Source organism: Azolla caroliniana, unplaced genomic scaffold, assembly GCF_043228905.1.
Source record: "Azolla caroliniana isolate FFs.n. ecotype wild unplaced genomic scaffold, voAzoCaro1.0.p SCAF_6, whole genome shotgun sequence".
Classification (NCBI taxonomy): domain Eukaryota; kingdom Viridiplantae; phylum Streptophyta; class Polypodiopsida; order Salviniales; family Salviniaceae; genus Azolla; species Azolla caroliniana.
In genome coordinates this window covers 10876740-10948828 of record NW_028230441.1, presented here as the reverse complement: position 1 = coordinate 10948828, position 72089 = coordinate 10876740, and the positions used below count along the sequence as shown (strand labels likewise).

At 44.8% G+C, this 72089-nt stretch overlaps 2 protein-coding genes across 2 annotated transcripts; one reads left to right on the top strand and one right to left on the bottom strand.

The window, feature by feature from the left end:
- The first annotated feature begins 31483 nt into the window (after window positions 1-31483).
- LOC147863061 (clathrin light chain 2-like) lies at window positions 31484-35940 on the top strand. Its single transcript, XM_087320699.1, has 4 exons — window positions 31484-32199; window positions 33439-33592; window positions 35219-35581; window positions 35697-35940. The coding sequence occupies exons 1-3, from the start codon at window positions 31586-31588 to the stop codon at window positions 35579-35581; spliced, it is 1131 nt and encodes a 376-aa protein (XP_087176825.1). The 5' UTR covers window positions 31484-31585; the 3' UTR covers window positions 35697-35940.
- Window positions 35941-39964: 4024 nt separating this feature from the next.
- Window positions 39965-49744, bottom strand: LOC147863060 (1-phosphatidylinositol-3-phosphate 5-kinase FAB1B-like). Its single transcript, XM_087320697.1, has 12 exons — window positions 49417-49744; window positions 47739-48581; window positions 46876-47652; window positions 46606-46759; window positions 44821-45165; window positions 43894-44733; window positions 43456-43784; window positions 43218-43344; window positions 42974-43132; window positions 41196-42893; window positions 40514-40780; window positions 39965-40439 (listed from the first exon to the last, which is right to left on the bottom strand). Exons 2-12 carry the CDS (start codon window positions 48401-48403, stop codon window positions 40131-40133), a joined length of 5670 nt encoding a protein of 1889 aa, XP_087176823.1. The 5' UTR covers window positions 48404-48581; window positions 49417-49744; the 3' UTR covers window positions 39965-40130.
- Between the last annotated feature and the right edge of the window lie 22345 nt (window positions 49745-72089).

The window sequence follows — 72089 nt, the reverse complement described above, 5'->3', positions numbered from 1 at the left end:
TTTTCGGCTATTTACAAATGTAGCCTCGATGGGCTCCATCCGGCTCTCCGCAGTCGGGTACTCCTCATCCGGTTCATACCGGGCCTACACCATCCGACTCTCCGCAGTCGGGTACTCCTCATCCGGTTCATACCGGGCCTACACCATCCGACTCTCCGAAGTCGGGTTCTCCCCATCCGGTTCATACCGTTTCGGCCTCGGCCGAGTTTGTTCGTCGGCACTGTTCTTCTCCCTTCCCATCCGGAGCCTCTGCAGCACCTTCTCGCAGTCGTTGATGTGGTTCATGACGAACCTCCGGCATCCGTCTGGCCCGACAGTCTCGTCCGCATCTTCCACCGGACACCCCTTTATCGGGATGTCATCCAAGAATGGCATTGTGATGTCCAGGATGCAGTTCCTCAGCACCTTGTTCATTGCATTCACCATATGCGCCACCGAATTCGTCCCGCCTTGTGGTAGGGTACACATCCGTACTAGGCTGAGAGGAGTTCGCATCGTTGTGATATCCCTGCTCTCCATGGCTAGCTGGAACTGGTCGTACCCCGAGTATAATTCACCGACAGAATAGATCGACCTTCCAGCGAAGGCCTCCGCGAACTCATCTATGGTCGGTCCGATTCTTGCATTGCGAATGGTCACCCTGTTGACCGGTTGCAGGTCCTGAATGAAGCGGACCGTGCCGTTCTTCTTCGGCACCGTAAACCACCGATTTGAATATGGGGCACTCGACGGTTTGAGGATGCCCATCTCCACCTTTTGCTTCAGAAGCTCCATCAACTTCGGGATGTGAGCTCTCGGCACCGGAATTGGTTTGAGATTCCACAGTACATTTGGTACTGTGAAGATTCCACAGTACATGCGGTGCCAAACTCCGGAGAGGCCTTCTAGCACTAGCGGCCAGAATTCGGAGTCCTTCGCCTTCTGGGTCTCATCACCCCCAACCCTAATTCCCGCCAACACTGAGTAGTTAACGACTTCTACATGCCGTGCCGCTGCCTCTTCCATCAATCTCTTCATTCCGCCACGCCCCGTATTTAGTTCTAGGGCTCTCCGGGTCTCGCTCGCGTGCACCCGCCCGTTCCAGAGGTACACCACGTTGGTCATGAGTGCGTCGGCAAAATCCGTGCAATCCTTCCGAATGTGACCGATTGCGTCGCACCACTGCCTAGCCGGCGGCCTCCCGTCGCAAGGTTGTTCGCCGCTATCTCTCCGGGCCTGTGCGATCTGCAGGTCGCGCACCATCTGTGTTAGCTCCTCCAGAGCCGCTCCTCTAGATGGGCCTTTGACCACGTCGTTCGATGCCGACCTTGACTCCATCCAAATTAGGGTCTCTTCCTTCCTTCTGGCTAGCACCGATACTGGCTCCTCGAGCCTCCTCGCTAGGACCGGTCCTGACTTCGACGAGCTTTCGTCGCTCCACTCGCGCCGTTTCTCGAAATGGCTGCAGACCCGTTTTACCACGGCCTAGTCTGCCGTGAGCCCTTCGTCCGTCTCCAATAGGGGACCCACCTTTTCCCTGTCGAGCGCGTCCACCGACTTGACAAATAGTAGTACTCGAATGATTTTGAGCACGGTCCGGTCCAGCGTCGACAGCCGCGCGAATCGTTTTTCGAACTCCTGGAGGAGCGCCGACATGTTCCTCCCTTTTTCGGGGTTTTCCACCCACACCATGAAGTCCCGCCTCGACAGCCGAAGCGAGTCATCAAACCCGTACTTCTCGAGGAGTTGTAGCTCGAACTCCTCCCATGTCTGGCATCCGTCCAGTACCTCGAGCACCTCCGTGTGGATGCTCGGCGTCACTACTCGAGAGAGAGCTCGGCCCTCGGTTCTACAGTAGCACTTCGTCCTCGCCAACGCGTGATCCCTTTTCTTCCTTCTCTCCCTCCTTAAATAGTTCGTAAAGGGGAGACCCTTCTCCGCTAGTCAAATCGCTTTATTCCCTGTCCCTTTTGACAGAGATACTCACAAATCCCCTAATAAATGTGTACTACCTAGTATTTACATCAGCCGACCTAATTATGAATTATGTACAAAATATCAATTCTCGTGTCCACCCATGTAAGAGCCGGTTCATGCGCCTTTTTCTCCGATTTCGCCTATGACCGGTTTTCTTCACGACAACGCATTCAGGTCTTATTTGGCCAGCAACACTGTCGGCCACGAGCAGGCCTAGCCGGTGATACGCTCGCGTATCTCTCTCTCCTTTGATCTCTTAAACCCCTCGGTTTAAGACATCCACGGTCCCGCCTTAGTTTCTCCTGCGTGAGTGGAACTTCACGACACAATTTGGTGAACCCGACGTGAAACAAGGCGGCAGAGGGATTGGAGATGAGGGGATTGGAGCTTGCCGAAGCCATGGCATGGCGGCAGCGGTGGATCGGATAGTAAGGTCTTGCGAGGGCATAGGCGCCCTCGACAAGGCCATTGAAGTGATTGTCAGCGCGATAGGCCGGTTCAATGGTAAGAACACCACGAGTTATTTGGAGGCCTACCGGGCCGAAATGGTGATGAGGGACATTCCAGAAGATAGTCGGTTGGCCGGTTTCCCTCGGGTGGTGACGCGAGGCATTCACACAGAGGTGCTCGATGTACAAGCTGGATGCCGGACCTGGGGAGAGTTTGAAGGTCAGATCCTCGAGAAATATGGGCTCGATGACTTGCTTCGGCTATCAAAGCGAGAGTTCTTGGGGTGGGTGGAGACCCCCGGAAAGGCGAGGAACACGTCTGTGCTCCTCCAAGAATTCGAAAAACGGTTTGATCGGTTGTTGGCGCTGGACCGGACCGTGAACACGTTCGGGAGAAAGTGGGTCTCCTATTGGAGACGTGTGAAGGGCTCACGATAGATTGGGTCGTGGTAAAACAAGTTTGTAGTCTGTTCAACAAACGGTGTGAATGGAGCGGCGAGTCCCGGCAAGGCCAGTCCCGGCAAGGGAGTTCGAGGAGCCGGCATTGGTAAGGAAAGATGTGACTCGAACTTGGTTGGAGTTGGGTGCAGGCCCGTCCGACGTGGTCAAGGGTCTCTCCAGGGGGTCAGCTCTAGAAGAGCTGACACAAATGGTGCGGGAACTCCAAATCGTGCAGGCCCGGAGAGACAACGGCGACCAGCCTCGTGACCGGAGGCCGCCGGCATGGCAACGGTGCATGTGGTGTGACGCGGTCGGTCACATCTGGAAGGAATGTGCGGATTTTGCAGAAGCACTCAGGAATAACACGGTGTACCTCTGGAATGGGCGGGTACATGCGAGCGAGACTCGGAAAGCCTTGGAGTTGAATACCGGGTGCGGCGGAATGAAGCGGTTAATGGAGGAAGCCGTGGCACGACACGCAGAGGCCATCCACTACTCTGCGTCAGCGGGTATTCGGGTCGGGGGCGCTGAGGGTCGGAAGGCGACAGACTCCGGATTCTGGCCGCTAGTGCTAAAAGGCCTCTCCGGGGTTCGGTTGAGGAAAGAGGAAGCGGACCGCACGGAGCAGCGGATTCGGGAGGTCACTAGATGGGACGATCCGGTTGAAGAAAAGATTGGCTTTGTTGAAGCCGCATGCCAGAACTACGAGGTTCTGGTAGAAGACAAGCGCGCGGGAAAGGGTGGAGGGGCCGGTCCCTCACAACGGTATGAGACCCGGTTCGGACCAAAGCCGAACGATGCCGCCAACACCGGCGTGCCGGATAGAAAGAAGCCGGCTGGTTTCCGGTTGAACACCGAGATCGAGCGAACGACGGACCTATGATAGGTCCTTGAGGAACGGATCCTCGAAAGCAAGGTGTAGCTGTCGTTACGGGAGGTACTCATGATTGCCAAGAAGGAGTTCCACGACTCCATTGTAGACTTGGTAAAGTGTAAGCGGCTCTCGACGGAGATGGAGCCAGAGAAGCCTGTGGAGGTGCGGATGACACGCCTAGAAGACACGGCCCTAGAGGACGAGTTGGCGGACAGACACTATTCGAAGTTGCATTGGGCCAGAGCCACTATGGAGACCCCTGTTCGGATCGGGCACGTTTCGGAGCCGGTGGTGGCATTGATAGACCATGGATCCGAAATCAACCTGATGTCCATGGATTTCTATAAAATGGGGAAATGGCCGATCAACACCAAGCACGGATGAAAGATACGCGCCGCAACGCGCGCTATGGAGGAGTTGCATGGTGTGTGACCGAATGTACGCGTAAAGACCGGCGACATCGAGATAGATCAAGACTTCTTTGTGCGGGAGACATCCTCGCACCCGGTGATACTCAGCGAACCGTACATTACAGTGGCACGCATGGAAACGAAGGTGCTAGTCATTGGTTCGGCATAGACGCGCGTGAAGAGCCAGGATGGGCAGCGCTCCGTTCAATTTCTGATGGTGAGGCCGAATCATGAGCATAACCGCGAGACCCTCGGAGGCGATAGCTGAGGGGATTTTTAGAGAGGACTATCAAGGTGCTGGGCCACGGTAGTCCGGACAACCCGGGAAAACCCCACACATGTACCATAGATAGGAAATTTTGGTTCTCCGATAATGGAGGTTGTACTATAGCCGGCATCAGCAGCCGGGAAAAGAAGCAGGCGGAGGAAAGATTCAGGGTGTGCGGCGTCCTCGGCCTTGACAAAGAGATTGGCGGCGCCATGGAGGCGGTCTTCTTCGATGACACCTTGGGGAAACTACGCAGTGTGGTCGAAGAAGGCCTTAGTGAAGACCGGACAATTCCGGTTAGCTCGGTGGAGATGTACGAAGTCATTGCTAACTTCAGAGAAAGGGTCAAGTCGAACCGAACGGCTCACGGGGATACAAGGTACAAGACTGTGGACCGGAAGGTGAGGCTAGTCGTGGCTCCCTTGCTGGAGGACAGCAAGGGGTGGTTTAAAGGGGTCGTGTTCGACCCAAGTTCGCGGAATCCGACTGGCATAGGACACCGGTTCACCGACATAACGCTACGGGAGCTCAAGGTTGGTGGGGGTGGCTTTCTACTGTCGGCAGAGGAGGACCGGTTTCGGAGGATGCTCGGAAGGCACGGGAAGGCCTTCGCATTCTCACTGGAGGAGATCGGGTGCGTAGACCCGACGATCGTAGAACCAATGGTGATATTCAAAGTGCCGCATGTGCTGTGGAATCTCAAACCGATTCCGGTACCCAGAGTTCACGTCCCGAAGTTGATGGAGTTGCTGAAACAGAAATTGGAGATAGGCATCCTCGAGCCATCGAGAGCGCCGTATTCGAATCGGTGGTTCACCGTGCCGAAAAAGAACAGCACGTTGCGCTTCATACAAGACCTATAGCCAGTCAACAAGGTGACCATTCGAAACGCAAGTATCGGACTGACAATCGACGAGTTCACGGAAGCCTTCGCCGGAAGGTCAATCTATTCAATCAGTGATCTATATTCAGGGTATGACTAGTTCCAACTAGCCGTAGAGACCCGGGATATCACGACAATGCAGACTCCTCTCGGCCTACTGCGGATGTGTACCCTACCGTAGGGAGGAACCAACTTGGTGGCACACATGGTGAATGCAATGAACAAGGTGTTGAGGGACTGCATCCCAGACATCACCATGCCATTCTTGGACGACATCCCGATCAAGGGATGTCCTGTGGGGAATAAGGATGAATCGGTCGGGCCGGGCGGATGCTGGAAATTCATCGCGAACCACATCAACGACTGCGAGAAGGTGCTACAGAGACTTGAGAGAGCGCGGCTCACCTTCTCCGGAGAGAAGTCAACTTTTGGGCAGTCGGAGATCCTGGTAGTTGGGCACTTGTGCGGGCCTTTCGGCCGGAAACCGTCTCCGGCAGAGGTGGAGGCCATCTCTACGATGAAGGACGATTGCGGATTGGTTACGGAGGTCCGAAGGATCTTGGGGGCATGTGCATTTTGGATTCCGCACTACGCAGACGTCGCGGAACCACTCTACGGGCTACTGAAGAAGGGGCGTAAATTCGAATGGGGCAAGGAGCATACGGAGTCGATCTGGAGACTGAAGGAGGCGCTTATTGTGGCACTGGCTCTCCGGAATGTGGTTTACGGCAAGGAGGCCCCAATCTACATAATCGTAGATATGAGCCCGACCGGGATAGGATGGGTGATCAATCAGGAGGACGATAGCGGCACACAGTTCCCGATCCGGTTCGGGGTGAAGGTTCTCAGTGAGCGACAGCGAGGATACGCCCAAGTTAAGCGCAAACTGTAGGGTATCGTTTCGGCGGTCAAGACTGATAAAGACTACTTGATCGGGACAGAAGTAATCATCGAGAAGAACTGCCTGCCGATCCTCGGTATGGTTTCCGGATGCGCAACTCCGGACCTGGCAATGCTTAGGTGGATCGCGTACATTAAGTCCTTGGATCCGGAGATACGACACATATCCGAAAAGGACAACAACATTGCCGATATTCTTTCTAGAGCGCAGTTCGACGACGAGAACGACATGGTTTCGAAGGACGAAGAAGTCGGCGTAGACTTCTTCGAGTCGTCTCACGTAGCGACAAGGGCGGGGAGCACTCCGGCGCTTAATGAGTTCAACAAGAGCAAGTATGACAGGGAGTGGCTCCATATTGGGAGGTTCCTGAGGACAAAGAGGAGGCTAACTGGATCCGGAAGAAAGCGTATTGATTCTTCCTACGGGACGGAAGTATATGGAAGCACCCAAAGAAGCGATGTGGCGTTCCACTCCACGTAGTGGCGAGAAAGGAAGATCAGGACGAGTTGTTAATAGCGTACCACGAAAGTCCTTGGGCTGAGCACCGCGAGACATGGGCCACATTCGAGAAACTGAAAGAGAAATATTGGTGGCTTGGGCTGTACTGGGATGTGCGCCAGTTCGTGACGATGTGTGAAAGCTGTCAGCTGCACTCCATGGTCCGACATCGAGATGAGCTACACCCGACCTACCTGCTAACCGTCCATTTCAAGTGGATGGTAGACTTACTGACGATGCCAATGGGGTTAGGGCAGATGCGGTACTTGGTGCTTGCGCGGGAGGATTTGACAGGAATACACGCTCCCGATGAACAACGCTCGGCCACAACCGAGCCTAGGATCAAACACAGAAAATGGGTAATGAACGCACGACACAATGAAGAGAAGAGTACACAGGATATTAACGTGGAAAAACCAAACTAGGGAAAAACCACGGCAGCCCACAGACTACAAACTATCACTATATCACAATGTACAATAGTAAAGCACTGAGGCAACGACCTCGAGCTTGCTATCTTCGCCACAGGCGGCGGTTACAACAGAGGAAACAACCTCTTCCTCTCTCTCTCTCTCTCTCTCTCTCTCTCTCTCTCTGTACACAATTATGCGCTCTAATCTTGCACCAACAAGAATGACAACCACCACAATAAGTTTGCCCTAAGTCATATTTATACTAATATGACTTTTCGGCTATTTACAAATATAGCCCCGATGGACTCTCAGAAAACATATTTACGAATATGTCCCTTCATCCGGTGAGTACTTCTCACCGGGCCTTCACCATCCGGCTCTTGCCCGGTACTCGTCATCTGGTTCTCACCGGGTCTTCCATTGCCGGGTACTCGTCATCCGGTTCTCACCGGGTCTTCCGTTGCCGGGTACTCGTCATCCGGTTTCTGTTCTTCTCACTTCCCATCCGGAGGGACCTGTTTCCTAACAGGATTTGACGAACCAGGTGGAGGGCCACGCACTGCAAAAAAGACGACTGCGGCGGTGTGCCGGTTTTTGATCAAAGAGGTAGTATGCCGATACGGGTGCGTAGGGAAGATCGTGGTGGACCAAGGAGAGTTGAACGCGCAAGAAGTTGAGGAGTTCTTCGACCGGCTAGGATTGAAGCTCTCTCTCACCTCGGCATACAATCCGGAGGCCAACGGGAAGGTAGAACGCGGGCACGGGCCGATCGTGAAGGCGCTGGTACGCGCGTGCGACGGACAGGTCAGGAATTGGCTGCGGCTCCTTCCTTACGCATTGTGGGCGGACTGGACTACGCACAGTTCGGTAACAAGGTTCATGCCAGCGGAGCTGATGTACACGGGCAGAAGCCTATCATGCCGATGGACTGGACGATTTCCTCATGGGCGGTGATAGATTGGAGAGACGAGATGAGCCGGGAGGAGCTGTCGGCGGCGCGGATTTGACAGCTCGAGCAAAGACCGAAGGACGTGGAGCATGCAAAGGCAAAGCTACATGCAGTGAGGGAGAGGAACAAAGGCCGGTTTGACCGGATGCACCAGATGCGGCCAAAAAAGATCGAGGAAGGCGATTGGGTGCTGGTGTACGCGCAAATTCACGAGGAGGTGGTTCGGGTCGTAACGAGCGCGAAGGACAACAGGACATATCATCTTACGGAGCTCGACGGGACGCAATTAACAGTGTCGGTAACCGGGAAGCGGATCAAGACGTTCAAGAAGTGGCAGGAGGGCGAGCCGAACCCGGGAAGCGTGACCGACGACGACGACCGGTTCGGAGCAGACGAGGATCCGGGAAGTGACAGATGATTACGGGCCGGTCTCCTCCAGTGATTGTTAGTGTCTTGCGCATACCGGTGGATGCGCGGTTTGGTGGGGGTGGATGTTGTGAAGAAAACCGGCTCTAAGAGGAATCAAGGAATTAAAGGCGTGAACCCACCCTTGCATGAGTGTGCGCGAATTGATACATTATACATAACTAGGAATAGGATGGTTTATGTAAATATACTCGGTATGACATATTTATTAGCTAAAAAATCAACGCATATCATTGTTCGAAGGGACAGAGAATAAAGTTGATGTGTTTTGATGTAACGGCCTCCTCGACGACCTATAAAAGGGAGGGGAGATAAAGAAGAAGGGATCACGTTTTTGGCGAGGACGAGGTGTTGTCGAACTAGGTATCGAGCTCCCTCCTCCTCCATCGTTGCTCTCCACTCTGTTTCTGCGTCGGTTGTTGTTGTTGCATGTAAGCCCACTTGCTTCCAGCAGGGCTCCATCGTGCGTTCTCTATGTTGCGTGTGTGTTCGTGGGTTCTCTGTGTTGGGTCTGTTGTCGGCTTGCCAATTGTAATCGTGTATACATTGTAACCTTGCTAGTTACTGAATTCAAACTTCTGTTTTCTCTCTCTTGTGATCTCGTGAGTACCCTCTACCTTGTTTGGTGAGCGCGTACCAGGTTCGTAGACTATACGCGTTCAAGTCTTATTTGGCCAGCAACATTGTCGGCCACGAGCAGGCCTAGCTGACGATACACTCGCGTATCTCTCTCTCCTTTGATCTCTTAAATCCCTCAGTTCAAGACCCCCACGGAACTAGAATACAATGTGACCGTAGACACGAGCCCGACCGAGATCGGATGGGTACTTAGCGAGCAACAGTGAGGATACGCCCAGGTTAAACATGAATTGTGGGGTATCGTTTCGACATTCAAGGCCAATAAAGACTACTTGATTGAGACGGAGGTGATAATCGAGATGGATTGCCTACCGATACTCCGTATGGTTTCCGAATGCGCGACACTGGACCTGGCGGTGCTTAGGTGGATCGTGTACGTGAAGTCCCTGAATACGGAGATACGGCATATCTCCAGGAAAGACAACACCATCACCGACATGCTTTGGAGAGCACAATTCGACGACGAGGACAACATGGTATCAGAGGACGAGGAAGTCGGCGTAGACTTCTTCAAGTTGGCGTACGTGACTACAAGGGCAGGGAGCACTCTAGCACTTAACGAGTTCGATGAAGGCGAGTACAACGGAGAGTGGATCTAGATCGGTAGGTTCTTGAAGACAATGACGCCAGACGCAGCGTGGACGAGAGACGAAGCTAACCGGATCTGAAAGTAGGCGTATCGGTACTTCCTGCGAGACGGGAACATATGGAAGCACCCGAAAAAGCAAGGTGGCGTTCCACTCCGCGTAGTGGCAGGAAAGGAAGAGCGGAAGGCATTGCTGACGTCATATCACGAGAGTCCTTGGGCCGGATATCGCGAGACGTGGGCCACATTCGAGAAGCTAAAGGAGAAGTATTGGTGGTCATGGCTATACCGGGATGTATATCAGTTCGTTACGACGTGTGAGAGTTGCCAAATGCACTCCATGATCCGACATCGAGACGAGCTACACCCGACCTACCCGTCGGCCGTCCATTTCAAATGGATGGTAGAGTTAGTGACGATGCCGATGGGGGTAGGGTAGATGCAGTACCTGGTGCTTGCGCGAGAGGACTTCACGAACCAAGTCGAGGGCCGCTATCGTGAAGATTTTCGGCAATAGTGTGAAAATCACATAAAACGTACAAAATCGAGTATGAATCACATAAAATAATAATAGTGAAGATAACATTTTAAATAAGTTTAATATCTAAGTACAAAATGATGGAGGTCTTCAAGAGCTTTCGAATGCACTTTATTACACGAGAAACGGACAACTAAATGTCAAGATATGAGGGTATAAAGTTTGTGAAAGCAAAAGAGAAAACTGTGAGATATCCCACATAGGCACGACAAATACGGCTCTCATCATATATAAGGTAGAGCAAAAGCTATTATCTTTGTGTCTATGTGTGGAGCATAGAGAGTTCAAGGTAAGTTGAACTAAGAGTGGAGGTGGCCTAGCTACTCGTAAAGGTTTTTGGCCAACCAAAACCGGACCGGCCAAGGAGCCGGTCATCTGGCCGCAGCCCGCAAAGCGATGGTGGCACACCGGCCACCGGTAACCGGCGACGGCATCCAATAAACTGGCGTCCGGCGACTAGATAAATAAATATATAAACATATATACATATACGAGGGCAAGTAAGGATTTGAACCTTGCACCTCCAAGTTAGGAGTCTATTGGCTTACCACTAAGCCATGACATTTAGTTAAAATTATATTTCTATCATTGTCGAATACTATTCCCGGAAAGCTTAAACCTAAGCGGTACTTTTACATGTAAATTCTCATACATGAGAGCTAAAATGAGTGACATGGTTATCATGCACCGCATGTAATACATGAGCGTTAAATGGCAAACATGCATTTTATGCATGTCTTGTACCCTCACATGCATCATATGCATGAGAGCATCTATAAAAGAAGGGATGAAAAAGAAGAAGGGTTAGGCTTTTTTTGGTTATGAAATTAAGAAGAAGAGAATTCGTTATCGAATTGATCGTGTAACTTGTTTCTTAAAATCTAAAATCAAGAGTTCTATCTCAAGCTCTCTCTCTCTCTTTCAATCTAGCTTAAGTACTTTCTCGCTAAAGCTTGCGCCAACTTCAAGTCCTTCCGGTCCAGAACCCCGACGGTTCCACCTCACGATCTGCACGTAGTGACGGATCTTCACGACATAATTAAGTGGTGAACCCGACGTGAGGAAGGATCAAGCCGAGATTAATACTTGGAGATGGCGTCCTCAAGCAACCAAGCGGGAGAGCTCGAAAGGATGATGCTAATCGTCGAGCAAATGATGAGATCTCGGGACAACGATGCGAGCGTGGAAAAGGCTGTTGATCGTGTCGTAGAGCTTGAGGGCCAATTCGATGGAAGGAACGTTACGAAGTTCCTTTATGCATATAAAAGGGAAATGAATCAGAGGGACGTGTTCGAAGCACGTCAAATCGCAAGCTTCAAGAGAGTTGTCGCCAACAACATTCAAAGACGCGTCATCGAACTTCAAGAAGGTAAGACAACATGGTCTGAGTTCGAGAAAATGATATTAGCGGAGTTCGTGACTGAAGACTCAACAAGGATGACTCGACATGCCCTGATGAAGTGGAGAGAGAAGAAGAATAAGAAGATGAGCGCCTCGAGGATGTACGATGAATTTGACCAGATGTTTGGCCATCTCCCCAACACAGATCAAGTGCTACTTGAAGAGGACAAGACTTTGTACTTCCCGAAGGCTGTGGACATCAAGGATAGACGGGAGTTGGGGACTCTTCTCAAAGATGATACCCAAGCGAACGGGCTTGTGACGGACTGGGTTGCGATAAAGTGAGCATGCAATAGGCTCAACAAGCGTCGTCAGTGGGTTGATGACACCGACTTGGTGGGATCGACTGTTACGGAGAAAGCAAGACCGCCGAAAGTAGTTGAGCCTCCGAAACAAAGTGACGTGGAAGAAAAGAATATTGGTGATGATGTCATCGAAGAACTGACGAAGAAGTTCGAGAAGGTCATGCTAGCCAACATGAATCGTCGAGGGCCCAAAGGAAAAGAACCCTTTAGATGTGTGTGGTGCGATAGCATGGACCACATGAGAAGGGATTGTGCGAGCCTTCCAGAGGCGATCCGACAAAATATCGTGTACATAGATGACAACATGATCTGCTCGAGGGAGACTAGAAGACCCCTACGGGTGAATTTCGGAAGAGGGGGAATGAAGAAATCTATGGAGGATGCTGATGTGACTCATGTGGATGCGATGCACTATGTTGCGTCGGGAAAGTGTACAAAGTATAACCGGATGGTTGGATCCGGTGGACGACAACACCATACTCGCGGAGGTGATGTGTGACAACCATGAGGTGTTTGTCGAAGAAAAGAGAAAAAGAATAGAAGAGCAAGGCCCATCAAAAAGACATGAAACAAGGAACGCGAAAAAGAAGGACGATACGAAGACGAGTCGACCTTTACAAACGGAGGAACGAGAATCAAGCTGAAAAGGGGAGCCGAGCATACGAGTTGAAGAAACGGTTCGGCCCGTGAAGGTTAGTGTTGAAGACCCTACTCGGAGGACAAGGACTATGCCTACCTATAAGCTAAGCTCGAACATAGAGCAGACGACGGACCTAAAGAAGATTCTCGAAGAACTTTGTCCTTGAGGGAATTGCTTGGCATTACGAAGGAGTTCCATGACACGATCGTGGTCCTTGTAAAGAGAAAAAGACAACAATCAGACGAGGAAGAAGAGAAGCCGCAAAAAGCAAAAACGAATGCCATAATGATGGCAAGAGACGAAGTCGATGAAGATATGATGGACAGCCACTATACTCGACCTCATTGGGCACGAACGACAACGGAGACGCCGGTGAAGATCGGGGAGAAGAAAGAGACCGTGGTAGCTTTGATCGACCATGGCTCGGAGATCAACCTCATGTCAACCAACTTCTACAAAAAAGGAAGATGGCCAATCAATACAAACCACGGATGGAAGATTCACGCGGAAACAAAGTCTACGGAGCTTGTCCCAATGTCAAAGTCACGATCGGCGATGTGGAGATGGATCAACACTTCTTCGTACAAGAATCGGTGTCACATCCTGTCATCCTAGGGCAACCTTATATCACATCATCTCGGATGGAGACCAAAGTGTTCGATAATGGAGCAGCCTTCGCATGAATAAAGAGTCTTGACAACCAAAGATCAGTCCAATTCCTAACGGTGTGAGACAATCATGAAAGGAATCGAGATAGTCTTGGAGGCGAATCCTCAGATTTTTAGAGCGGACTATTGAAGCATGGGGCACAAATAGTCCGAGCAATCACAAGACCCCACAAGTAAGAAGAGTGTTTGGATTGCGAGGAGAAGCAACATGTGTCACACCTAGTGGCGCACGTAAACTAGTACTACCCGACAAGAAGGACAAGCTTCGGATACAAGAATTCGAGAAGATGCTGAAAGAAGAAAACATAATAGAAGAAGGAGAGTTCGTGACTCATATTATGGAAGAAGCCTCATTTAACGACACCATCGGCAAAATCGAGGACGTCGTGGACTTGAGCTATCTTCACGACCAACGCGTGATTTCGGTTAACTCCGTCAACATGTACACTATCATCGATGAATACCGTCATGGCATCTCGATGAAGGAAGCTGACATCAACACGAAATATAAAACGGTGGATTAGAAGATCAAGCCAGTTGTGGTTCCGCTACCGGAAGATAGCTGGCAAAAGATGAAGGAAGTCGCTAATGATCCAACCTTAAGAGATCCGAAGACGATAGGTCATGTCTTCACCGAAGAGACAAAGGGGAAGCTATGAGTTGGAAAGGAGGATTTCCTTCTCCCTAAAGAGGAGCGAATGTTTCGTGATATGCTTGAGAGACATGGGAAGGCTTTCGCATTCTTCCCATGAGAAATCGGATGTGCCGACCCAAAGGTTATAGAGCCGATGGTGATCTTCACGGTGCCTCATGTGCCTTGGAATTTGAAACCGATGCCGGTTCCGAGAGCACACCTTCCGAAGCTGATCGAGCTCTTAAAGGAGAAGGTGAGTATGGGACTTCTAGAACCGTCGAATGCTCCTTATTCCAATAGGTGGTTCACGGTGCCGAAGAAGAATGGATCATTGCGATTCATCCAAGATCTTCAACCCGTCAACAATGTGACAATTTGAAATGCCAGAATCGGTCCAAACATGGACGAATTTGCCGAAGCATTTGCGGGGCCGGTCCATCTACTCCATTGGCGATCTCTACTTCGGATATGACCAATTCCAATTGACGATCGACAGTCGGGACATTACAACCATGAGGACTCCGATCGGGCTTGTGCGGATGTGTACCTTACCCCAAGGCGCAACGAACTCGGTGGCTCATATGGTAAATGCCATGAATAAAGTCTTGAAGGATTGCATCCCGGACATCACGATGCCATTCTTGGATGATATTCCGATAAAAGGATGTTCGGATGAGGAGAAAGATGAATTGAAAGATAAGGAAGGTTGTAGAAAGTTCGTTGCGGATCATATGAAAGATTGCGAGAAGGTGCTTCAAAGGCTCGAAGATGCGAATTTGACATTTTCGGGAGAAAAATCCGCATTCAGGCAACCGGAGATCTTGGTGGTAGGTCACTTATGTGGGGCATACGGCCGGAAGCCTTCGCCATACAAAGTGAACGCAATCCAAGACATGAAAGAAGAATGCGGAAATCAAACGGAGGTTAGAAGGTTCCTTGGAGCATGCGCATTTTATGATATCTGGATTCCGCACTATGCTCATGTCGTTGAACCCTTATATGGACTCCTAAAGAAAAGAATGAAGTTCGAATGGTGAGACGAGCACACAAATGCGATGCGAAGATTGAAGAAACTACTTCTTGAAGCTCCGGCACTAAGGAAGGCGACTATGCCGAAGGGAAACAGATTTACGTGACCGTCGATACAAGCCCAACCGGAATCGGGTGGGTCATCAATCAAGAAGGAGAAGATAATGCGCGATATGCCGTCCGGTTCGGAGCAAAGATTCTCAGCGAACGACAACAAATATATGCCCGAGTCAAGCGGGAACTTTGGGGTATTGTGTCGGCAGTGAAGACGGACAAAGATTACCTGATCGGGTCGGAAGTGATAATAGAGACAGATTGTCTCCTAATTCTCGAAATGGTCTCGGGATGTGCAACCCCAGATCTTGCTATGCTAAGGTGGATCGCCTACATCAAGTCTTTAAACCCAGAGATCCGTCACATTGCAGGGAAGAAGAACGCCATGGCTGACATGCTATCGAGGGCAAGATTCGAAAATGGAACCGACATGGTTTCGGAAGATGAAGATGTCGCCCTCGACTTCTTCAAGATGGCTCGATTATCGGCGGAAGACCAGGACACGCAAACCCTCTACGCCTTCAACGAGAATGAGTACGAATGAGAGTGGTTACTCATCAGTAGATGCCTAAGAACATTGACGACAGATGCTTCGTTGACAAAGGAGGAGGCCCTACGAATCCGGAAGAAGGGAGGATTCCTTTGGCGACATCCAAAAAGAAGGACAGGAATACCACGTCGAGTGGTGGTGAAGAAAGAAGAACAAGAGACGCTGATGACCGAATTCCACGAGAGTGCTTGGGCAGGTCATAGAGGAACATGGGCGACGTTCGAAAAGTTGAAGGAGAAGTACTAGTGGCCAAGCATGTACAAAGATGTACTCCATTTCGTGTCCACATGTGAAACTTGCCAAATATATTCAAATATACATCATCGTGATGAATTACAGCTGACATACCCACTCACCACACACTTCAAATGGATGGTGGATCTAGTCTCGATGCCAATGGGAGTGGGACAAATGAAGTACTTAGTGTTGGCAAGGGAAGACTTGACAAATCAAGTGGAAGGACGAGCCTTGACAAATAAGATGACTTTAGCCGTTTGCAAATTTCTACTTGAAGAGGTTGTTTGCCGATACAGATGTGTGGGGAAGATAGTGGCTGACCGAGGGGAGTTGGATGCGCACGAAGCGACGGAGCTCTTCGAACGACTAGGCGTGAAGCTCTCCCTCATGACTGCCTACAATCCAGAAGCAAATGGGAAGATCGAGCGAGGGCATGGACCTATCGTCAAAGCCATCGTACGGGTATGCAACGGTCGAGTCGGGAATTAGCCACGACCATTACCCTATGCCTTGTGGGCTGACAGAACGACAAACAGCTCGGTGACAGGGTATATGCCGACGGAGCTTATGTATGGACAAAAGCCGGTAATGCCCATCGAAAGGACGATCGCCTCATGGGTAGCGATACCGTGGGAGAATGAGATGAGCCGAGAAGAGTTATTAGCGGCGCGGATAAGGCAACTTGAAAGAAGACCTGAAGATCTAGAAAAAGCGTAAAAGATGATGGAGGCAGCCCGAGTAAAGAACAAAGTTCGGTTCGACAGCACGCATCGACTTCGTCCCAAGAATATTGAAGAAGGAGATTGGGTTTTGGTTTATGACAACAACCTTGACAATCAACAAAATACAACAAGAAAGTTCGCAAGAAGATAGTTCGGGCCGTATGTGGTGACAAGTGCCAACGATAATGCCACATACCACCTTGCGGAGCTAGACGGATCAAGGTTGGTCGTACCCATTGTGGGAAAAAGACTAAAGATTTTCAAGAAAAGACAAGACAAGGATCCTGACCTCGATCACCTCGACGATGAACATAATAGGACGGATTTAAATGAAGACATGGAGGAATCTGATTGATCACCGTAGCCGAAATCTCACTTTCTCTCTTCTTGGCACGTATCAAAGGACGTGCGGTTTGGTGGGGGTGGATGTCGTGAAGATTTTCGGCAATAGTGTGAAAATCACATAAAACGTACAAAATCGAGTATGAATCACATAAAATAATAATAGTGAAGATAACATTTTAAATAAGTTTAATATCTAAGTACAAAATGATGGAGGTCTTCAAGAGCTTTCGAATGCACTTTATTACACGAGAAACGGACAACTAAATGTCAAGATATGAGGGTATAAAGTTTGTGAAAAGAAAAGAGAAAACTGTGAGATATCCCACATAGGCACGACAAATACGGCTCTCATCATATATAAGGTAAAGCAAAAGCTATTATCTTTGTGTCTATGTGTGGAGCATAGAGAGTTCAAGGTAAATTGAATTAAGAGTGGAGGTGGCCTAGCTACTCATAAAGGTTTTCGGCCAACCAAAACCGGATCGGCGATGGAGTCGGTGATCTAGCGGCAGCCCGCAAAGCGATGGTGGCACACCGGTACCCAGTGATCCGGCGGAACCGGCATCCGGCGGCAACCGGTAACCGACGGCATCCGGCGGCGCATCGATATCCGGCGCTAGTCAGACGACGGCATCCAGCGAACCGGCGTCCGGCGACTAGATAAATAAATATATAAACATATATACATATACGAGGGCAAGTAAGGATTTGAACCTTGCACCTCCAAGTTAGGAGTCTATTGGCTTACCACTAAGCCATGAGATTTAGTTAAATTTATATTTCTATCATTATACTTTTACATGTAAATTCTCATACATGAGAGCTAAAATGAGTGACATGGTTATCATGCACCGCATGTAATACATGAGCGCCAAATGGCAAACATGCATTTTATGCATGTCTTGTACCCTCACATGCATCATATGCATGAGAGCATCTATAAAAGAAGGGATGAAAAAGAAGAAGGGTTAGGCTTTTTTTTGTTATGAAATTAAGAAGAAGAGAATTCGTTATCGAATTGATCGTGTAACTTGTTTCTTAAAATCTAAAATCAAGATTTCTATCTCAAGCTCTCTCTCTCTCTCTCTCTTTCAATCTAGCTTAAGTACTTTCTCGCTAAAGCTTGCGCCAACTTCAAGTCCTTCCGGTCCAGAACCCCGGCGGTTCCGCCTCACGATCCGCGCGTAGTGACGGATCTTCACGACACCGCGCACTGCAGAATAAGACGATTGTGGTTGTGTGCCGGTTTCTGATCGAGGAAGTGGTATGCCGGTACGGGTGTGTGGGAAAGATCATGGCTGACCAGGGAGAGCTGGATGCACAGGAAGCCGAAGAGTTATTCGCCCGGTTAGGGGTCAAGCTCTCCCTCAGAACGGCATACAATCTAGAGGCTAAGAGGAAGATAGAGTGCGGGCACAGGCCGATCGTGAAGGCGTTAGTACGGGCATGTGAAGGGCGAGTCGGGAATTGGTCGTGGCTCCTACCTTACGCATTGTGGGCGAACCGAACTACGCATAGTTCGGTAACTGGGTTCATGCCAACAAAGCTGATGTACGGGTAGAAGCCGATCATGCCAATGGAGCGAACGATCTCCTCCTCGGCCGCGGTGGATTGGAAGGACGAGATGAGCCGGGAGGAGCTATTGGCGGCACGGATTCAACAGCTGGAGCGGAGATCAGAGGACGTGGATCATGCAAGGACAAGGCTGCACGTGGTAAGAGCAAGGGCCGGTTTGACCGAACTCACTGGCTACGACCAAAAAGATCGAGGAAGGCGACTGGGTGCTGGTTTACGACAACAGCCTCGACAACCAGCACAAGGCAATGTGTAAGTTCGCGAGGAGGTGGTTCGGGCCCTACGCCGTAACGAGCGCAAACGACAACGGCACTTACCATCTCGCAGAGCTCGATGGAACGCAGATAGCGGTGCCGGTAGCTGGGAAGAGGATCAAGGCCTTTAAGAAACGTTGCATTACAAAAAATTATTCTTGGACCACACGATTTACTTAAAACTGATGGGACTATCCACAATCAAAGTATAACTATACTATTTGACTGTGGTAGCACTCATAATTTTCTTGACTCTAATATGGTGCAGATGTTGTTGTACGTTTTAGGGTTAGGGTTAATGGTAATGATGATTGTTGATGACGAAGATAGACGTGGTGTAATAATGAAGATGATGGAGAGTATGATGGTGAGAGAGATCATGAAGATGTTGACAAGCATTGAGAAGCATTGCGGGGTGGGGGGTGGTGCCTAGAATGGTTCCACCCCCTCCCAAGGGGGTTCAACGTTAAGGGGGAGGGAAGAGAGAGAGAAATGACAAGAGAGAGATTGAGAGAGAAAATGATTATTGTATTCATTCATTCCCCATAAGGGGTTAAATAGGTACAAAGGGGTAAATCCACAAGGGTCCAAGCCCCTTTGGCATTCACACATACATATCAACACATTACATCTTTCACCCTCACTTATCAATAACACGTACATCTCGTATGGTAACGCAATATGGCACGCCCGTGGGAGAGTGCCTTGCACGTCGATCCCACATGCCTTTATCATAATCTTTCTTCGAACGAAACTTCCATCGGTCCTCTCAACGATCGACTCCCTCGATTAGAGCGCTTGACTCGAACATCTTTGTCGGTCAGTGAATCTTCATCGACACGAACATTCTCGTTCTATCGTTCACGAACTTCGGTAACATCAACGATCGACTCCCTCGATCAGAGTGCTTGACTCGAACATCCCTGTCGGTCAGCGAATCTTCATCGACACAAACATTCCCATTCTGTCGGTTCACGAACTTCGGTAACATCATTTGGGTCGTCAAAAAAACATTGTATGTATGTGTGTTCTTCTATGTATATTGTGAGTTGCGTGTGGATCATGTCCATTTCTTTTAGGTTCATGAGTTTTTGAAATTCCGTAAGTACCCTTTGATTTTTAAAATTTTATTATATACCCTCGAGGTTTTAAAATTTCACTCAGTACCCTCAGGGTTTCATATGCCCCTTTTTTTTTATTTTTTCCCTCTCTTTTGTTTTATGATTATGATTATTATAATTATTTATTTTTCCTTGGATTCTACTTGCAACGGGAAGCATTTCTTCCTTCTTCATGTGTTCTTCTTCTTCCAATCTTCTGCCTTTTCATCGTCTATCTTCTTTCTTTTTCCTCTTTCTTCTTCTTTCTCTGTCTCTTGTGCTCGCTTCTCCGTCTCTCCATGACTTCTTCTTCCATTTCTCCTATCTTTCTTTCTCTTCTTCTCTATTTGTGTTGTTTTGTGCTTTCTTCCCCTTCATTCTTTTTTGCGTTTTCTTTGTATTAGTTGTCTGCACATCTCTGTCGCGTCGTCCATCTTTGTGTGGCCATTGTCCAACTTCGACATTATTCGGTCGTCTCTATCTTCATTTCTGTCGTTGTTCAGTCGTGTCTTTCTGGCAATCCGACTCGTCGTTTCGGCTGCTATTTTGCCATTCTGGCTGGTCTGGCTATCTCCAGGCCCTTTTGGCCATTTTGGCCACTCCGACCACTATCCAGCTCTGTCCGGTCGCCGCTCCGGCCATCACCATCGCTGCCCATTGCCTGTGTCGATCGTCCATCTTTGTCACCATTTTGGTTGCCATCCGGTTGACGATGTCCTGCACCGTCGCCATCTGGACGTCGTCGTTGTTGTCCCGTCTGCATCTGCATCTACATCTCTATCTCTGTCTCCGGCCGTCATTGTCTCTGTCTGTCACTGTCGTCTGTCAGTTCGTCCTCGTCCAGCACTGTCTGTCTGTGTCTCTGACTCCGTTTGGTCTGTCTATCTAATCTGGTCGTTATTGTCTTTCCGACCCTCCAACCACTGTTCGGTTGTCCAGCTCGTCGTTTCGGCGTCAACACCGTTTCGGCCATTCCTGTCGCTTTTCGGCATGGTGTGGTCGTTCCAGTTGCTGTCTAACTGCTTCTCGGGCCGTTCCGGTTGTCTGTCCGATCGCTGATTTTTGCCGCCGCTAGTTGTCCATGTCCGAGCCTATCTTTCCGGTCCTCTGTTCGTTTGTTTGGCCCGTCCGGTCCGGCCGCCTCCGTTTTGGCATTATTCGGCCACTTTGACCGTTATGTGTCTTTGCACATTCCGGAAATCGATCCAGCCGCTATCCGGCGGCTGCCGCTGTCTCTGTCCGACCGGGCCACTGTTGTTCGGCCACCACTCTAGCCGTTGGTATGTGGCCACTGCCGTCCGATCGTTGTCCCGGCTCCGTCACCATTTCGACTGTTCGGCCCATTCCAGTTGTCGTTTGGCGGTTCTCTGTCTAGCCCGTTTGGCCACTGTTCAGCTATTCCAACCTCTTCGGCCGCTCCTCGGCCACTATTTGGCCGCTCATCCGTCGTTTCGGCTCCATCTCCGACTGTTGTTGTCGTCCTTGTCTTTTTGGTTGTCTCTTGTACCACGCTTTTTTGCACACACACATTGTCGTTAACCGCACGCTTGAATATACGTCTATTGCGTATCCTTTTGCGACGTTGTCGTGTTGTTAAGCTCTCACGTATGAAGGCGGGACTGCAGGGGCCCTGAACCGAGGAGTGTGAGAGATGAGAGGGAGAGAGATTTGCAGAAACACAGAGAGACAGAAACAAAAGAATCAATTCCAATATCAGTATAGATCACTGAGCTTGCAATGTTACAACCGGCAAGCCGGTGATAGACTCAACACAGACGAACACACGCACTGAAATATGCAGTGGAGCCTCTACCGGAAGCGCACGGGCTTTCACGCAGTAGAGGCAACCAACCTAACCCAAAATCCCTGCAGAAACAACAACAAAGATGGTGGAGGAGAGAGCTCGGTTCCTAGTTTGACAGCACTTCATCCTCTCAAAATGCGCGATCCCTACTCAGGCCCTTTTCCTCTCCTTTTATAGCACAAGGAGAGGGAGCCATTTACAGATTGTTAAATCATTGTTATTCTTTGTCCTTTCGGACAGAGATCCTCTTCGATTCCCTACTTAATGAATTCATGCTACCTAGGATAATTACATCACTGACCTGTACTTAACTATGTATGTAAATATATCAAAACATGTGCCCGTGTGTAGGGGCCGGTTCACGCTCACTTATCACACTTATCAATAACACATACGTCTCGTACAGTAACAGATGTTACGAATAAAAACAACCAAAAGTGACCACAACTACAATGTCCTTACTACAGGAGGCCATGTCCAAAGGCATTCAATAATTGCACATGGTGTACCCCTAGTAATAAATAACTACACTAAAAAGTTGACTTTTCATGTAATGCGTTTACGAACGGTAGATGTAGTTCTTGGTTACATATGGTTTTATAATGGACATAGCCTTGATATCGATTGGTTTAATCATATTATTTCTTTTGACAGAAATAAGAACCAACAAGTTTTTATTCATGGAACTACAACAAACAATTTAATGTCTGTTAATCATCTTTATACTTACGATTGAAATGTCGATGCACAATTTTATGTGTGTATATTACAGCCCAATGATCCTATGTATCAATTTGTAGATAAGAGTTCATTGGATGTTTTTGAGAAAGATGCTCTACGTGACATCTTGTCGCATTTTAAGGACTTATTTCCGGATAAGTTACCTCAAGGATTGTCTCCTTCTCGGTCTATAGATCATAAGATAAACTTGGTTCCAGGCGCTAAACCTATGAGCATACCCCCTTATCGGTTGAGTCAAACCGAAGAGGATGAAATTGCTCGACAAATCAAGGAGTACTTGAGGATAGGACACATCCAGTACAACAAATTGCCATGGGGGGCTCCCATCATCTTGGCCAAAAAGAAGGATGGAACTTGGCGAATGTGTGTAACTTACAAGGGTTTGAATAAACTCACCATTCACAATTCCTACCCTTTGCCTCGTTCTGATGACTTGATAGATAGACTCCAAAGTGCAAGATATTTTACTAAGATAGAATTGCGCACTAGCTATCATCAGATCAGGCTTTCGGAAGAAGATGTTTCCAAAACAACTTTCCGAACTCGTTATGGTCATTATGAGTTTCGAGTTCTACCATTTGGGTTGACTGATGCTCTAGCCACATTCCAGCAATTGATGAATGATATATTCAGAGATCAGCTAGGCGGTGGTCATATTCCTTGATGGCATCATGGTGTATAGTAACACATTTGAGGATCATGTGTGTCATGTCCAAATAGTTTTGGATAAGTTTTGGGAATGCAGGCTATTTGCCAAACTATCTAAATGTGATTTCTTTCAAAAGGAAGTTACGTATCTTGGACACCACATATCTAGGTCAGATGTTTCTATCGATAAATCTAAGATAGAAACAATATTAAATTGGCCACGACCTTCAAATGTTAAGGAGCTAGGATCTTTCTTAGGATTTGTTGGATTCCTAAGAAGATCTCTTCAAAACTATTCATCCTACACTTCACCATTTACGGACCTATTGAAGGGTATTACACGAAAGTCCACTAAACCTATTGAGTAGAATGTGTCTCTTGAAGAAACCTTCAATAAGTTGAAGTCATTAATTGTGAATGCACCTACTTTAGCTATACCCGATCCTAATCAAACATTTGAAGTTGAGACAAATGCAAGTGATTATGCTATTGGGGCTATATTATTTCAAATTGGGAGACCAATTGCTTTTGAAAGCAAAAAATTAGATTTGGCCCAAAGAAATTATTCGGTTCAAGAAAAAGAATTATTTGCTATCATTTATGCCTTAAAGAAATGGCGACATTACTTGTATGGTAGTAAATTCATTGTTTTAACGGACCACAAATCCTTGCAATACTTCCTCTCTCAAAAGACTTTTGGTGGTCGAAAGGCAAGATGGGGAGAGTTGATGCAAGACTTCGATTTCAAAATTAGATATCGAAAAGGGGCTTTGAATTCCGTTGTAGATGCCTTGAGTTGTATTCCAGAAATTAATGCCCTAAGTTTCGTGGAACTTAATGACAACTTATTTGATTTGATCCGGGGTAAACAAAAATACCTTGATGATAGAACATTTTCCAAGTTCTGGAAGAGAGCTGAAACAAGTATTGACGTCGATTATGGAACCACATCCACCCCGAAGAACCTTTACTATGTTGCGAATGGGTTATTGTACCACAATAGTAAGGTGTGCGTACCACACATAAAGGACATCAAGAATAAAATTCCGTATGAATGCTATGATGCCCCTTATGTTGGACATCTAGGTGTGTAAAGAACATTAGCTTTGATTAAAGCTAGGTTTTTCTGGCCAAAAATGAAACCTGAGGTAGAGTCCTATGTTATACGTTGTCCACAATGTCAGGTCATTAAGGCCGAGTGACAGAAAAAAGTTGGCTTATTGCAACCTCTCAATATTCCAGCTGAAAAGTGGCAAAGTATATCCATGGATTTCATAGTTGGATTACCCTGTTCCACCGAGGGAAATAATGTCATTTGGGTGGTTGTTGATCAGCTAACCAAGATGACAAGATTCATTCCAACAAAATCCACAATTACTGCTAAGCAATTGGCTATTAAGCTTATTAAACATCTTTATAGCTTATATGGTCTACCGATCGAGATTGTAAGTGATCAAGACTCCAAGTTTACAAGTACATTTTGGTCAAAAGTTATGCAGAAACTGCAAACAACCTTGAGTCTCAATTCTTCTGATCATCCTCAGTCAGATGGGCAGACTGAGAGAGTGAATAAGATATTAGAGGATATGTTGAGAGCATATGTAGCGCAAAAACCCTCATTATGGGAGACTTACCTTCCAATGGTGGAATTTGCCTACAATAGCGTTACGCATACATCAACAAAATACAGTTCGTTCAGATTGATGTATGGTTCACATCCTCCTATTGATGTTTTGTTTGATTCGCATACTTTCGTTTAATATGCTCGAAGCACGTAAGTTAGCAGAAGAAAACCTTAGGATGGCACGGGACAAAAATGTCTTTTATGCAAATCACGATAGAAAACCAAGGGAATTCCACATAGGACAACATGTTTTTCTACCGGTTCCTAAGGACTCAGAAACATTGAGAATAGGACCATGTGCAAAATTAGCCCCACGGTATTGTGGACTGTTGAGAGATCAAGCTCAACTTAGTTTAGTTAGTTAGTCAAACATGTAACTTCGTAGTTACCTAGATAGAATCTAGTTAGAAATGTTGACTATAATGACTTAAATAGGACCTTGTACTTAAGTAAGATATTCTAGATCCTCCACTCCCAAGGTCATTTAATATAGGACTTACACAGTTGTACCTATATTCTCCTCACACATGTGCACCCTTGCAAATGAGATCTATATATACCTCATTGTAGGTATTTTTGTATTTGATGATAATAATGCTAATTTAATATACTTACTCCTCCCCCATCTTGTGTTGTTCATAAGTGTCTCTCTCTCTCTCTCTCTCTCTCTCTCTCTCACACACACACATACACACACATATCACTTAATCTTTTGCGCTTATTAACTAATCACATAATTAGGTACTAATTAACCCTTGTTTAATTACTTACATAATTCTTAACATGGTATCAAAGCGTGTGGTTTAGAAAATCCACTAAGCCCACCCGACTCCGTGATTGTGTGTTCGAGACGCCGACGACAAAATCCGGTAATCGGCTACTGTAGTGCCGCTACGTAGCACGTGTATGTGTACGTGATCGAAGGAAGAAAAGCAAAAGAAGAGAAGACACAATCAACATGAACACACAAATGGGTAGCTCGCTCCCTAGTGAAAAGCTAGACCGGAGCAATTATTCATCTTGGGAGTACAAGATGACCCAATAGCTCATCGGCCAAGGGTATTGGAGCTACATCAAAGGTGTTCAAGAAAATCAACCCGACTCAAAGAACGCCGACTACACAACATGGGAGCAAGCGGCTAGTCGAGTCATGTATTGCTTGGCAACATGTGTCCACGACCACATGCTAAGCCACATTCAAGACGCCAATACGCCCAAAGAGGCGTGGGCGAACTTAAAGAAAATGTTCCCTGCCAACACAACCGCCCAAAAGCTTCAACTCCGACAAGAGTTTAATAACATTCGACAAAAAGACATGTTCGTGTCGGACTACACCGCCACGATCAAGAGCATTTGTGACTCACTTGGCTCCATCAACAGAAATGTCGATGAAGACGAGATGGTTCAAGTATGCTTAGGCGGCCTCGCACAACGATTCGATCCATTTCAGATGGCAATCTTGGCGAGAGAAAACCCTCCATTCTTCGACCTCCAATCAATGTTATTGGTCTAAGAGAACCACGTCCGGACCAAAAGCAAGACGTCAGACGGACAAATGTTCTTCTCGAATTCGGATGGTGGCCGAGGAGGAGGTCACGGCGGTAGAAGAGGTCAATTCGACCCATCACACAAAGGGAACTCAAACCTTCACGGAAGCCATCAAGGAACCTTTGGAAGAAGGGGGAGCTTTCACACTGAGCATGGCCGGCAAACGAGGCCCGCAACTTGCAATTATTGCGGCAAAGTCACCCACTACGAGGGGGAGTGTCGGAAAAAGAGAAGTGAGTCGGCTTCAACAAGTCGACAACTCACAAACTACGCATCGAACTCCAACTACGACAATCGTAGAGGAATGTTCACGAATTACGCCCCAAATTCCGACTACGGCGACCGTGGCGGAATGTTCGTAATGAGGCATAGAGCGAACTCTATGACGGCCTCCAACTCTGCAAGCACCTCCAATTTGGAAGACGTGTGGTTCGTCGATTCCAGCGCCTCACATCACATGACATCCCACAAGGAGTGGTTCAATGACTGCGTACACCGGATCAACACGGCTACATAGAGACGGGAGACGACACCATGCATCCCATTCGGCACATCGGCAACATTCCATTTGGCAACGGTGGCAAGAACAATTGCATCAAGAAAGTCTTGCATGTGCCCACGATAACGAAGAATTTGGTCTCGGTAGGCCAAATCGTGGAGCAAGGAATAGAAGTCCGCTTCAACAACAAAGGTTGTTTCATCGAGAAAGATGGTTGACTCATAGCAAAGGGGCGGAGAGATGGTCGAATGTGCATCCTCGATTCGAACGAGGTGAAATCGGCAATGTACGCTAAAGGTCTGAAAACCGAGACAAGCATCGAGTTGTGGCACAAGAGAATCGGCCACATAAACCTCCAACGGTTTCAAGCAATGCAAACCAAGGGAGTCGTCATCAGACTTCCGACATTCGAGTCGAAACGAGTCAACTGAGTATGCGAAGCGTGTCAACTCGGCAAACAACATCGGCTCCCATTCCCAAAGGAGAGCTCCACAAGCAAAGGCCTCCTCAACATCATACACTTGGATGTATGGGGACCGGCTCAAACGCTGACGATCAGCAGATGCCGATACTACGTAACCTTGATCGACAACTACTTGCGCTACACGTGGATCTACCCGATGAAGAAGAAAAGCGAAGTGCTCTCCTACTTCCAAAAGCTCAAGGCCCAAGTCGAAAAAGAAATCAGTCGGCACATTCGATGCCTACGATCGGATGGAGGCAAGGAGTACTTCTCTGATGAATTCACCTCCTACCTCCAAAGTGAAGTCATTCGTAGAGAATTCTCATGCTGACACACACCCCAACAAAATGGAGTCGCCGAAAGGAAGAATCGGCAAATACTTGAGGTAGCGCGCGCCATGATGCATGAGAAGCACATGCCGAATTTCTATTGGGCCGAAGCAGCATCTACGACCGTCTATGTCATGAACCAGTGCACCACTAATCGAGTGCATGAGCTAACTCCATACGAGCTCCTTGTCAAAAGGAAGCCGATCATGTTGCACCTCAAGGTGTTCAGAAGCATTGCGAATGTACGCATCCTGAACGAACGACATAAGCCCGACGCGAAGTCGGAGGAATGTATCCTCATAGGATACTCGTCCTGTTACCCCGTACGAGTTGTATGGAGAGTCAAGTGTGATGAGCGAGGGTCGAATATTATCATGATGATGTTGTATATGTGTAGGGAACATAAATGTAATTGTGAGTTGATATGTATGTGAACACATGCACACGTGTGTGCATGTGGAGGGATACGATGAGGTGTGAGTGAGTGTCCAGTATGAATGCTCTATGGGGCTTACACCCCTTTGTATCTACCCCCTCTTGTACTATTTAACCCCCTTATGGGGAATGAATGAAGGATGAATCATTTCTCTCTATCTATCTCTCTTTTCATCTCTCTCTCTCTCTCTTCCCTCCCCTTAACGTTGAACCCCCTTGGGAGGGGGGTGGAGCCATTCTAGGCACCACCCCCCACCCCGCAATGCTTCTCAATGCACATGATCTCTCTCGCCATCAATTCCATACTCTCCATCATCATCATAACCACCATGTCTATCTTTATCATGATTATCATCTTCCTTAACCCTAGCCCTAAAACATATAACACGTCCAAGAAGAAGGCATATAAGTGCTACAACCATTCTACCTGAGCGGTTCAGGTAAGTCGAGATGTAGTCTTCGACGAGTCCGCATCCTGGTACGCACTAGAGACAACTTCGACTCCGACTCCGCTCGACCCGGAATCCGCCGAACAAGAGGTAGAAGATGGAGATTGCTTCAAACACATGTTCGAAGAAAGTCTGATTATGGCAAGGCCTAATGGGCCACAAGAGCCCCCACGCGACCCAAGCACGTCGCGGCCAAGTACAAACTTGGACAAAGGCAAAGGTAAGATGCCCGAATACGAAGTCGATCACCCCGACGACCGTGATTCGGATGTGTTAGCTCCCTCACTAGACAGTGAGTTCGGTGTACCCATCATGCGGACACCCGGAGTAAAGAAGGCGCTCACATCGGCGAGTGAAAAACTTCGATGCTCATCTAGAGCTAAGAACCCTGTCACTCGGCACGGCTACAACGAGTACATGGCCCATCACTATGCCTTTGCGATGAAGGTAGCGGCCGAAGAAGAGCCCAAAAGCTCCACCGAAGCGGCTCGTAACCCACGATGGGTGGAAGTAGTCAACCTTCACACAGACACTACAAGCCTTCGTCACCGGGTTGAGAGGGAGGAACCGAAACTGCCATAAAAACGTCGACGCCGAAAGAAACAATACTGGTCATCCAAAGCCAAAGCCAATTCAACCGAATTGAAGATCCAAACGTCGAAAGCCAAAGCGGACATCAGATGCCACGTACTTGAGCTTGAGGGGGTGTGTTGAGAGATCAAGCTCAACTTAGTTTAGTTAGTTAGTCAAACATGTAACTTCGTAGTTACCTAGATAGAATCGAGTTAGAAATGTTGACTATAACGACTTAAATAGGACCTTGTACTTAAGTAGGATATTCTAGATCCTCCACTCCCAAGGTCATTTAATATAGGACTTACACGGTTGTACCTATATTCTCCTCACACATGTGCACCCTTGCACATGAGATCTATATATACCTCATTGTAGGTATTTTTGTATTTGATGATGATAATGCTAATTTAATATACTTACTCATCCCCACCTTGTGTTGTTCATAAGTGTATCTCTCTGTCTCTGTCTGTCTCTCTCTTCCTCTCACACACATATCACTTAATCTTCTGCGCTGATCAACTAATCACATAATTAGGTACTAATTAACCCTTGTTTAATTACTTACATAATTCTTAACATGGACCATATAAAATTTTAAAATGTATAGGTCCCAATGCTTATCGTTTGGATTTGCCTTCCAACGTTATGGTTCATCCCATATTCCACGTGAGTTGATTAAAGGAGGCGATTGGTTATGATGATAATGTTGTATCACCGTCTAATTTAACGACATTGGAGGATGATCATTTTGCTCCATATGAACCTGAGAAAATCATTGATCATAGGTCGAGAAACCTAAGGTCAAAGGTTGTTCATCGCTATAAGGTTAAGTGGAAGGATAGATTGGAAGAAGACAGCACATGGGAAACTGAAGAGACATTACGCAAACATTTTCCTAACTTCCCATTGCAAGAGTGCAATTAAACAAAGGGGGGGAGTATGTAAAGTTCATTGGTTTAGACGTGCTTATTTGGGGGCTATCATACTGTAATATCTGAGTCGTCGGCTTTATTGGACTGATCTAATGTGTGTCATTGGGTACCCCACACATGATTGGTCAGGTAGATGTCATTACATGGCCTAGGTCCTATAAATAGGGCATACTCTCCTTAGTCAGGGGGAGCCCCGTGAGTGGTTCTGACGAAGTTCTCTTTAATGTGGACTAGTTGTCTACCAAGGTCCTGACACGGAGTTCCTGGCTAGAATGGGACAGATCGAGATTCCTCGCTTGCGTTGTCGACTCTAGCGCGGGGGCGGATGGGTGGTAATGCGTATTTTCAGTATGATTGTGTCATTTATGTCTTTATTTTAGGATTAATGATCTTGGTTATTGCACTGTTAGAGGCCTACGCTCCTAGTTTAGTCGGTAGGAATAACTTTAGGAGTTAGTGTCAATAGCTCATTTATGAGCATTGAAGTACTTGTCAGTACTTATGCCCGTCCTTTGATGACTTATATAAAAGTGCTCACTGAGCACAATCATATGTACAGAGAGCATATTTTTGAATTGAAGCTTTTGGAGTCCTTTGCTCTCTCTGTCTCTCCTGCGTTCTGTGTATCTCCATTTTTTCTCTATTGTTGTCCTACTGAGCCGGTTGTGTTCTATCTTAGCTTCTGCACACATTCTTTACATGGTATCATATGAAGAGATGTAGATAAGAATAGTTATAACCCTTAATGTTAGAGATATGATCTTAAAGGATGTGTCGATTCGATTCGGCATTGTAAACTTACATGCTTACCTATGAAAGGGGCATGAACTATGTACATAAAGGGGGCTATGTATTGAGAGTTAATATAGAAGTGTTTTGTGTATACAATGCCATTGTGTTTATTGTTATATCTATATTGAATTCTGTTAAGTAATGTGTTAATTATGAGCTGATCGGTGGTTTACTTGATTCGGCTGTGGTTGAATTCCTTTGTGTTTCTATAGCAGATTGAGCCCATCTGGCTAGTTATTCCTAAGACAATCTGGCTCATAGTATTTGTTAATTGCGGCCCGAGTTAATCCATCTCTTCGACCACGAACCTTTGTATAAGGGGTACTCAGGGATTGGGTATCTAACTGTGCGTTCTAGGGATTAAGAACAACAAGCAAGTTAGAATAAAAATAATTATGATATTCAAAAACCACAAGAATCCAAACCCTAATACTAGATTATGAAAAATTTGGAATTACACTCTATAATAGTGCAAGTATATTCAGAAATCATGCAAGTATATTCAGAAATTATCCAATGGATACAAACCATTTTTTTGGATAATGATCTGACCGTGCATATTGCACGCGCCCTCGGCGCGTACCGCCCATGGACGCAATTCGCTCGCCAGGCCTCATTATGATCTGGGGTGCAAATAGATATACCATACCGTATGGGTATGGATATACGTGTATATATGTTGTACATGCTACTACCTTGTGTATGGGTATACCGTATGGGTATGGGTATGGGTATGGATATGGGTATGGGTATGGGTATCGTATGGATGGACCCATTCATCGTGCGTGCTTAAAAAAACCCCTCAAACTAGTAACTTTCCCAAAGCCTCTCTCTCTCTCTCTCTCTCTCTCTCTCTTTGTTTTCTCAACAAATCGACAAATTGAGCTAATCCAAACAAAACTGAAATGAAAATGAAATGACGGACAGGCAGATCTGAGAGCAGACAGAGACAGATTCACAGACACACAGACACAGGCACGCTCACATTCAAACCCTAGCCATGGCCAGCTTCGATACCGAAGATCTTCACGTTGGAGGGGCTTCTCGCCCTTTCGACAGCGATGGCTACCTTGGCTTCGACCCTCGGCTTCCATCGCAGAGATTCGAGAACTTTAATGAAGAAGAGGAGGAAGAAGAAGATCACCGCAATTCTCCTCGTCGCGGCCACAGTCGGTATCCACCTCCTGAAGGAGAGGAAGAAGACGGAGGAGAAGAAGTCAGAGATCTGCACGAACAAAGCTATGGAGATCGTTCTGGTTTTGATCATCATCATAATAATAATAATAATGAAGAAGAAGAAGGAGAAGCTCCTCCTCCTTACAGAAGCCCCTTTGATGAAGATATGAGCACGGGAGGAGGAGACTCACCCTCTCCTTTCGATTCCACATTTCAGCCTGAGTTCTCTCCACCCGCCCATGGCTTCTCTGTGGAATCGAATGGTAAAGGTTATGCTGCAGGTGAAGTTTTTGCTGATGGTGAAATTGGTTCTTCTTCTGGTGCATTTCCATATCCTCCTTCCTCTTCCTATCTTGGTGGATCTCTCAATGGATCGGTGCTCCCTCCTCCTGAAGAAATGCAAGCTGAAGAAGGATTCATCCTTCGTGAATGGAAACGGTAACCTTATATATACATATATATGTCCTGTTCCCTCTCTCATTCTGAACGTTTAAAGTCCCTTCATATAGATTTGTTTTCTCATCTCCAGCTGTTAAGTTTTAGCCATCTAGATTTCTTGGTTTCAGATTCCGATTAAGTTTAGCTACCTAGTTTCTTTTTGTTTTAGCTCAGATTAGGTTTTCAATGAGGACGGAGGAACTGGATCTCTAGTCCTTCGACTTAGATTGTTGGAAACTGCTTTATGAATCTTCTGATTAAGAGAACAAAATACTACAGTGAAGTTCTCTCAATTTATTTAATGGAAACTCTTCTACATATCTCCTCATTAAACTCATTGAATCTACAGTAACTATCTCCTGATTAAATTTAAATGGAATTTGTTAAGTTTAAAGTTACTTCGATCCTTTTGGCTTGTATTCTCAGGCTAGGTACATTGCAGCAGATTAGGCTTAACCATTCACTTTCCATGATTTCCTGTTCAGATTAGACCTGTTCAAGACTCAGGAAATGGATTCTTTATCAAAGGCTAGATTTTTCCAGAGCCTAATGTCTTTAGATTTAATGTAATCAGCAGTAAGATCTCTTGATTAAGTTAATGGAAACTGGCAGCAAAGATATCCTGATTAATGTAATGAAACTGATCTATTGGGCCAGTTTCTGGAAGTAGCAGTGTAGATCTAACGGATTTTGAATTAAATTTCTCCCAATAGAATCTGCACTAAAGATTACGCTCTAAGTTAATGTCAACTGAGGTAACAATTTCTTGATAAAAGTTAATGGAATCTGCAAGAGGTAATATCGCTTGATTAAGTTGATATAAACTGCAGCAAAGATCTCTGGATTAAGCTATTTGAAATTACAGTAAATGTCTCTTGATTAAGCTATTTGAAATTACAGTAAATGTCTCTTGATTAAGGTAATTCCGAATGAAGTGAAAATTTCCTGATCAAGTTTGCTGGAAACTGCAGAAAGTTCTCTCCATCAAGTTAATAAAAACAGCTGTAAAGACATCCCGATTAAGTTTATGCATACTCTACTGAATATCACTTGATCCAGTGACCCTTAGAAAATGTTCTATGTGATTTCCTTGCACGATATGAATAAAGAGTAGAAGAAGATTGGAAAATCTAGGCTTGCTTTTTTCTCAAATAATTATGTTGAAGTCTCACTTAAATAACCATTTCCGTAGTAGCTCTTCTTAAGAGAATAAGCAATCTTTTGGCTGTTTGAGTGCAGTAAGAATGCTATCCATCTAGAGGAGAAATTTAGACAAGAGCGTGAGAAGCTTTCCCAGATCATCGATGCAGCAGATGCCTTCAAGGATGAGTTCTATGAGAAGCGAAGAAGGAATTGTGAGGCAAATAAGATTAACAACCGTGACAAAGAAAAGGTTTTTTTTTATGCCTTTCTACCTTCTATAGCATGATATTGGAAATCTGAATGGTTAAAAATGTATCCTCTTATGTGTACTGCTCCATTATTGTGCCCGGGTTATTATTTACAGCTCTTAGCTACAATTATGCATCACTGATTGTTTAGGTCGCATGGTGTGTGTTATAATTTGCATATCTTGATTGGTCATGGCCCTTGAGTTATTCCTGGAAATGTAGCAATTTTCATGCCACTGTGAACAATGATCTACCCTAACTTATATTGCATATAGCTTCTAAGCAGCACATTCTGAGCTTCATTTGCTGTCTATTGTTGAGATTTATAATCGATCCCCAGTGATACATGCATCTTTTCTTGGTTTCTTGGGACATCATGTCGGATGATTATCTTTGTTGTCACCCTTGCTCCTTATTCCCTGGAAATCTTACCAATGCATCCCTAGCCTATATGATATGTGGCCCCTTAATCACTCACACAGTTTTTTGTCCTCAACTTACATAAATAGAATCTTAGCAGCACACGGACTTCAATAGTTTGTGCACGTCAATGGGTGCCTTATGATTTGCTGATTTAAGTTTGACGCTTGAGAAAATCTAACCAACTCTCATGCCACGTTCAACAATTATAGTTTGTGCACGTCAATGGGTGCCTTATGATTTGCTGATTTAAGTTGAAGCTTGAGAAAATCTAATCAACTCTCATGCCACGTTCAACAATTATATATAGAAAAAGTGGGTGAATTGATATATAAGTGCATGAGTAATGAGAAAAGGTGATGAGGTGACAATAGAATTTCTCAAAGAGCACATATTTTTGTTCAATTGGGGGTATTTCAAGGAAATTTGGGGGAATAAGGAAAAACCAAGGCACATTTTGGGAAATAAAGGAAAGGTTGGATATATTTCAGAGTTTTTCCCTGTATGTATAATCTAGCAATCGGCCCAGTTTTTGCTCAAACTGAACCGAACCGTTAAGCCATGGTTTAAGGTTTATAAGTTCCAAAATAATTAAATGGTTTGGTTTGGTTTTAATTATTAATAAACGGTTCGGTTTGGTTCTGAAACTGGGGTTTATCTGTTTATAGGTTTAAGTGGTTTGGTTTAAAGGTTTATAGGTTTTTGGGCTAACTTTTTTTATCCCTTAAATGTTTATGTAATTTAATGGTTTAATTAATGTTTTCTATTGATTTAATTCACTTAACTTAAATGTTTATTTAATCTAATGGCTTAATTAATATTTATTTATTTAATTAAACATAAATGCTTATTTAATTTAGTGTATTTTTATTTATTTAATTTTCTAATTAGTTTGGCTAAAATGTGCTTATTCCTTAAACGGTTTTGATTTAAATAGTTTGGTTTACCTTTTCTTAAATGGTTTGGTTTAATGGCTTGAAACTTCATAAACGGTTTGGTTTGGTTTTTGTTTTATATAAATGGTTTGGTTCAGTTCAGCTTCAAGGCAAAGAAACCAAACCGAACCGGGCCCATTGCTAGTATAGTCTTGTAGCCATACATAAGCTTTCATTCATTATGGACTTCAGATCATGTGCTTTGATTTGCTGATTTTCATTGTTAGGATGAGCCATTATTTGCTTGTCTTTGACTGGTTGCAAAATTTTCAGGTATTTGTAGAGAATCTGACCAATTTTCATGCGACGGCTGACAAGCATTATTGGAAGGCAGTAGCTGAGCTTGTGCCTCATGAGTTGCCTTCCATGGAATCAAAGTCTCGTGGTAAAGATAAGAAGAAACCTTCTGTGGTAATCAACCATGGACCTAAACCAGGGAAAGCAACTGATCTTTCACGCATGAGGCAAGTGTTAGTGAAGCTGAAACATAACCCACCAGCTCATATGAAACCTCCTCCAACAACACCACCACCACTGCCTACCACGGAAGCATCTGAGGCAAAGCCAGTGGTAGCTCAAGCATCGACAGTGTCGATTCCTCCATCTCAAGAAGTACCAGTTGCTGCGTCAGCTTAAGTGGGGATATAGATTTCCATCCATCTTTGGCACTCGTTCTTTATATTTTTATGATGACAATTTGTTTGCATGGTTTTTCCTTTACTAATGCATTTCCATTGCTTGCACATGCCAGGGTAATCGGTTGATATAGAGTTTTCTCTGAGATTAGTAGAAGCATGTGAGTTGAGAATAAGTTACATTTTAAGTATAGTGTTAGTGAAAGAAGCACTACAGGGTGTGTGATGTGCGAGGAAGATTTTTCAAAGAACATTAAAGATGGGTGCTTGGACCTCTCAGCACATCTGTTAATTTATGAACAAAGATGTGCCCCAACATATTCATTTTCTTAATCAAACTCACATGGTATTAATGCTCAAGTCCTATGTGTTGGATTTATGTCCTCTGAACTTTATTATTGTGATTGAGTATTGGTTTTATGTTCTGTGAACTAATTATAGTAATTGAATTTTTAGTATAGTTCCAAGGGATAATATTGCCCACGTAGATGTTAGTTTTGCAGAAATGAACACGTCTAGGTAACATATGATACAGAATTTTTGAGTGAAAGAGACTGCAGAATTTTTTGATTAACAGTCTAGCTTGTCTTAGAAGTGGTCTATGTTGGCATTTCAAGTTGGAAATTGCGTTTGACAAAAAAATCTATGCTGATGCAGGAAATTTGATTAACCAAGTGTAGGTAGACATACAATGCTTGGATGTATTTTATTAAACAGTATCATCATAGAAGAATATCAGAGTCCACTTCTTCGTATCACGATTTCTTTCCTATTGGCTTTGTTTGGGAATGCTTTGCAATTTGCTTCAGCTTTTGCAGAACCTTTTAGCAAACCCCACTGCTTAGGTAAGCAACTATGTTTCTGTTTGAGAAACCATCCAGGCAGGTAGCTAATAAAAGGAAAATGACTGGCATTCTTGAGAAACTCCTCTTATAAAATTTGAACTATTTTAACTATTTGTGTTGTTTAATGAACTAAGTTCCACTTTGACCTTAGCTAGAAGTGTGGGGAGGCTCTCTCTTAATGCAAGGAATGAGATTGAGGAGATTCAAAAGAGAATTGGGAGTTGTATCCACCACCTCCTATCAGGCTACAATCTTGGAGATAGGTGTGCAAACTTCAACCTATAGATATATGGGCACTACAAAGAGTATAGAGAGACATTACAAAAGTCAAGAATATGCCAAATTGTAGATCACAACGTGCTTGGAATGAGTGAACTACAGCAGAATCAAAAACACAAAATTCTCTTATTCGGTTGGGTGACATCAAAAAATAGTTCAAAAGATGACACGTGGAAGATCTCTTGGAGATTTAATTGATGTTGTGAAATATGTCGTTATTAAGGAACGTTTAATGGCCACATTGAGGAAGAAGTGAATAGATGCTAAATATTACATTGAATGTCGGGTTTTATATAAGGCAAGAAGGCCTATTGATTGTATTCAACCTCATCTCGTTACTAACATGAGTATTATTAACTCTCGTAGAGCCGTAACACTATTTCGCACTTGATCACAACCTAATAGATGATGAGTATCACTTGCTTTTTACATGCTTTGCATTTAGTGCAATTCATACAAGTTGTGATTATATATTAAGAAGGGGTGACAACTTTAGTGTTACACTAAAGAGAACACTTAGAAGGTTGAGCTCACATGTGTATGCTTAATCACACATCGAGACTTCTTAGGAGGGAAACACATATCAAAGATAACTTTTGTGCTTAGGTCCTCTAGGTCAATATTGACCTCTCTTTAAACACTAAACACACATATCAAGATAAATTGTGCTTAGGTCCTATGGGTCAATATTGACCTCGCTATAAACACTAAAATATCTATCTATCAATCTATCTACCCCATCCATTTGTGATATCTAAATACCAAATATAATATATATATATGAAAACACAAAATGCTGGACTTTTTTATGCAAATATGAGTTTTCTTATATATAACTCGAGATAGTGCATCCATCATTTGTGTGTTTACTAAGAATTTGTCAAACTTGCTTTTCTTGCCAATAAAGCAAGCACATAAAGTTTTTTTCATTTGATAGCCATGTGTAGCAATGGGCCCGATTCAATTTCAATTTGGTTCGGTTTCTTGGCCTTGAAACCAAACCAAACCATTTATTTATAACAAAAACCAAACACCAAACCAAACTGTTTAAAATCTATGAAGCCATTTAAACGAAACCATTACGAAAAATTTAAAACCAAATCAAACTGGTTTATCATAAATCAAAACTAAACCAAACCATTTTTTAGAGATTGATTATCATACATATTATGAATTTATGAATTTGTGTGAGCAAATCATCATAAATTTAATTATCACTTATTATAAATTTGGTCATCATACTAATCATAAATTTGATAATCATACATCAAAAGGAGACTATATATATAATAATGCATACAAAATTTAATAAGTTAAAGCCTAGAGGTTTAAAATTAAAAGTTGAAAGTTAGAGCCTAGAGGTGAATTTAGAAATATTTTTTAACCTATAAACCTTTAAACCTTTAAACCAAACCACATAAACCGAAATCACTAAACCATGAATTTCAAAACCGAACCGAACTGAAACCGTTAAACGGCTAAATCATGAAATTCAAAACCAAACCAAACCGGACCATAACATTTGAAACCAAACCAAACGATTTATTTATCTTTGAACCAATAAACCGTTAAGCCACGGTTTAACGGTTCGATTCGGTTGAGCCAAAACCGGGCCCATTGCTAGCCATGTGCTCCTCTCCTTTTGAAACTTGTCGAATATATATATATATATACATAATATATAATAAGAAGATTCGAAACATTTGGACAAACCATTCTTAATTGAAATCTAAATAAAATTTGGATAAAGGGCATACATCATTTTATTACCATGTCATACAAATAGAATACATTTAAAATATCCATTTACACGTTGAAAACGACGCCTAATCACCTTAGTAGAGTCTCATCCATATGAATAGATGCCATTGTTATACGATTTTTTATCACCAGAATATGGCGTACTCATTCATCAATACCATTCAGTTCAAGTCTACCATTTGGAGACCTCTACTCTTAGCTCCAGATTGTAATGGTTGCCTCTTCAAATTAACAAGGCCAATAACACCAATACCTCTTTACTCAGCCTATATCTGAAGATATGTAAGGTGAGAAAAGTAATTTCCTTCAAATGTTCATGTCACGATGGTTGCTTAAACAGAACCATATATCATGGCCACTGTCTGGAAACCTGTTGCAAAGAAATGAGGGCATTCAGGACTTCATGACATCAGCATTAATAAGCTTGAGATGCTATGTAGAGATCATACTTTTTTTAAAGTATGCATCCATCATTTCTCAATGAAAGGGAATGCAAAGACAATTGAACGTACCTCATTGTTCCAGAAACTCAGAATCATGTTTGTAGACCGATACCTAGTATAGGTAGGGAAAGACAAAGCGAAGTAAATAGTTCTCCAGGATACAAAGTGAAGTAAATAATAAATAGTAAATAGTATAGGTAGTTCGAAAATTGGTTGAATGTTGGAAATTGATGTCATTACCTTCCATTCCTTTTGTTATAAGTGAATGAGCAAGAAATCGGTAATCACTAACCAAACCAATTCTGTGTGAAGGGATGTCTGTCTGAACTAGAAAATGCAAAACAAAGAAAATTCTATCAGAAGATTAAGAGTTATGTCAACACAGTTGAGTTAAGACACTACAAACTCAAGAGTACCACATTCATAGGTTCCCTGCAGCACAAAATAACAACATCGAGAAGAAGCCTTAGGGATGTTGATCTTCTTTACACATACCATCAATACACAGATGTTGGGCCATGGAATAAATCATACAGAAGGTCCAAATATAATGGATCATCTACAGAATTGTAACGTATATCAATTTCAAAAAATTTGGTATAATGGATGACCTTGATCATATCTGCAACAGAAATAAAGTTATGACAAGTGCAGAATATCAAACCCCAAAAAGAGTATACTTGTCTTGTTGCTAATCTAGTAATGATGGTCAAAATAGTATTCACTTTTGTAATTCATTTATGAACTGAATGGCAAGCTCTACCCTGCAGCAAAGGTTATGATAAGGTATACCAAAATCCCTGCAGTAACTAAATATTTCTCACCTTGAATGAGGATTCCAATACTTGTTTTTCTGTGTCAAATCAGACTTGATAAACCTGATCATCATGGCACCAATCAATACTTTAAGTATGACTGCAAAAGCACACATAATATCCCTTTTGGGAATACGCTCTAAATTCAAAACATCAGCTTAGCTAAATGACAAATAATAAGTTCCAACAAAGTAAGAAAATATGGATCTGCAACTGGGATAAATAAAGAGTGCAAACTCAATGGGAAAAAAATTAATCTTCATTCTAGAAAAATATTTCATATTACAACTATGTCATTTTTGGGGCCTTTTAATCAACTTAGCCCATAAACCCAACCCCACTTTAGTGGGGTTTAGTATGCAAGAATAAATACATATATACATTACATTAATCTCTAAAGAATGATTTCAAATATTCGAATGTAAACTCTCAACAGAATCAACACGGGAAGGGGTTTCAGTTGTGCGTGACCATTGATCAGGAACCATCAAAAAATAGCCTTTCATTGCTTTTCTGAACCGCTCTTTGTATTGCTTAGGGGAGATCACAGTTGGTGCTGCATTCTTTGGACCTCCTAAGATGCCTGATGCCTTGACCCATGTTTCCAAATGTTTATCCCATGTGTATTGCCGCATAAAATCAATAATTCCCACCACCAGCTGTTTCCGCTCTTCATCTACTCCAACAAGCAATGAATAGTCCATGACATCGATGGACTGCAGGTGGACCAGTAATTTAGAAAACAATACCTGCTTCAATACTTTAAGTGAATGGAAAAAACTTTACTAACCACAAGAAATGTAGTGTCGTTCCATACAGCCCGTTCCAATATACGTTTTGCCTTGTTATTGATGAATATGGGATTGGTAAACATTGACTCGAGGAGATTCTCATCAAGCAAAACTTTGTTTTTCCCTGTGGTATCTGCATTATAGCGAGATCTCGTAGAACCTTTCAAATCATACAGTCGGCTCACTTGTCTTCCATACAAGAGGTTTTCCATTACCATGACATCCATCCTAACATCTTTTCCACCCTTTTTGTTTTTCATTGTGATCTGTGAGTGGTCATATACATAAGCTTTACTCATCACAGAAACAAAGACAAAATCTTCACATTTCATTGCCTGAGAACAAATTTTCATTGCATCTGATGTGTACATGTACATCATTGTTCGAGGAAATGTTACCCACATTCATTTAAACGTCCATCAACTTACAGGCCAAAATATTTCTGAAGGGAATGAAAGTTCAATAGAAATATTCTGATTTTCTGCTAGCCTATAAATTCATTTTCTAGTAGTTCCTATCATTTCATGAAGGAAAAGGCAATTAGACTTATTAGTAGATAAAGTTAAGTTTTCGCTAATAGTGATGTGCAAGCATATGATATGTGTGTGTGTGCATAAGCGGACATGCCCATTCAGCTATCTGCACGCATACAAATATGAGTAATAATTATAGATTGCCAACCTGAAAGATGCCAAGAATTTTTGCTAGACAAGTAGGGCTCCCAGACTTCAGAGATTCAGAAAGGTATTTAAAATACTCTGGTGCAAATTTGATGAAGGACTCAAGTTCTGTCTTCGTGACTTGTTTGATAACAAATCTCTCATCCTTTGTTTTTGCAAAGAACACATTGCTTTTGCCTCCTTGTGCACTCCATTTTTTACAGTGGCAGAGAGACCTGATAAAATCCATTTGATCAGGACAGCATGTTCTCCTCAAAGCATCAAATTGCCTAGCATAGTAGCAGGTCACTGTATATTTAACTTTTCCTTGTGGCTCATCATCCGAAAAAGAAACTTTCACATGTATAGTCCTCGAATTTTGCATGTTTGCAGACTCTCTTGAACCTAATTCCTCAATATGATAGCTATTATCCTTTGGACTAAATCCACTAGGTTCTGAGAAGCTATCTGTATGTTGAAGTGGATGTGGCAAGATAGTGTCTCCGCTTAAGAACTCTAAGTATTTACCTCTGCTCCTATCACGTTTTAATTCATTTTCTCTCTCAGAATCAGAAGGTTGATCCAATAAATGAGCCTGATATTGATGAGAAGTAATAGCATATGCAATTATGCTCGTGGGCTCTTCGTCATATATGGGGATAACAGTATCATGAATTCCTAGAGGCAAAAAAAGTCTGCCTCCCAGTTTGATTGAGTATGAGTTACGAAGCCAATGAGATTGTGGTGTGCCATTTAGCAAATACTGAGAACCCTTGCTATATGATCTGTATAAGATGGAAAATGGGGTTCCAACACATGTACCTGCTGAATCATCCAATTTAGGACTGCCTTTTACAGGTGAACCAGGGTGTGTCATTGCATCCAATCCCAGCCCAGTAACGTCGACTGTTGCGTCTGAATCTGCACCACTGTGTAGATTTGTAGACTCGTCACCAGAAGCAGATGAGCCTATGCCAGAGGCTTGCAGCGAAATTTCTTGCCCAGTTGTTGATATGTTCACAGCATGTGCTTCAACAGTATGTCCCTTGCCTGTCCAAGCAGCTTCAAATGTGTACGATAGATCTGGAATTACAAATTTTCCTTCAGACATTGTCCTCTTTACGAGAAGATGATGATCAAGCATATGATTATAAAAGCTCGGTTTGTTTCCTGTAGGAAAAACCACAGCTTGTTCTAATATGTTCGATGATGGATTCTTTTCTTCCAAGCTCACAACTTCTGATGATATCTGCATGCCATTTGTTGCAACATCAAAGGTATTTGGTAAAATTAGTAGTTCATTGTCTTGGACTGAATCTGTAATCTCCAAATCATCGTGGAGGCATGACTTCTCATCAGAACTCTCAATATCCTCTGTGGCAATCTGCTCACTTGGTGGAGCAGTGCCACTAAGACATGATTCTCCTTGATTTATCACCTCAGAAGCTTGTGAAAGTGCAGCATGTTCGAAAGCGTCTGATAAGTTTTTGCTCTCAAGAATGTCTTTATTACAAATTAATGATGATGTGTCAGCTAAAGTAGTTGAACGTCCGATCGGGACAGCCTTCAGCAACCTTGGAAAAGAAAGCAACTGAAGGAAATGGTCCCACCATACAATATATAAAGTAGCCAAGCTCCGCTTTATAGAATTAAGTTCCAGTATATCAGCAAACAGACAACCAGAATCACTTTGCACATGTACTGCCTTTTTCAACGTCTCCTGAAAACGTGAGTCTACAATCAAATGTCTGCCCTTATAAGCATAATAAAAATACATCAAATACAGTTATACTAACATACCAAAAAGGCATCTTGATCACTTCGCAGCGACATCTCATATTCTGCAATACGTCTTCGTACCTCAGGGCTTTTTCCAATTCCAAATATTGCTATTTTCTCTTCTATTTCTCGAAGTGTATTAAAAGCCTTTGCAAAAATAAGTTTTCCATTATCTGTAATCTAAAGAATGAACACAGAGATTAGCCCTAACATGAAGCATGGATTTAATGAATCTTATCTAGCAAAATTTCTGGACTGCAGATACCTCTTGAACTTCAGTTGATAACCAATCGTTTAATTCTGGAATGTTGAAGATCAGTTTGGATGGGGGCAAATATACAGTATGAACGTTGATTGATGCATATCTGAAGCAAGCTACCATGTTCCCAAATCTGCTCTCGAACATTCCATCATTTTAGAATGATCCATAAATGAGCTTTTACAAATAAACTGAAGACCCAGAATCTAGAAGACACACACATACTTTTAAATGAGGACCTTACCCATAAAACCGCAGACAGTCTCTATGCAAGGAATGGCCACATGCTGCAAGTCTGCTAGCAGCAGCATGATTAGAGAAACTGAGCTCAAGAAACTTCCCAAAAGACAAACCCCATGCTGCATCTGACATAAGAACTCTATGAGTTGCTGGAGGAACATTATTTACAGATTTACATTTCAGGCACCGATGCCACATCCAGATTTTCCCATCCATCTCTCCAGTCAAGGTCTCCATCCGATGACGCACAGAGATAACCAAGCTGCCTTGCCGATACCTATAACAATGAATATGTGCATCCCTGCTCAGTTGACATGCTGCACACTTTTTGCTCTGAAGGAAGGGAAAAAGTATTAGTTCCTCACTCACAATGTTCATCTTCTACTTTTCTCATTATATCCAATTCTAATATCAACCACATCACCAAAGGCGCAGAACTTACAGGATCAAAAACATCATCCTTCAAAAACTTCCCCAGTGGCTTGTCAAAACTTCCATAGTATTTAATTCTATAAACTAGACATCTCTCGCAAACTCTTCTTTTCTCCAAGCATTTACTAGAGAAAGAGACTAAAATACTATGGTGATCAGAGGGCGATGGAGGAAAGTCTTCACAACTAGCATCTGCAACCTCCAGCAAAGAACCATTTTGAGCTTCTGCAGATGTAACGAGTTCTGAAACTCCTACTCCTGATTCCACCTTTGCTATACTTCCTGCTTCTTCTGGACCCTCTACATCCGCTGAAATAAGAATATCTGAAGCAGTCCTAGATGAATTCCTCGCCTTTCTATGTGTCAAATTTGGATATCTGATACTTCTGTTGTAAATTGAGTCATGATCTGGATACCTTGTTGCCATCAAAGCTGCATCCAAGTTCTCAAAACCAGTCTGGTTGGTATAAAAGCCTCTTGAAGAAGCTCTTGGACTTGTACTGGGAGAGTTATTTCTGGAGGAAACACATGATGATGTTACAGACCATGGAGGAAAATCTGAACCCGAATTCCCATTATGATTCTGTGTGACTTGGGAAGTTACAGTTTGTATATGGCCTGGCGCAGGAAGAAGAAAACCAGGCACCGTTGTTATAGACCTATCAGACTTCAAGGGCTTATCAGGCAAAGCAACACTGATTGGTGACTTAAAAGTCAACTCTGGTACAGTGGCACCCTCATCTACTAGAAATGAGGTTTCCAAAGCTAACTGATAGGCAGCAAAGACTGCAAACTGCACCACACGTTTAACCTTCTGTAATTCATTTCCATTTGCTCCCTTCAGCAAGACCTGCCATAATTTTCAAAAGAAAATGAAATGAATTAGCATAGACAGAATGATCATAATCAAGTGCATGTTAGGATTGAAAATGCTTACAGTGCAACCCAATGGCCTTGGACAACCCTCAAAAAACATAAGAGTCTTCATTAAATTTTTTCCAGATTGACCATCACTTCCAAGATCCTCCTTGAGCTTCTCGACATGAAATAACTCACAATGACCAGATATTGCCTTTAGCAGATGATCAGGGGAAGGTACTATTTCTGCACCTGTGCATCTGGCAATGCGCTCCAGAAGTGATCGTTTCACGTTCAACACAAAAGAAATATCCTTAGCAAGTAATCTTTCCTGAGCTTGTCGTGAAATCGTCTTCTCCACAAGAACCACATTCGGACGGTGTGCTTCAATTCTTGACACAGTCATTGACAGATGCTCTTTCTCCTAAATTTTTGTAAAGGAGCTTTGTTAGTATCATTATATTCAATTTTTGTAAAGGAGCTTTACTTAAAATGACACAATACACATTAGTTCTAGATTGGTCATTGAAAATGTCTCCCATATAACTGAAGGCATATTCATCCCTACTATCAGAAAATGACCATTTTGGTCCCACTCACATCCCCAAAATGCATCTCACTCTGTTTTATCTGACTCTTCGTGCAAATATGGATATGGATTCTCAACACTTATTCCTTGATAAATGAAATGAGCACATTGTGATAGGGAGATAGTTCAGGAATTGGACAAAGCAGAGGTAAAATGCCTAAACAAATCTTATTAGAATGTAAAAAATCCAACTGTGACAGCAATACACTGACAGGATCTGGTTCTTGTGGCACACCGCATTATAGATGAAATCAATCTAAGTGGTCCCACTCACGTCCACATCCCCAAAATGCATCTCACTCTGTTTTATCTGACTCTTCGTGCAAATATGGATATGGATTCTCAACACTTATTCCTTGATAAATGAAATGAGCACATTGTGATAGGGAGATAGTTCAGGAATTGGACAAAGCAGAGGTAAAATGCCTAAACAAATCTTATTAGAATGTAAAAAATCCAACTGTGACAGCAATACACTGACAGGATCTGGTTCTTGTGGCACACCGCATTATAGATGAAATCAATCTAAGTGGTCCCACTCACGTCCACATCCCCAAAATGCATCTCACTCTGTTTTATCTGACTCTTCGTGCAAATATGGATATGGATTCTCTATGCGACAGGGAGATTCTTTAGGAAATTGACAAAACAGAAGCAAAATGCTGAATCAAATCTTATCAACAAGCATCAAAGAAAACGGATGAAAGAAATAAGATCAAACTTTCAGGATCTACTTTCTATAGCAGCACAGCATTATAGAAGAATTCAACCTAACAAAGCTCGTACATTCTCCTGGCTCTAAGTGCTTTGTCAAGTAGGGATGGAAAATCCAAGTAGATTGCATTCAAATAGGGTCTTTAGCTTTTATTTGGAAAATTTCCAGCAGTTGTATTGGTGAGAACACAGAATGTCGGCTGAACATTGGAACATGATTAATTGATCAATATTTTTTGGGGGTTAAGATGCTCAACTACCGAGAAAGAGCTGGCTGTAAATTGGTCTTTTGACTAACCGGTAGACCGTCAGTTAAACCACTGAAGAAGATCTCGACTATCTTCCCACTGTACTCTCGGTAGTATCACTTGGTGACTGACTAGGCAAGATGATCGTTCTTTCTCAAACATCCAAACAAGATGGAGTCCCACACACCCAAAACGAACTCTAAGATTGCCAAAAAGTAACAAACAACCACCCACTTTGCAATGCTATTCACAGCAGAGTAATATAATGCTACTCACAATAACATACCATTAGAAGTATAAAACTGTAACCAACCTGCTGCAGCAAGGTATCCAAAGAAGAAAGCTGATTAGGAACTCGTTGGTATTCAAGAGAGCCACCAAGCAATAATAACCTTGGATTCTTATATTGAGAGGTCATACGCCGATGTGCAACATTTCGTCTGCATACAACTCCCTTGATAACGCAACTTTAGGGCAAAAAAGGAAGAAAATTTAGATAACAAATCTGTCATCCTCAAATTGGTCCAAATCGCATTAATCAACATGCACAAACACAAAGAGTACAAGAATCCATAATTCTTACCTCTCACTACGTTGCCCAGTAGCAATGCATTTCACTTTTACATAACCACCAGGATCCATACCTCCACCTTTGCTTGTATCTGGCTTAATATAACTTGCTGCCTGTAAAGCCAAAGCTGCTACAATCTCCAACCAGTTATCTGTGTCATTTTCATCAATGTCCAAACCTTCCCCATCCAGTAGCTGTCCAACGAGAGTTCTGAAATGTCCATCCACAGCCGCACGCATGGCCCTTCTTTGCTCTTGTGAAGCATTTGCTTTCTCATGAAACCTGTATTCACTGTTACTAAAACTTCCCCAACCACTTCTGACTTCTTCTTCTTCGTCGTCGTCATCGTCCACCATTGTCAGAGTCATTTCATCCTCATAGTCTTCTGGTGGTGGTGGCGCCCAAATCAATGCATTTTCTTCAAGATCAAGTAGCTCTCCTCTGACTGCTGCTGTTGGTCCTGAAACTAATGAGTTAGTGTATAAGTTGCTCTCATCTACACTTTCTTCATAGTCATCGGATGACAACATTGACCTCCTGGACAAGCTTCTATCTATGTCTGAGCTATTATCGATCATCGAGGTAGCATCTTCAATCCTGTTGCCACCATTTACGTCAGCTACATGGTTGAGAAATTTCACACAATGGATCAGAGAAGCCTCCATCAGAGCTGTTTCTACACAACTGTCACCTTCCTCTTCTTCCTGGCTCTGTGAATCAAAAACTCTTCCTGGCCCATAGAACACCTCCTTTGCACTTTCTGCTTCATTGACATCGTCATCATCACTTCTGCATGCAGCAAATTTCTCCATTAAAGCAATACATGATTTTCACATACTACAGAAAATAAGTGAATTATTTGATCCAATGCTAACCTGTTGCTAACAAAGTCATATGGATTAGGAGACAGATCTCTTCCTCTTGGTGATTCTGTTCTTCGGTTCCTGCGCCCATGCCTCCTTCGTGGTGGTTGCCTCTCCGCAATAGGCTCTATTTTATCTATCATGGATGTTCTAAACCCATACGGTAGAGGCATTTGGCGAGGATTCCCAGATGCCGACGATGATGCCGATGATGATGACAATGACATGGAGTTTCGACTGGTGTTTGCACTAGAGCTTGATAAGCTAAAGTTGGAAGGTGATGGTGTTACCTGTAGCGTAGGTGGTTTTACTGCATTCTTGCTGTCATCGATTTGTTTTCGTTCCTCTTGTTTCAATTTGTAACAAAAGTTGCAAACACGTACCTTTTCGCCTCCTTGCCATTCTTCGACTCCATCTAGAACAACAGGCAGAGTATGTTGTGTGCATTTCCAGCAGAAAACGCGACCACAGATGCGGCAGTGGTGACGCCTATTGAATATGCTGAAAGGAGTATCACACTCATAACAAACTCTGCAACTTTGATCAGGCATCCAAAAGTCACGGGACATGGTATGTGTCTCAGATCTCTTCCTCGGAAGCCATAGACTGACTTTTTGCACTAAATCATAAAAGATAACTTTCACAGCTTCCATGTATTGAAGCCAGCATGTTGACATTCAAATGCTGCCCAGGGTAAAATTTTACCTTTCAGTAAATGCTCAATGTTTTCCTTTCTTACTAAATTTTCAGTGGCTGCAGATATCTTTCTTACAGTAGTGATAATGAATAGAGAGATCTGATTATTTCAACAGTGTTCTCTTACATTGCTTTGTATGGCGAGATCAACAGATATCCCTGGAACAGCATCAATAGGGAATATATATATATATTTTTAGAAGTTTTAACCTTGGCAACTTCAGGGATACAGTAATTAGAGAAATCATTTCCAAAAGAGAGGGCATATTTATGGACAACAAATGATGCATTAAAAACATGATTTTATTGCATGCAAATGATGCATCAAACAGGATTCTTATGGAAACCTGTGATGTGTCAAACACTTTCTACAGCATTGAAATAAGTTTCTATGGCAACAAATGATGCGTCTAACAGGATTTCATGTCAACAATTGAAGCATGAAATAGACTTATAAGACAACAAATGATGCATCAAAACAGAATTTTATGACACCAAATGGTGCATCGAGCATCCTTCTACAATATCAAACAAGCTTTCATGAAAAATAAAGATTCAGCTAGGACAAGGTAACATACAATGCATCAAACAACCTTCTATGACAACAAACCAGCACATGGCAAATTAACATGCGTCTATGTCAACAGATGATGAAACAAAGAAGCTTACATGGCTAATCAGCATGCTTCTATTATAACAAATGATGAATCAAGGAAGCTTTCATGGCAAGTTCACATGATTCTATGGCAACAAAGGATGCGTTGAACAAGCTCTCATGACAAATAAACATGATTCTATGGCCAAAAACGATGCATCAAACAAGTTTTGACTGCAAATACATATGATCCTATGGCAACGAATGATACATCCAGCATGATTTCTGTGGCGTCAGCTCCCAAAGATGCAGAAGAGAAGAATGGGTTATTTCATCTGCTTTCCAAATGCACGCCATAGCTAAGCAAGCCGAAACATGTTGAGAAAAGAATTAGCATACCTTTTTGAAGCCAAATAGATGGAGGAGGCTTGAACCGCAAGGGCTAGCTAGAATCTGGCAGCAAGCAATCTCTGAATACTAAAGAAGATGAAGCAGAAAGAAAAAAGATCAACATGGAAGATCGACCAGCAGATCCAAAGCTCTGTGTGTGTGTGTGTGTGTGTGCACGCAGTCATGCGAGAGCGGGTTTTGCTTAAACAATGGAGATCTGAGTGAGGAAGACAGAGTCACACTCAGATCACATGAAAGGAGGGCGATCGGAGGCCAGTGATGCTGCCCCTCATTACAACGGGTTCCTGTTCTTCTTCTTCTTCTTCTTCTTCCTCTTCCTTCCTTCCTTCTACATGATCTCTCTGCTCTGTATGTGTGTGTGATTGAAGGAAGAATAGAGGTAGTAGCAAATTGGGAGATGCCTTTTGCTGCTGCTGCCTGCTGATTGCGTGCTGTGCTGAGCTTCTTCTTGTTCTTGTCAAATGTTTGAGGACTCCAATTCTTCGACTCTGTTCTCTCTCTGTTCTTTTGGTGGGGGGGTGTCATGTGGGTCATATGGTGTCCTCTCTCTCTCTCTCTCTCTCTCTCTCTCTCTCTCTCTTTGTGGGGGGCCATTTTCTTTTGTTGAAATTCTTCTCCCCTATGCATTTCGACTTCACTAGTGCCCTTTCCCTACGTGTGTGTGTGTGTGTGTGTGTGTGTGTGTGTGTGTGTGTCTCGTGTCGTGTCGTGTCGTGTCGTGAGAGAGCAGCTCCTCTCCTACACTTCCTCGCCACATGCTCCCTTACCCCCCCCCCCCCCCCCCTCTGTGCCCGTAGCGTAGCCCATCCATCCCACAAGAATTTGGTTCATAACCTTCTGCCCCCACCTCAATCTGCGCATAATCATCCATCCCTTTTAGGTCAACGACGATATTCTTAATCTCATGGTATTCCGTTAGAACGACTATCCACTCTTGTTTTATGTGACACCGCATGTTTCTTCTCGGCTTGATTCCTCCATGTTATTAGTTCATTCTCCACTTACCTACTATTAGATTTGAACCAATGACTTTCATTGTATAAGGGGGGCTATGGAGGTTGGGCACATTGACAAGTAGTTGGAAGAGAGGGTATTGCTATATGTTTGATAAGTCTACCATTGTCTAACTTTCTTTTTCACTAAAGGAGGTCCACCAATGAAGATGGCTTTCATGATAGTGTTGTTGATGAATGATCGTGGGATTTTGTGTATGTGTTGGCACACAATCAAACATTCCTCTCTTGAATTGCGTGGGTGCAAATGTAGGGGTGTCCTTTGTGTGCAAGAAAATTTAATGGAGCAGGTCCCTCTATGTGTAGTATACATATATGATATATGTATGTGAATGTAATTATAGTTGTATGTGTATGAGTATATCACCAATTTTGTTTATTGATCTATGAGTGTATATGAGTGTTTATTGATCTATGCTCTCATGTATACGTGTGCCCGAAGAGAACTGTGAATGTGAAGGGGTGTTTGTGGGTGTGAATGTGTGGACAGTGGTTATTTGTTTTTTATGTGTGTATTTGTGCATATATAACGGTGGTTACATGTAATTGTGTATGGGTTGTGTGTGATTGCTTATGTTTATGTGTGTTTGAGTGGGTGTGAATGGCAAATACGTGTGTATTATTTGCATGTTTAATTTTAGGGGAGGGGGAATACTATAGGTTCTTATATATATATATATTATGAGTTTGCTTATTTTGTTGAAAATGAAGGCTATTTTGGGAACATATTTTGTTGGGCATATATAGTTTCCTTTTTGGGGGGGCGGAGGAGGGGGGAGAGACAACTTGTGGGTGTTCTTTCTTCTTCTTTCTTTGTCTCTATTGCTCCTCAACAAGTAGCAAAGAATCACTTTTCTTCTTCTTTCTTCCCAGCCCCCTCAAAAGCCAATCCAACCATAGTTAGGATCGATTTAATGTTCTACCCTAGCTAGGGCGGAATGGGAAAGGTCTTAAGTTTGTAGGAAGGACCTAGGGATGAATTTGAGGGGATGCTCTCCTATGTCCATAGGGTCTAGGGATGATTTGGGGTTCCTAGTTCAGAACAACTGACCTAAAAATTATGGAGTCCCTAGGTCCAAGTGAAGGCCCTTGTGATGAATGTAGGGTCCATGGGTCGAAATAAGGGAGTCAAGAACGTTATTTGTGTAACTTCTTCTCATGTATGTAATTAGAATCCCAAAACACAAATTTTGTCATTGTCCTTGAAGGGATGGCTTGATAGTCCAGATTTAGAAGCAAAGAAGTTAGGGTAGTGAATCAAGAGGGCATGTAAGACCAACATCAACAAGAGACGACAAGGTCGTTGAACGCTGGGATGTTGCACCGAAACTCGAGGATCTCCCCCTTAAGATTCATTCGTGAACAATTCTTCTCTAATTATTTTCTTCTTCATCATCTTCTCCACAACATATTTGTTGTTTTAGGGTTTTATTTACTTCTTCTTCATGAAATTTAGGGTTCTCAGTTTATGATTTATTTCTAAAAAATTACTACCATAGAGCTTCCATGTGTCTCTCTTTCTTCCCACTGAATAATGAGTTCTCTTCACCATTTTATAAGATGAAAGAGGCTTTCTTCCCAAATAAAAAAGTAGGTGCTTTTTAATTTTAGCACATGCCATGCTTTTTTTCCCGCAATTACACACCCTATTTTCCCCCTCACTCATATTACAAACTCTTAGCAATTGAGCTAAGACTTTTTTATTGTTTTAAATGTAACACATTACTTGTCCTTCATACTACACCTTAGCTTTATCATTCAACCTTCTTAATCTTTGTAGTTTAACTTATTTCCTCCTATGTGCTCCCCACATCACGACATCGTCCTCTCTTGCTCATAATAGTAGTCATCTATGTTGTCGTTGCCATGGTTGCAACAACTGTGGCAACCATCCATCACCACCTCCATTGTCATCGGGTGCTATTACCATCTCTTGCATGTGAAAATTGAGAAGGACCATCGGAGACTTGAACAGGAGAGGATAGTACACCGAGTTTATAGCTCAAGTACTTGAAGATGTGTTTAAATTTGTTAGTTTTTAATAAGTATTTAGATAATTGTGATTGGAGTTGGAGTCTGCAAATTTATGTGCATTAGTAGGCGATTGTTACTGTACGAAATGTACGAGAGATTTATAAGTGTGATGAGTGAGGGTGAAAGGCTTAATGTTGTTGTTGTGTATATGTAAATGTGCATAAGTGTAATTGTGAGTGTGTGTACATACGTATATGAACACATGCACACGCGTGTGCATTTGGACAGATACGAGCAGGTGTGAGTGAGTGATTAGTGTGAATGGCCAAGGGGGCTTGCAGCCCTATGTATCTACCCCTTCTTGTAACTATTTAACCCCTCTGTGGGGAATGAATGAACAAGGAAGATTTATCTCTCAATCTCTCTCTCTCTTTTCATCTCTTTTCCCTTACGTTGAACCCCCTTGGGAGGGGGTTGGAGCCATTCTAGGCACCACCCCCCACCCAGCAATGCTTCTCAATGCACATCAACATCTTTGCCCATCAATTCCACAATCCTCATCATCTCCATCACTATCAACATTCATTATCATAATCATCATTAACCCTATTTCTATCTTCATCATTATTATCAACCCTAACCCTAAAACCATAAACATTATTTTGGCGACCACGATTCCTACAAGGTGCAACGAATGACGGGGAATGGATGACTAGACCGACGAACGACCTAGTCACCGAATGAGCGAGAAGACTAGTCGAGAGACTGCGGAGGCGGAAGGCCTACCGGCAGGTGGTCGAGGAGATCTGACAGGATCGGTCTTTTCCCAGAGAGATTCGGTAGGTCGTAGAGGAGACAGTTCGGTTGCAAAACCAACAACATTCAAACGAAGGCAACAGTCAGCGTGACACATAATTGATACTACAAACCCTAACCATTGGCGACGGGGACTCGAAAGCATTTTCCGCATTTGAGTCAGAGTCGGGACGACGAACACAACGTCCTTTCAAACTACCTAAGTAGTCACGACACTCTGAATGAACAAGAGGACGACAATTCGGAGCACTCGCCGACACCAGTATCGGAAACGACACCAATACCGTTGGAAACGAGAGGAATCAGGACCAACAAAGTGAGAGGACGAACAATTGAGTACCAACACCACCACCAAACCAACAATCGGAAGAAAAGAACGAGCGCGTATTGATGCCACCACCGAACCGGCAATCGGAGAAAACGAATGATCAAGTACCGACACCACCCCCGAAACAACCTTTAGATGACAACATCATGTCGTACCATACCCGAAATATCGGGATGACCCAGATGCAAAGGCACATGTCTATGCCTTCTTACAGACATGGGAAGCTAACCATGTCTCGCAACAATTGATAGAAGCAGAGGTCGAGTGTTCAAAAATCGCGGAGTTCGGAATGACCTTGGAAGGACCAGCAGTGACGTGGCATGCAAAGCATCTTCCCGGTAGCTTTGCTACGTTTGATGCCCTAAAGGAAAAAAAATTGTGACTATTTCACCAACAAGTTGAACAGAGGGAGCTGGTTGGACAATTTTACACGACCTATCAAGAACCTAATGATATGGTTCCATACTTCATCATTCGCTTCCAAACACTGGACATGAAATTGCTAATAAACTAATCGGTATCATGATGTACCTGAATGGGGAAGAGGAAGCCAAATATATTTTTTTGTATGTGAATTCTCCAGAGCACCCCCGGAGGATGAGGTGAAAACAATATTTTTGGTCGCACTTCGGGAGCCTCCCCGGACAATGCTAACAATGCTGGATTTCCAGACCAACACTATCGATCAAGTTATCAACCGGGTATTGGAAATAGATAAGAACAGTAATTACATGTCGATGGGGACTCTCCAATGAGCACTTCCTAAAGAGGAGGATCTGCGATTCTACCGGGCAATGCAATGCACCACATACCTCAACCTCAGACATTCCACATTAGAATGCACAATGTGGACTCAATGTATACTATGCCACTCCCGGTCACACACTATAGACTGGTGTGAGTAAAATTTGTTAAATCGGCAAGTGGCACTGGACCGACATATTGAGCCCCGAAGTGAGCAACGACAAGATGAGGAACGGATCCAGCGGGATGAATGTTACCGACCGGAACGTGGTGACCGGTATGAGGATAGACGAAGAGACGCCTACGATTGGGATCGTTACGAGCGCGATTACTCCTTGGATTATGACCGGCAAAGGGATGATAGAAGGTACCTGGAACGATGAGCCTACCTAGACGAGGACACACGAAACTTGGAACACTAGGGGTACTGCAATCACCGACGCAATCAGAACCGTAGTGGGAATTTTCGCCGAGATGAGCATTGTGAACAAGCTCGAGAATATACCGTTGAGAGCTGGATCCAAACACGGCCATCCCACAACTAGAGCAACAGAGGTTGGAAGATACCAACCGGATGAATCCCGATACCCTGCCTCGTAGCACAGAAAAAGGGGAATCAAGCAATATCTAAACCCTAAACCCTAAACCCTAAACCGGTCCGACCAACCAGACTCATCCGGGACCTCGAAATTACAATCAGAGGGTATGCGTTCCGAATCTTCGCAGTGGTACCCCCTACTATTAGGACGACCATGGTTGCGAACGACGCATATTAAGCAAAACTGGCAGAAGAACGTGATTACCTTCCGATGAGGGAAAACTAAGGTGCGGGTGTCGACACAACAACAGGTTGGTATAACTAAGCAACTAATGCCACTGTACGCAGAGAGTATTAACATGCTGAATGGATTGTCAGATGACGAAGTCAACTGATATCTAGAGGAACACCCCAAGATTGTGCCGTTATTTGAAGTAGATGTAGCCGAAGCCGTCACGCTGTACATCACGCACTTGGATGAGCCGGATCGGGAGGTAGTCCGGGAACTGCGGCAGGCACAAGATTCATTGGAGAGGGAAATGTTGGCCGTTGGCGGCCAAGTATGTAATGAGGAAGGGGTGAGCTGGTTTCCGGATATATAATAATAATATTAGTTATAAGAACGGACGGATCCGGAATAAGTATGCCAATCCGGATCCGGTTGCCGGTTAGGCACTGTTTTGTAGCACAGAACCGGATGCCTATAAAAGGATCCGGGTATCGATGTATTTAGACGACGAAACATTAATATAGGAGCGTGATTATTGTTTATTTGATCTTTATTCCGTCCTGTGTTTAATGTATTGATCTTACGCGTGTAACACTGTGTTTTGTAAATTGGATCTCCACCGAACATTAATTGGTTGAAGCCTATTGGAGTCGGAAATCCTTACCGCAACCACCCCTTTGGTGAAGTGATCCGGAAGGACACCCTGTGTTAGTGGCTAGTCCGGCCCAGGAATAACAAGAAATGGCAATATCCCAAAGAGTAAAGGCATCGAAGCTGGAAGAAGCCAACCTCGGGACATGGGAAGCACCGAGACCTGTAAATGTGGCAAAGGAGATGCCACCGGAATAGAAAATGGCAATGGTGGAGCTACTCAAAGAATTCCGGGATGTTTTTGCATGTGCGTACAAAGATATGCGAGGCTTGGACCCCTAGCTGTACCAACATCAGATTCATCTGGGTAAGGATGCAAAGCCAATAGCGCAACGACGTTACTGAATGAACCCAAATTACGCAGGAAAAGTAAAGGAAGAAATTGATAAGCTGCTAAGAGTTGGCTTTATCCGAATGGTAAAACAAGTGATGTGGTTGAGCTCGATAGTTGTCATACAAAAAAAGAATGGAAAAATCTGGTTTTGTGTTGACTACCGGAAGCTGAATACGACCACGATGATTAACGCTTTTCCGCTACCATTCACAGATAGGGTATTAGATGTGGTTGTTCGTCACAAAGTGTACAATTTCTTGGATAGATTCAGCGGATACAATCAAATTCGGATGCGCCCGGCGGACCAGAACAAGACGACATTCGTCATGGAGTGGGGAGTGTTCGTCGTAGTGGTCATGATATTTGGATTGAAAACAACACCGACGACGTTTAAGTGAATCATAATGGAGATATTCAGAGAATACATCCCAATGTTTATGCAAGTATTTATGGATGATTTTGCAGTCTATAGCTGACAAGAAGATCATCTGAACCATCTCTGGATGTGTTTGGAAAAGTGTCGAGTATCTCGACTAAGCCTCAGTTCGGCAAAATGTGTTTTCGGGGTAACAAGCGGGGCACTACTCGAACACATCGTCAGTAAGGACGGAATTGCTGTAGACCCGGACAAGGTAAAAGCAATCTTGCAAGCACCAACGCCAACCAACGCCAAAGCATTGAGCTGGTTCTTAGGACAGATCTAGTGGCACAGTCGGATGCTCCGATACCTAACAGAATTCGCAACTCCATTGCATGCAGTCGTGCACCACGTACCCTTTTAATGGACGGAGCAAGAAGAGAAGGCGTATCAAGCGCTAAAAGTGATGTTGTCACAAACTCCGGTGGTGCAACCTCCCGATTGGACAAAAGATTTTCATGTGTTCGTTGATGCGTCAGACATAGCAATCGGGAGAGTCCTCATGCAACTTACCGAACCAAAGTGGTACCGCCTGTTATATTACGTGAGCCAGAAACTCTCAAAAGCTGAACGGAATTACTCCACAATAGAAAGAGAAGCTCTGGGGATGGTATATAACGTCACAAAGTACCTCCATTATATGTTAGGGTGCAAGTTTTCATTCCATGTTGACCACTCGGCACTAATCTATTTGGTATCCAAGGTGTCATTAACTTGGTAAGCACGCGAGATGGACACTACTACTACAGGAGTTCGAATTTGAGATCTACCACCGACCGAGAGTACAACATGCGGTAGCCGCTACTTGAGTTGGCTAGAATCCGGCGAAGCAGGGGATGGAGTCCAAGATGAATTTCCCGATGCCGAGCTATTCAAGGTTACCACGGAGATGACTGTAGATGAGGCAGTGGCCGGAGAAGATAAGTGGCTCACCAACATGCACCAGTTCATGAATACCGGATTACCTCCGGAAGAACTCATCCGGGATGAACAGAAACGCCTTGCGGTCCAAAGTTAACACTTTTGTTTGGTGCAGGATACGTTGTTCCATAAGGGATTCGTCGACATCTGGCAGCGCACGATGTGGAGTGATGAGAAAGAAACAATCTTATGAGAGGCGCACTGCAGCGTTGCTGGTGGGCATTATGCCGGAGACGCCACCACCCGGAAAATTTGGCGGAGTTATGGTGGTCGACAACCCTCAAGGATGTGGTTCGACATTGTAAAGAGTGCGATCTATGCAAGCGATTGGGACAACCAATGGAGCAGACTCGGATGCCCCATCAACCAATGTTGCCATTGCAACCTTTCCAAAAGTGGGGGTTAGACTTTGTGGGATCATTTACACCACCGACAATGCGTACAGGGAACCGGTATATCATAGTGGCCGCCAACTATTGTACAAAATAGGTGGAAGCAAAAGCGATCCAGGACAACACCGCGACATCAACAACTAAGTTTCTATACGAGTACATATGGTGCCGATACAGGTGCCCGATCGAGCTAATTAGCGACTAGGGAGGACATTTCCTTGGCCACGTGGTGGAAAGCCTAACTTCCTTCTATGCAATAGTGCATAAATGCAACATGCCATACTACCTGCCAGGGAACGGATTGACGGAGTCAACAAATAAGACACTCCAAAACATCCTCTGGAAGATTGTAAATGAGAACCAGACGGATTGGGACACCAAACTACACAACATGTTATGGGCGTATAGGACGACATATAAAATGAGTATCTGGACAACACCGTTCTGGTTGGCATTCAGACTAGAGGTGGGAATGCCCATGGAGTTTCAGATCCCCAATTTACAGATTCAGGTCTGGGAGCGATTGAGCGAGAAGGAATCCAAAATAATCTGGTTGGCAACATTATGTGAATTAGAGGAACACCGGATAACTAGTGTGTTGCAATTAGAGCTTGAAAAACGAAGACGGAAAGCTTTTGTGGATCGGCATAGGAAAGGCAATGAGAAGGACTTTGGCATAGGCAAGCCGGTATTGGTATTCCATCCTAGATGGGTAGTATGTCGGGGAAGCTGCGGTTCCGATGGACTGGACCGTTCTAGATTACAAGGGAGTTCAAAGGGTCTTACCAACTAGGAACGCTAGCCGGCTCGGTAGTAGACAAATGGGTCAATGGGTACCGTCTGAAGCCGTACAAAGGACTGATGCCGGAGAACCCGTTTAAGGAACCAGAGGAACGATAGGAAACCGGAGGAGAAGCGGTAGCCGGGGAACGTCCGACGACAACGGAGCTGGTACAACCGGGTACAACAGAGACCTAACGACGCTTGGTACGGTGTGGTACCTTATGCCGTGCATTATTAAAAAAAAGAAAAAAGATATCATGTAGAGGCCAAGAACAAAATGATATGATGAAAAGTTGCATGTGAAGAAAAAAAAGAAAACAAAGAAAAAAAAGGAAAAAAAGAAAAAAAAGAAAAAAGGGATATGATGAAAAGTGGCATGCAGGGAGATATCATTCGAGATTTTAAATGGTTACAATGAAAAAGTGTGTCATCAGCTATTTTTAGCGCACCACGCGCCATAAGTTACTATTATGGTACACGATGTGCATGCGTGAGAATCAAGAAGAATATGTGGCGGCTGGGAATATGGGGGCACAAAACTTCAGGACGGCTGAAGGAGTTTCATATCGCGAGTACAAGATCTTGAGAGCACAATAGAGCATGCAAGGTTCCGGACAAGCACAAGCCATCAACAGAGCACAAGCACCCACCCGCAACAACGAAGAGTTTACAGAACCGATGGCACTTTCGACCGCCACCAGAGATTGACTCAACAAGAACGACCTTGAAAGATTCATTCAGGTAGCTGATGCCCCACCACACGAGGAACCAGAGAAGGTCGCAACAATGATCGACCTCGATGAGATCTTCGAAGGCACAATGCAGGTTCTCATCGGGTTACTTGTTGGAGGCTTGTGCTCCATTGAAAACCCCTTCACAGAAATCTTGACTGATACTTTGGGGAGTACTCCATAGCAAGCAAAGCTTACCGGACATAGGGCGACAGAAATCCCATGTTCTAGGAAATAGCTCGTGTCTTATTAGGGTATGGATTTGTGCACCCTCCACCACCCGCCATGCCGAAGAACATGGCCGGATTCATCATTACAACGTTCGAAGGGCTCAAGGTGAACTGGCTGGTGATTGTGGCCGACTCGTTACGGGTGGGAATAACGTCTGTAATGAATGGGAAGAAAGCATGGGGCGGATTAGTACAGTGGTTAACACTATCGGTACCCCCAACACGCACCATCAAGCCAAAGAAGCGAGCCCGGCCAGAAATCACACCTAACAAGTCCTCCAAACGGCAACATCTCCTAGCAAAACACCCCCTCGGATGGACAACATGAGACTTGTCTCGGCGGGACGAAGAAGCGTCGGCGAACCGAAGGTAGGAGCCAGTGGAGAAAGTTCTAGAAAAGATGGCGAAACCAATCAAGATAAAGCTACGATGGCATGAAAGAGACCAAGAGGAATTGGTACACAGGGTAAACCAGGAAACTGTGGAAGAGGAACTAGCTGAAACCCTCCAGCGATGCCCACGGAAGCGCAACAGTGAGCAGCAAGGGGAAGGATTGGGTCCGGAGAAGGACAATACACCGATTCCCCGCTCAATGATGATGGAACCCAGACTGGAAACAGATTCATGTTGAGAGATAAGCTCAACATCGGCCGGTTTGGGTGAAGAAGCCGAGGACCGGATCGGTTGGGACCGATAGGTTAGGCCGAGTGCATAAACCGGGAGGCCGTTAGGGAAGATTTCCGTGAGGAATATGTTTGGGAGTTAGTGTAGGAGCTCTTAATGAGCATTGAAGTACCGTTAGTACTTCGGTCAGTCCTTCGAGGACTTGTATAAAAGTGTTCATGGAACACACATGTGTGTAGAGTGGTGAATACAGACCGAGTATTATTGTTGAATATAGTTTTTTGTCTTCTCTCTCACTCTCTCTGTCTCTCTCGTGTATACCGTGTAAGCTCAAGCTCTCCATTGAACCTGTGTTTCCTTCCTTCTGTTCGGTCTTCATACCTGCTTCCGCACGTTACTTTTTACATGGTATCAAAGCGCGAGGGTTGAGAATCTCTCTGCAGCCAACACAACTTGACGAAGAAGAACAAGAAGAACGATGGATAGAGGCATGGCGAGCTCGCTTCCAACAGAGAAGCTTGACAGAACCAACTACGCGTCTTGGTCCTACAAGATGCACCAGTACCTGCTCGGGCACGACTACTGGAGTTATGTCGAAGGAGCTAATGACGCGGCACTCGAATCGACACACAGAGACTTCCCGTCGTGGAAGCAATCGGCGAGCAGGTTATTGTACTGCTTCGCGTCGTGTGTGGGCGAACAACTATTGAGCTATGTTCGGGATGCAAAGACGCCAAAGGGTGCGTGGGAAAATCTGAAGAAGATTTTCACCGCGAGCACCACAACCAGGAAGCTTCAGCTCCGACAGGAGTTGAGCAACCTACGACAACGCGACTTGTCGGTGGCGGACTATACCTCGAAGATCAAGGATATCTGCGACTCCCTCGCCTCCATAGAGGTGAACATCGAGGAGAGCGAGATGGTCCAGATCTGTCTAGGAGGTTTGGTGTCGAAGTTCGGAGCATTCCGAACGACTGTGTGTACCCGGGAGAATACGCCATCCTTTTTCGACTTACAGTCGATGCTCTTGGTAGAGGAGAACCACGCAGGTGCGTCGACGAGCACACACACCGACAACAAGATGTTGTACATGGAGGGAGAAAGGCCCCGTGGTCGTGGCGGACGAGGCGAGTCGGTACGCAATGGAAGCAGCCGACGAGATCAAGGAAGATGGCACCGAAGTGATGCCGACAGCAACTCCGGACCCTCCGGAAACAGGGGGAGTCGAAGCGATGAGAACCGGCAAGGGAAGGCCATCGCCGAGTGCTGGTACTGTGGCAAGAAAGGCCACAGGGAAAGTGAGTGCTGGAAGAAGTGCGCCGATTCGGAGAGAACCGGTTCTGGAAACGGCTCCGGACATACCGACAAGGGAAATCGGCAGCGATCGCACTACGCCAAAGACTCCGGGAGAGTCGAAGAAGGGTCTGTCTTCGTGACGAGACACGAAGCAAACTCGATGAAACAGAGCACCCCGAGATCAGGCGAGGTGTGGTACGTAGACTCCGGTGCATCAAACCACATGACGAGCCATAAGGAGTGGTTCTCGTACCTTGAAAAACCGATACAACCTGGAGTAGTCGCAACTGGAGACGACACTCCGCATCCGATCGCAAATGTCGGAGAAGTTTCCCTTAGCCATGTCGGGCAGAAAGGGAAACTCATGAAAGTGCCGCACGTTCCGACAATCACGAAAAACTTGGTCTCGGTCGGAGAGATCGTCGACCAAGGGATGGAGGTTCGGTTTACACACCTCGGGTGCTTCATTGAGGAAAAAGGCCGTGTGATTGCGCAAGGGCATAGAGACGGGAGGATGTTCATCCTCGATTCCACTGACGGCGGCACCGCAATGTTCGCGAAGGGACAAAAAGCCGAGTCGGACATCGACTTGTGGCACAAGCGGATAGGCCACGTCAATTACCAGCGGCTTCAAGATCTGCAATCGAAACAGGTAGTGTTTGGATTGCCCAAATTTAGTGGCCGAAAGGCACAAATTTGTGAAGCCTACCAGCTCGGGAAGCAACATCGGCTTCCCTTCCCCAACGAGCGAAACCGGAGCCGGAACAAGCTCGACCTTATACACTCCGATGTATGGGGGCTGGCACAAAACGTTAGTCTTGGCGGGAGCCGATATTTCGTCTCCTTCATCGACGACCACACGCGGCACACGTGGATCTACCTCATTGAGAGAAAGAGCGAAGTCTTCGACTGTTTCCGGGACCTCAAAGGGTTCGTGGAAACGGAAACGGGACGAAAGATCAAGTGTCTACGGTCGGATGGCAGGAAAGAGTACTTTTCCGGTCAATTCAACGGTTATCTACAACAAATGGGAATTCGGCGCGAATTCAGTTGTAGATACACGCCAGAGCAGAAGGGCGTGGCCGAGAGGAAGAATCGGTTAGTTGTGGAAGCGGCACGGGCAATGCTGGAGGAGAAGAGCTTGCCCAAGTTCTATTGGGCCGAGGCGGTAAGGACCGCGGTATACATCCAGAATCGGATTGGAGACAAAGTGTCGGCGCACGAGCTATATTTCGGAACGAAGCCGAACTTGCGACACTTGAGGGTGTTCGGTAGCATTGCGTATGTGCATATACCGAAGGAGAAAAGGAGGAAGCTGGACGCAAAGGCCGAGAAATGCATCGTGGTCGGTTACTCGGACGAGCAGAAGGGTTATAAGTGCTATAACCCTCGCACCAAACAAGCGCGTGTCAGTCGCGACGTTGTGTTTGACGAGTCCGCGTCCTGGTACTTGCCCCCGACTACGAACCTCGACTCCAATCCGAGCTCTGACGATGAGGTTAGTGAGGCCGAGATGCCTCCGAATGAGCCCGAAATCGAGACCCGCGAAGAGAGTCCGATTTCACTCCGGTTAAGTGGACCGATTGCACGACTGAGTCGGTACGACCAGTCCGATGAAGAGCCTGCGAGTAGTGGAGACTCGGCCGTGCATTCCCCGTGCAGGAAGCCGAGGAGATGGCTTACGCGCAAAGAGAAAGGGAAGAAGAAGATATCGGATTCCGGCACGGAAAGGAACGAGTCAGACCGACGCGAGCCCGACTCCGAGGGAACCGGTGACGGGTCTTTGAAGGTGAAGTCCGCGTCGACCGAGAAGGCCTCGACATCAGCTAATGTGAGATTACGCCGATCTACCCGCCAGAAGAATCCTGTTTTGCGGTTCGGATACAACGAGTACATGGCGCATCATTATGCGTACATGACCCATGTAGCGGAAGTGCGTGAGCCGGAGAGCTACGCAGAAGCGGCTAAAGACGCGAATTGGCGTGCCGCGATGGAGGAAGAGATGCACGCATTGGCGGAGAACGAGACCTGGGACCTGGTTGACGCACTGAAGGGTGTGAAGCCGATCGGGTGTAGATGGGTGTACAAAGTCAAGTACAACACCGATGGCTCGGTAAACCGATACAAGGCTCGGCTAGTGGCAAAGGGCTACGCGTAGAAACACGGCATCGACTACGATGAGACGTTTGCGCCGGTCGCGAAAATGACGACCGTCCGTGTTTTGCTCGCAGTAGCCGCGGCAAAGGGGTGGCACTTACATCAGATGGATGTAAAGAATGCGTTCCTGCAAGGTGACCTTGAGGAACAGGTGTACATGGTACAACCCCTCGGATTTCACTCCGGAACGAACTCCTCGGCAGTATGCCAACTGAAGAAGTCCCTTTACGGACTGAAGCAAGCCCCGCGTGCCTGGAACGCGAAGATCACGCAACAACTGCGTTTGATGGGCTTCGTCACGTCAAAATCGGACTCTTCCCTGTTCATCCGGAAAGGTCGACTCGGACCGGTTAGTATTTTACTATATGTTGATGACTTGGTCATCACTGGCGCCGACCTAGGTGAAATCAATCGTGTGAAGCTCCAGCTTGCGGCATCGTTCGACATGAAGGATTTGGGGGACCTTCATTACTTCCTCGGGATCGAAGTGATCCGTACCCCCGAAGGCATATTGATCAGCCAATGTCATTACGTGTTGGGTATGCTCTTCAAACTCGGGATGGCCGACTGTAAGTCCGTCTCGACTCCTTTGGACAGAACCGTCAAGCTTCGTCCCGATACGGGAAAGGTATGCGACCCGACGAGGTTCCGACAAATTGTCGGAAGCCTCATATACTTGACCATCACCCGACCCGACCTCAGTTATCCGGTCGGGGTGATCAGTCAGTTCATGGCGCGACCTACCGAGGAGCACCTTCAGTGTGCGCAACGCGTACTACGGTACGTAAGTGGCACTAAGGACCGAGGACTGCCATATCGGACCGGTGCAACCGCGCAGTTAGTTGGCTACACCGATGCTGATTGGGCTGGCAACGCCGCCGATCGCCAATCCACGTCCGGATACGCATTCTCCCTCGGGAGTGCCGCGATCGCGTGGAGCAGTAAGAAGCAACTGACAGTTGCACTGTCGAGCACCGAAGCTGAGTACCGAGGAGCGGCTGTTGCGACATGCGAAGCCATATGGTTGAAGCGACTACTTAAGGACCTGCAAGTGGAGGTGTCAGATCCGACGACGATCTACTGCGACAACCTCAGCAACATCCAGCTCGCGAAGAACCTCGTTTTCCATGCACGGACCAAGCACATTGAGGTGCACTACCATTTCGTCCGTGAGCGTGTCCTTTCCGGTGAAGTCAAACTTCAGTACGTTCTGACGGATCGGCAGACTGCCGACATCTTCACCAAGCCTCTTGGTCTGGACAAGTTGCGGCAATTCTCAGGTGCGCTCGGGTTTCGTCACCTCGATGTGCCGACCTTGAGGGGGAGAACAGTCCCGAACGACCAAGCAAGGCAGCAGGAAAGGAGCGGAGACCGCGACACCGAGTCCGAGTCGGTAGACTCGGTTGTCGAGTTCGAGTTCGGATCAGCTGAAGAAGCCGAGGGCGGACCCACGGAAAAGTCCGAAAGCGGACAGAAGGGGAGCAACCGAAGGAGAGAGCCGAAGCCAACCACGCATGGGGGAGATGACGCAATCGAGGACGAGAAGACCGAAGACGAGTTGGAGACAGCCAACTCGGACGAGAGTGAAAACCGATCGGAAGTAGCCGAGTTGGTTCGTATGTTTGATTCAGACACGTTGAATCAACCGAGGCCCAAGCGGAAGAAAAGGCAGCAGAAGAAGTGTCGACACCGCAACAGCAGAAGAGCTGATAAGGGCCGCATGAGCAGATAAGCCGACCGGAAGGGTCGAAGCGCGCGGAGTCGAACAGGTCGAGGAGCGCGAGCGAGGTGTGAAGCCAAGAGGAACCGGAGCTGTGAGCCCGAGGATCCCGAAGAGCCTCGAGTTGAGCTTGAGGGGGAGTGTTGAGAGACAAGCTCAACATCGACCGGTTCGGGTGAAGAAGCCGAGGACCGGATCGGTTGGGACCGATAGGTTAGGCCGAGTGCGTAAACCGGGAGGCTGTTAGGGAAGATTTCCGTGAGGAATATGTTTGGGAGTTAGTGTAGGAGCTCTTAATGAGCATTGAAGTACCGTTAGTACTTCGGTCAGTCCTTCGAGGACTTGTATAAAAGTGTTCATGGAACACACATGTGTGTAGAGTGGTGAATACAGACTGAGTATTATTGTTGAATATAGTATTTTGTCTTCTCTCTCACTCTCTCTGTCTCTCTCGTGTATACCGTGTAAGCTCAAGCTCTCCATTGAACCTGTGTTTCCTTCCTTCTGTTCGGTCTTCATACCTGCTTCCGCACGTTACTTTTTACAATTCAGCTAACATATCAGATGCGGTGAAGACGGTTCAACCGGAATCGGAGTTAGAGGGACATACATCACCGGGTCTTTTAGGGCAGCAACAAGAAGAACGATGGCCGGAGCAGAGACTGCAACAAGAAGAGCCGTTTGCACAATGGCTCAAGGAGGAGGAGGAACTGTGACTGGAGCCAATGCAATAGTTCGATCCACTCACACAACACGGAACCTACCGGCAATGGTTAGAATGGCTTGGCAAGCAAGTATCTGGTGTGGTTGACCAGATGGATGAAGAACAACGGGTAGAGTGGAGACAAGTGGAACGGTTGATGACAACAACTGAAGAATTGGAAAAAGCCCAAAATTAGATTTGGATCCTAGAGGAGGAGCTGGCAAAGGTTAAGGAGTTTGGCGTCCTCATGTCAAAGATGGGCCAAAGCACAAGCTCTGGAACAGAGCTGGTAGAACAGGCTAATCTACAGAAGGAATCTCCGGCAACGGAGGCCAGCACAACCCCGATAAAAGAAGTTGAACGGGAACAGGAAATGCTAACACTAAGGGAGGAATTAGCTGCTCAAGAAACATTGAGAGAAAGAGAAAGAGTGTAGAAGAAGACAACCGAAGAAGAGAAACGGAGAGTTGAAGAAAATCTTCGAAAAACTCAGCAAACAATGAAAGAGAAAACTTGCTGCATGAAAAAGACAAGCTCTGGAGGATGGCCGAGATGGAAATAGAGCGGCTAAAAGAAGAAATCTGATAGCAAAAAGACCGAGAAGATAGGGCGCACTCTCAAATAAACCGGCGTCTCAAGCAGAAAACGGAGGAATTTGAAAAGCTGCACCGGAACCACAAACAACTCAAGGCAGAGCATAAGAAGATGGGGTCGAATTTCGACCGGCAGCAAGAAAAATTGAATGAGGTCCAGACGGAATTGGTAAAGAGGATGAAGATGTTGGCGGATGAGTAGAAGATGATGGCTGCATCCATGGCACAAATGATGGAAGAAGTGGCGAGGGAAAGGATGCAGCTCACCGCAAAGCACTATGAGGAAACGGAACAAGCAAATATGGTTTTGGACAAGGTTCAAACAACCTACCAAACCAAACTGCTGGAATATGAAGTGCAGGCAAAGGCCACCGTCGCCTTCATCAAATAGCTTAAGGATCAGAAGCAAGCCACGAAGGACAACACGAAGCTCATCATTGAACGAATCCGGATGATAGTCACGACATGGAAAGATTGGACGAAGAAAAATATTAACGATTGTTCGATTGTAGTATGGAATCAATGGTCGCAACAAGCGGCAGAACTACAGGTCCTCAGAGTTGATGCGGAAAACCAGAAGAAGGCGAGTGACAATTTCTACAGGATGGACGAAGAGAGTATTGCCACCATCTGGGAGGAATTGTTGGACGTTTTTTTCGCCTTGGCCAACACTCACCTCGAAGTTGTCTGGAGGTTGATTGAAAGGCTCGACTATGATCAACTTGGAACACAATTATAGTTCGAGTGATACGAGCGGGAGAAGCGGAGAAAAGAGTGGCGGCAATAAACATTAGCGATGAGGAACAATCCGCATAACCACAACCACAACCACAACCACAACCACAACCACAACCACAACCACAACCAAAACAACAGCCGAATGAAGTTGGAGTGGAGCAGTCAGATGGAGCCGGTACAAAACATCAACTGGAAGGAAGAAGCCGGGACGGAACAACCGAAGCAGGCCAAGAACAACATCAACCGGAAGGGGCTAGAGAACAACATCAGCAACAAAGGGAAGAACTACTCGAACCCTTGGATCAAAGCATTTTGGACATACTTGACGAGGAGTGACGGAGCTAACCGTGGGTTTGATGTGCAATGCATTGTTCCACGGGTGTACCATGTGTTAGCTAGAGTATGGTCCAAAGGACAAATGTGGAAAGGAACGAGTCAGAGTCGAATATTATATTTAGAGAAATGATTAGAGAGAATATTATAGGAACGAGTGGATCCAGAATAGTTGTACTGATCCAGATCTGGACCGATTTGTAGCCGATAGCCGGTAAGGCACCATTTTGTATTCTCAACCAGAGGTCTATAAAAAGATCTGGGGATCAATGTAATAGGGAGCAGAAGTAATACAAGTTGGAGTTTCGATTTAAGAGCATTGTGTTCCTTGTCCACTTGCCATTCTGTGCTTTCATTCTCTACCTTACGCGTGTTCTAATTAAACGGGAGACATATGACAACCAGTTGAAGGGAGATGATGACAAAGACGTAGACGGTCGGATAGGAACAACAATGACGGCAAATGATCGAACAAAGAATGACAGATAGATAATGGGGAGCGGCGGCTGAACAACAATGGTGGCCAAACAGCTACAGCCAAACCGACGATAACAAAACAAAAACCAACTGAAAGACTACGAGCAAGCGACGGACAACGGACATCGCGATAGCGGAATAAGGGAGATGTAGAGCAAAACAAGAAGAAGAAGAAAGAGAAAAGAGGAGGAAGATAGAATGAAGAGAGACATGAAGCAGAAAGAAGAAAAGAGAATAGAAAATGTAGAAAAGAAGAGGAAGAAGAAAGGGAACATGGCGAAGGAGAAAGCGAAAGGAGCAATAGAAAAGAAGAAGATGAAACCAAGAGAATGAAGAAGAAGAAACCGAGAGAATGAAGAAGAAGCACAGAAGACAAAAAGGCGGGTAGAAGACAAAGAAGATATGCAGACAACGACGGGATAGAAAACGTAAGAACCATAGAAGAAGACAAACACAAAAAGGGAGGAAAAAAAGACTTAAAAGAGAACTTAAAATTATAACGAAATGTAATTGATAAATGAATAAAAAGAGAGGGAAAAAGAGAAAGATAGGGCATGCGATCAATTTTAAAAATTCGAGGGTATATAATAGAATTTTAAAATCGAAGGGCAACGAGGAAATTTCAAAAACCCATTAACCTTACAAAAATGAACAAGATATGGTCACAATAACTCACAAAACAAAAGGAAAAACACACATACACACAATGTGATTTTGGACCCATGACGAAGTTCGTGAACCGACAGAACGAGAATGTTCGTGTCGAGGAAGATTCGCCAACTGAAGGAGATGTTCGAGTCAAGCGTTCAGATCGAGGGAGTTGATTGATAAGAAGGCCAATGAAGTTTTCGATCGAAGAAAGATTATGATCAAGGCATGTGGGATCGACGTGCAAGGCATTGTCCCACGGGCGTGCCATAATGTGTTACCGTACAAAATGTACGGGAGATTTGTAAGTGTGATGAGTGAGGGTGAAAGGCTTAATGTTGTTGTTGTGTATATGTAAATGTGCATATGTGTAATTGTGAGTGTGTGTACATACATACGTGAACACATGCACACGTGTGTGCATGTGGACAAATACGAGGAGGTGTGTGTGAGTGATTAGTGTGAATGGCCAAGGGGGCTTGCACCCCTATGTATCTACCCCCTCTTGTAACTATTTAACCCCTTTGTGGGGAATGAATGAACAAGGAATAGTTCTCTCTCAATCTCTCTCTCTTGTCATCTCTCTTCCTCTCTCTTCCCTTACGTTGAACCCCCTTGGGAGGGGGGTGGAGCCATTCTAGGCACCACCCCGCACCCCTCAATGCTTGTCAACATCTTCATGATCTCTCTCACCATCATACCGTTCATCATCTTTACTATTACACCATGTCTATCCTCATCATCATTATCATAAATATTAACCCTAACCCTAACCCTATTATAGGGATTCTGGCTTGGTTTTATGAAAGATTTGTGTATATGTTCGTCAGTAGTTGATGGTGGCTTACTTGTATGAAGGAATTGGGTATATGTGTTTGTGTGGAATATATGTGCACAAGTTCAAACCTTTTTAATTTCCCAAAGCGAAGAGAAAGTGCAAAGGGGGTGGGGTGTATCTGTCAAGAACTAAGTTTAAATGAATGTGATCTTAGTGTTTGATTGGATGTGTGAATGTGTGTTTTTTTAAATGTATAAGAGTGACCCACTATGTAGTGAGGGGGGACCAAATGTTGGTACATGGGAGGAGTATTTAGGAAAAATGATATGTTTAAGTTGTTTCACTAGTAAACCCTTGGTGGACTTCATAAGAAAGAAAATGAAAGGGTGAAAGGTAGGAATCGACAACGGTTCGGTTTAGGCTTAACCGGTTTGGCCTTACCCAAGCCAAACGAGTTAAGCCTAAACCATTTTGGGGTTCTCAAACCTAAAGCAAACCGATCCCTAAACAGGTTTGGGACAAAAAACCTTTAGAGGTGTGAAGAAACCAAAAAAACATCACTACCACTTCCTCTTGCTCTTCTTCTCCTCCTCATAACAGACATGTCACTCAACAGTCATTTCCTATGGCTTCCTCTCTCTCTCTCTCTCATGTTTGTGTGGAGACGTGTCACTCAACAGTCATTTCCTATGGCTTCCTCTCTCTCTCTCTCACGTCTGTGTGGAGACGCATCACTCAACAATCATTTCCTATGGCTTCCTCTCTCTCTCTCTCACGTTTGTGTGGAGACTCATCACTCAATAGTCTCTCTCTCTAAGTTCTACCTTCCATCTTTCTAAACCCTAATTATTAAATAAGATAAACGGCTTAACCAGTTTGAGCGGGTTTGGAAAGGTTCAAGCCAAGCTAAGCGAGCTCAAACCGTTTAGGTATGCTCAAGCCTAAACTAAGCCGCTTTAAACCGGTTTAGGCTTGAGTCAAGCCGTTGCCGATCCCTAGTGAAAGGTGAGGGAAAAGGTAGAGAGTGAAGGGAGAGATAGATAAATAGATGGATAGATTCTATTATTGACTTCAACGGTCAAATGTGACCTATGAGACAAAAAATATTACATTTCACGTGATACATGTGATAGTGCGTAGTGACTGTCGATGTTCAAGAACTTTAGCAATGAATGTTGCAATCAAGAGTGCACATTGTGGTTGTGAGAGAAATTTCGTGCAAGAATTGGGCAAAGCATGGCCAAATATGATCAAAGGCAAAGAATTGTATCAAAGTGTGATACTCAGACTATCGAGCTTGTTTAGGGAAAAATGTGCATAGTTGACCGCTCTCATCACTTATGCCTCGACACTCCGTCTCACACCGCAATGCATGTGAACTAAGTCGCATGGAAGCAATGGTTTGAATGACAAACAAGGAGATGGGATCTATCATGTATCGATGTGTATGGTTTCCCTATTTCATGAAGCATATGGTTTTGTAGTTAGGTGCAACATGTGTAGTACAATGTGTGAAGCGTGAGCCTCCATATTTTCCTCAAGTCATGATACATTGGCGTTGCAAAAAGGCCTTATTTATAGAGGAATCTAGTGATGCATCATGAACCAAGTGTGTTGCATCCCATCTACCAAATTATTTTTCCATATCTTGTGGTTAGGATTTTGTCCAGGCTCCTAAAGGAGAGGTCGGCTAGCCGACTTGGAGAGTCAACGTAGAGAGTCGACAATATTGGATAGAGGAATCATTTGTAGAGGAATCTAGTGATGCATCATGAACCAAGTGTGTTGCATCCCATCTACCAAATTATTTTTCCATATCTTGCTATTAGGATTTTGTCCCTCCTAAAGGAGAGGTCAGCTACCCGACTTGGAGAAGTCAGCAATCGAATGGAGTCGACTAGTCGAGCTGATAGGATGGTTGATTGGATCGACCAGCGAGTCGACTTGGAGAGTCAACGTAGAGAGTCGACAATATTGGATAGATGATCCAAGTCGAAGACAAGACTGACTAGTCGGGCCAACCGGATGGTCAAAGATAAGGTCGACTAGTTGGGCCAACTGGATAACCAACATAGGAGTCGGCTAGTCGAATCGACTAGTCGATTAGTCGGTTGATTAATGATTATTATTATCATTAGATGATGATAATAATAACTTACCCCCTATTTATAAATATGTAAATCTAGGGCAAACTCAACATATAGGTACATAACATAATGAAGGTAGATATAGAGTGTGATATATAGAGAGAAAGAGGAGAGAGAGAGAGAGAGAGAGAGAGAGAGAGAGAGAGAGAGAGAGAGAGAGAGAGAGAGAGAGAGAGAGAGAGAGAGAGAATCATTGTGGAACTTGGCAAGAACCCTAATTGGGTATTCTCTGAGTTACAAAAAGTTTGTAATTTGTTCTTTCTCCCTTGTATTCTCTGTTCATATAATGGAATATTTGTTCCCGTGGTTTTCCCCTGATTTAGGGTTTCCACGTAAACAATGTGT

Bases quoted from the DNA above. Each gene is read 5' to 3' on its own strand.
- LOC147863061 (XM_087320699.1), top strand. From the start codon at position 31,586: ATGGCCAGCTTCGATACCGAAGATCTTCACGTTGGAGGGGCTTCTCGC. The intron at 32,200-33,438 runs GTAACCTTATAT...GTTTGAGTGCAG, and splicing joins ATCCTTCGTGAATGGAAACG to TAAGAATGCTATCCATCTAG. The intron at 33,593-35,218 runs GTTTTTTTTTAT...CAAAATTTTCAG, and splicing joins ACAACCGTGACAAAGAAAAG to GTATTTGTAGAGAATCTGAC.
- LOC147863060 (XM_087320697.1), bottom strand. From the start codon at position 48,403: ATGTCAACATGCTGGCTTCAATACATGGAAGCTGTGAAAGTTATCTTT. The intron at 42,894-42,973 runs GTATGTTAGTAT...TCACGTTTTCAG, and splicing joins GTGATCAAGATGCCTTTTTG to GAGACGTTGAAAAAGGCAGT. The intron at 40,781-41,195 runs GTTGGCAATCTA...GACCACTCACAG, and splicing joins AAATTCTTGGCATCTTTCAG to ATCACAATGAAAAACAAAAA.